The sequence below is a fragment of the Blennius ocellaris genome (genome assembly GCF_963422515.1).
Source record: "Blennius ocellaris genome assembly, chromosome: 1".
NCBI classification, from domain to species: Eukaryota; Metazoa; Chordata; class Actinopteri; order Blenniiformes; family Blenniidae; genus Blennius; species Blennius ocellaris.
Genome location: NC_137650.1, coordinates 14,909,844 through 14,981,932, shown reverse-complemented (window position 1 = coordinate 14,981,932; position 72,089 = coordinate 14,909,844). Strand labels below are relative to the sequence as shown.

Here is a 72,089-nt window from a genome sequence, read left to right as displayed (position 1 = left end):
CAGTTCAACAAAGTGCCTTCAGAGGTTTCCTCATTAGCATATAGAGCCCACCAGTGTGCAATCTAATCTCGGTATGAATCCAGTTGTTCTGCGGAGGATGCTCATTAGAGAGATGAAATCAAAACATTGACAAAAAGTTCCATTGTGAAAGCTGTTTTCAAAATGTAGCATTTTCAGTGACATCAACAGTGCTTGTTTATGTGTAAACAAACTCCGAAACACAACAAAGGTTTTAGTTTTAATTTGAAAACATTGTGGTGTAAACAGGACCTACAGTAAGCTGCTCGGTGGGCCGCAGTCTGTCTGGCTCTCTTCTTAATTTCAGCCACTTTGCACCTTCAAAGAGGCTGATAATGAATCCGAGCTGCTCAAGGTAATGCTGCTGGTTTATTATCATCTCAGTGACTCAGAAGAAACACAAAGACTAATCAAATGAAGAAGTCCGATGACGGGAGTAGGATTTGAATCTGCTTTCATCTGTAGCTTTTAAAAATATTTAGAGATATTCATCCTTGTCTTTGATAGTGGGTCACATTTAAAAGGTCTGGTGTTGTATGGCTAAATTTGAAGTAATTTTTCCATCAATGTGACTTTCAGAAACTTTCAAGAAAGCTCATCTTTCCCCATATAACAGCTCCTCTTCACTGGCTGTCCTCCTAATATAATTATAATCTCTCCTTATATACTCGCTCCATTGTGCCAAAAAGACCTCCTAAAACCATATTATCATATATTTGCTCTCATAACGCTACGCGTTTCACCCCTAGAGCAGGAAGGAAACTCAGTTTTGAGATCAGGCTTTTAGATTTTACTTTTCTTTCAGATAAAGCTCCTAGAAGGAGCCAATTCATGTGAACCTGATGTATCTTTTACTCCAAATGATTTAATTGCAGGATTAACTCCCCTAATGCACTGGGCACCTCCAATCTGTTTGGATTCCTCTCACTTTCCATTAGGTTTTTATTCCTTCTTTTTTGGACTTTCATTAGCGTCATTAGCATTTTCTTTCTTTGGTTTTTCTCTCTCTAACTGTTATGCAGGTTTCTTTAGCTTGTGATCTCAGTGCCTCATCTGCAGAGTTTAACCTCATTAACCTGCCTCCTGTTTTCAGCGTTTTATGCAGATTTGTTCTTCCACATCGCACACTGAGCCAAACTGTTACTTCTCATTAGATAAAACTGATTCTTACAAACTTTTTGTCCATTTTTGATTTGATTTTTAGCTTTATTTTGCCTCAACCCCATAGCAATATAGTGGTTAACAACACAGTGAAATGACTCGTGTTTGGTTCCAGATTGCATTTCTTTTCCATTATTTGTATTTTCTGCAGTGTACAAACTGACTAAAGGCTGGAGACTGGAACATCTGTTCTGGAGCACTTTGTCTGGTGTCTAAATCCATGACAGTCAAAAGGGCCAACTTTAGCTTTAAAACTACAGATTACACATTTATACACAGCAATAAAATCAATCCAAAAGCATAATTTAAACAGATTACATATCAAGAGAATCAATATTGGCCTTCGACACTTATCAACTATCAATATTTCAATGCTTTTCATTTCATAATTACAAAGAAGCATTCATATCCTAAATCTTGTTTAAGTTCAGGTTGATCATCATTTAGCAGAAGTATATAATAAAAAAAACAGCTTTGGAGCCATGTGCAAAAATGTTTTATCACTAAAGTCATGGTAGCTTCTCATAGCTCCAGGTTAATTACCCTCAGAGGTTATTAATGATACATTTTATTTAACCTCATCAGTAAATGCTCAACTGCTGGTTTTGGGTCCCAACAACAAAATCTCAAAATATATTGCACTCAACTAATTCAGAGTTAAGTGAAATCTCTAAATATTATTTAGAGAACAGGAACACCTGCACGAGTGAGTCATGATTACACAACAGTATTTTCAAGTAGCAACTTTCAACGCATTTCAAGTGTCCTTTTATACGCCCTCGGAGCCAATGAAAATGCAACTTTTTCAAAAACTGCTCCAAAGGTGAACTTGAAGATGCTGTGGCTTAGTTTCCATGGAAACGGGGAAAACGCAACTTTCTAAAAATACAAAGTGAAAAGTGTAGAAGGCAGGAAAAACTGCTACTGCATATGTGCACCACGGCCGTATAAATAGTTCTTCTGCACATGTTCAGTAGAAGGACAACCAGAACAACGTTTCCTCCAGAGTGTCATGACTTCCAGTCTATATTCTCCTGGTACTTGGTGGTTTTATAGTCGAAGTGATGACAATCCAAATTGATCGTCTGTCCATAAGAATATCTGTATACTGCCATTGTTAATGTTTCAAAGTGTTTTCTTTTCAGCTTGCATGTATGTGGTTTCATAACAAAAACAAACAAGACCCACTAGTGGCCCAACAAGCTCATTACATCATTTTCAGTGTTTCAGCTGTTTCTGTGTAAATGGACTTTGTTTTCAATATGTTGCCATGTAAACGAAAACATAAAAATTATGTTTTCACACAATACATTGGCTTGTAAATGGGATCTAAGAGTAGTGAAAACCTTTTGCTGTAAACATGAAATTTTGTTCCTTTCTGAGTTACGAGTCCTCTGACAGTGCGGGGGGGGGGGGGGGTTTATTGTGTTTTCTAGCCAATGGGAAACCCCAGTTTACTTTTTGAGATTAGTGCTTTAGCTTTCTCTGTTAGCTGGGTGCTTTTCGCAAATGGGTCAGATCTATTCTCTTCTTCTGTTAGCCTTTTCTTTGTTGTTGAAGCTCACATCTCAACACTGGGTACCTAAACCCCGACATACTGTATGTGGAATCGTCTGAAACCCTCCCCTCCTGTCTGGACCAACATTGTAATCCTGCATCAGGTCGAGTCAGCTACAGCTCCCTCTGACTTAGGTGAGGAGGGAGAATTTCAAGTTTCATTTGGTTTGATGTTTTCCATGACTGGGTATACTTCAGTATGATGGGTCACGCTCACTTTTCATTCTTCTCCTCCGTGTTGAAACGATACAATTCTCTCTGTAACTTTCCAAACAAAGGCTGTTTTGACACGCATCATTTTTCAGCATTTGTTTTGGAGTCTGATGTAAACACAGACATTAGTCAGCCTGAACAGTGTGTGATTTTGGTGGGCTAGCAGCACCACTAATCAGAGTGTCACCGTCAAAGCAGTCTGGTGTGGCGTAACTCTTTCAGTCTGATGCCTCTCCTGGTTTGCTCTGGACTCGCTGTACGTCGAGGATAAGGTAGGGGAAACGTAATGTATGCGATGATCGTTGAAACATTTCTCCCACTAAACGTTTGCAAAGAAGTTGAGGAGAATTGGTGAAACGTGTGTCAGATGGTGATGTTATGCCTTTAGCCTCAAGTGGTGTGAAGCTCCAACAAAGGGAAGTATTAAAAAGACAATGAAAATAACTCATTCAAGGACGGGAACTCGATCAAGGACGGGAACAATCTCGTAAGTCAAACCGGAGGAAACTCATGGAAATGATGCAACCAAAATACATAGGTTTACTGTTAAAGGACACATGGAAGTGTGAAGGCGGTGACATGTGACGTTTGAAATGCATGCAGCAATTTACATAAAGGGAGCATGCACTATAAAGTACTCAATTCTTTCTCACTAAAGATGTCGTGCCAACTGTTTACATGGGTGTAATATAATACGATCTGGTTGCACATGTTGAAGCAGTGAACTGAAACAACTGTACAATGGCTTTTTGCTGGACAAAACAAGTAATAAAAATGCCACGGATATAAAGTAATAACCACAATAGTCGCAAGCTCTCTATGTATTTTCTACACCAGCTTCAGCCAGACTTTGGTTATGGGTTGTTTGGGCCAATTCCAGTGAAAGCGGAGGATGGACAAACAGATCATGGATATTAAGAGATTTACGACCAATCCATTGCTGGTGTTGCACACTAATTCTGTGTACTTGTGTCTTTAGGAGGCAAGGCACAAAGGGTACTATTCTCGGGTCTGTTTTTCTTTTCTTCAAAATGTATGGAACATTTGGAAATAGTGTGATTTCCACAAAAATCACAAAAAACTGCTAACATTTTCCAGTGAAAGCAGAGTGAAATGGCAATATGTAGACTCATAAAAACGTGCAGAAAATTTGGGTTCAGTGTGTCACGACTTTTGTGAACTATTTGGCAAAGTGTTTTCACAAAAATGTCAAACTGCGAAAAATTGGCCGGTCAATCGAGAGGATTCTGATCGGCAGCGAGCAGCCATCACGCGCAAAGTTTCATCTGAAATGTTCTGGATTTTGTATATAAATAGCCATGCTGGCTGATCCATCAACCACAGACAGTCTGTACATGCTTTTAGTTCTGGTTTGATATAGATTACTCGCTGGAATAGGACGATATGACTTCTGAGATTGGGAGCAGTTTGCTCGGTCTTGAGATTTCACAATACATAGTTGCTGGGATTGAAATGGGTTATGTTATAGCTGAATCAAAAAAAAAAAAAACATTGCTCATTGGGCTTCTTCGTCGTCCTCGTGATTCTTCCCCTCTTTTTTCGTTCATGGCTTCTCCACCTTGTTTAATTTTTTATTATTTTTTTTAAAGTGAGGAAATGAAATGTGCTGGAGGGCATGCAAGAGAGCAGCAGCTTAAACATTAAAACGTTCATTAGCATTAACACCGGAGGCTTTTTGTTTCATATTAATCCTTAGAATAAAGAAACAGAGCAGAACAGGAAGGGCAGATCCTGTAATTACCAACAGCTGAATGATAGAACTTCATTCTGTCGTGATCATCGCTGTTGCCAAGTTATTTTTAAGGACAGAAACACCAGTGGGGGCGTTTCTGAAAATAGTTTTTGTTGGGTTTTATCTGGGAAAAGTTTTGACACAACCAAGATTTGAGTTCATCAGGGTTGTTCAGATGTAATAGGTACACGAAGTAACATGACTTTCTGTCCAGTACAGACGAGGACAGAAAAAGATGTGACAATCAGGTGAGGAAGACGCCAGCATGACCTGAAACAGATCAGGAAATGGAAAGAACAAGACCGGCAGAGCAAACACACCATCAGTGGTAAACACAATGAGCTTATGAGCAACTCTTTCTCTCCATTGTGTTTACCCTGCAGGGGGGTACCTTTAGGCCATTTATGAAATATCTGAAGTGAAAACACATCCTTGCCTGCTTTTTCATTTTAGAAAGGTTTTGTGGGACACAGCAACATTTTGAAAAATGCTACTTCGTTGAAACCCTGCTACTGCGCATGTGCACCACAGCCGAAGTAAATGGTTCTTCTGAACATGTGCAAGTAGATGAACAATAACGACAATGTTTCCTCCAGAGTGTCATGGCTCCCAGTCCATATTCTCCTGGGATTTGGTAGTTTTATAATTGACATTCACTGTAAAAAACAATCCAACTTTGTTGTCTGTCCATCCTCTTTTTGTATACTTGTTTTACATCTTTTGTGGTTTTATTTTCTCAGGTTTATAATTCAAGATTAAAATGTCCCTCTTGTTTTGGAGCCCAAGTGTGCACCTTGGATTCATTTTCTATCATCAGTAACACAAACAGACCTATTAAAACCTAAGAATAGATCCAACCTAATTATTGATCTCTGTTACCCTCCAGATATTGTGAGGGGCGGATAATGTAATCAGTGGGTTGCAGCAAAGTAAAGTTAAACAGGATCAGGAAATGGGACAAGAGATAAAATGATTGAGGTTTTATCAATCAAAATGAATGCAGCAAGTAGAAATTAAATCAGAATGAATCCCAATGGCTGCCTTCTCAGCCTCTCTGGTGAACATGCATCAGACAATAAGTAAATGAGTATAATAATTATGTTGCTGTAGTGACAAGTCATTTTTATCGAATGAATAGAACACAAATGTCAGACATGCTCAGTATGATAATAAGACTCATAAAACCTCCTGAAAACACAAAAATATAATCTGATGTTGAAAACATTCACATTGATCAGAAATGTTTTCCTTTACTTTTCAGATTTCTACACGTTGATTGTATGGACTGTAGAATATAGCCAGAGTCCACCCATTTCTCTCTCTGGTCAGCATGGAGGTGCAGATGCATGCTTTTATTTCCAGTCGCTTAGATTATTGTAATGCCTTGTTTTCTGGTTTTCCTCACAAAACTATCAGCAGCCTTCAGCTGCTCCACAATTCAGCAGCCCGAGTGACGAAGACCAGAAAACAGGAGCACATTACACGTTCCCCGTGTGTTGATTTTAAGATTTTATTATTCGTTTTTAAATGTCTTAATGGTCTTGGGCCATCTTATCTTTCTGACCTGCTTTTACAATATGAGCCCTCGCTCTCCCTGAGGTCCTCTGGCACCAGCCTGTTAATGGTTCCTCGTGTCAGGACCAGGACCTATGGTGAGGCCCGGTTCTGTCACTGTGGCCCACGTTTGTGGAAAAGCCAGCTGAAGGGCCTCGGGGCCGCAGAGACTTTTGGTGTTTTTAAAAAAACAGGCTCAAAACTCACTTTTTAAATTTAGCTTTGAATTAGTTCATTGATTTTCTTTCTTTCTTTTTTCTTCTAATGTAGTCAATGCTTAATTTATTTCATTTCATGTATCGATTAATTTTATTAACTAATTAGTTTGCTTTTTATTTTTCTTATCTTTCTGATGGAGCCAATGTTTTAGCTCAATGTCTTAATTTTTTTTATTTTGGGCCACCCATAGCTGCAGACTGTGGGGCCTCTCCATGTGGTGGGCCCCCTCTCGGCCATTCTTATGTCAACTTAGACAATACTTTCACATGAAGAGGAAAGGAGAGAACAAGCAAGAAATACTGCGATACAAACCTTTCGGTTGTTATTTCACATCACATGGGGTCTTGCAATAAATCAGGTAATGTTTGCCCAGTATATTAATAAGGGATTCATCTGTACCTTGGAGGACATTGAAGTCTGTCACATTCTTTGAATCACTTTAAGTCATCTATTTGAGAAGCGTGGCAGGAAGAAATACTCCTTTGCATAGAGAGGTGTATGTGGTCTCACTTTGGGTTAATTATGTCACATTTTAATTTACTACCGACATGGATGCCAGAACCCAGGGTTTCCAAGAGAACATTACCCAAAGCACCAATGCAGACTGCTTCCAGTGGTGGACAAGGTAAGGCAGTGGTGGACTAAAGGCAATTGTAACCAGGGATGTATTGATACCAGTATTGGGTCCGATACTGTTCGGTGTACTCGAACTTGTGAAAGCTCCTCGATACAACTGAGCAGGTGCTACATGATGACATTAGTCAGCAGCAGGTAGACAAGAGAGGATGTGCAATGTCTGCGGTTTGGAAATTCTTTAATATTGGGGAGAATTACTTATGTAAGACTGCAAATTGTATTCTGCCAAAATATCAAGAGGGGGAGAAAGATAGTTCGTACAACACCAGTAACTTCATCCCCAGAGACATTTGGACCAGCAGAATTAGCCCAATGTTGCTTAGTGGATCAGGAAGATATGTATAAATAGGATATTACCGCGAGCTGTGCTTCATGCTAAAGACTTTTGGGGCTCGCACATCAATGATTCTGCATGTCTTTAACATGATTAAAGTATGGCTGATGCACTCATTACACATCATGTAGCATAGCTCGGGGCAGTTAAACTACTGAACAACGTTCAGCTCTTATGGTCTGGATGTCATCGGCAATTAGGTTGCTGGTGTTACTTTTGTCATTCACATTTATATTAAAGAATTTCTATTCTACTGACATCACTTGTCCTCTCTTGTGTACCAGTAGGTGATGTTGCTGAAGCATAAAGACATGCTGTTCTAGTCGGGTTTGTTAGATAATTTATCTTAAATCTATCTTCTAGATATTGCATGTTCTACAACTGTGGCTGGCTATGGAAAAAACAGATCTGAGATGGTTAGGAATTACCACAATTATTTATTAAACAAAGAACATTCTAACCACATGGTCAGCTGGTACAGGACGGCCGTGCTCTCCCATCAGCTTAAGGCTGAGAAAGAAGATGATACTACACAAACAACCAAATTTATAAATTCTGGGCGCTTCCATTCTTCTGGGAATCACCTCCAGTGACCCACTTCCTGTGCTACACTCTGAGCCAATCACAATGGACACCTGGTCTCTGAGGCAGGCTTCTATTTGGAGTCACTTTCTTATTTATACATTGCAAAAGGCTATCTTCTCTTGAGTATCAGTGAAACCACACAGTAGAAAACGGAGGGGAAAACACATGGAAGGATGCAATCCCATGGTCTTTAACAGTGAAGCCAAAATGGCAGACTACGTCAAGCTAAAATAATCTAACAGGCTGTGTCAAGGATCTTTTTCTGAAATGAGTACTCCCTTCAATATCAGACTTGATCCCATATTGGTAAAGGTTGGTACTCATACATGTACGGTACTCATTCTTTAAACAAGTGGTATGAGTGTATCCCTTATTCTAACCCATCCAAAGCAACAAACTAATGCACAGCTTGTTCAAAGTCATAATGCTGTGGCTGATTGGTGTACAATGGGGTGTTGTTAACTGCAGAACAAGACAGAGGCGAATCTGACTATACAGTTTGATAGGCAGAGAAACAAAGTGTAAACGGAGCCGATGTAGGTCAGTATAGATCCCATCACGTCGAGCGTCTCCGACTTGCTGCCGACACCCAGAAAATTGCACCCAAGCTTAAAGTTGTGGTCAATAGCAATTACTTTTCATCTCTCTTGGGTAAAAAGGGATTTGGGGGGCTTAATAGGGTGGTGTGACTCACTGTTTTTTTAATCTTTTTCTGATGAACTGCTTTTAACGAAATACCCAATAACTCAAAAGGGACATTCAGGTGGTTCCTCGAAAAACCATTTTTTTACCCACCGATGCTATATTGATCATTTAACGTTGTTTAAGTAGTATAGAAAGAGAACATTGGCAGAAAGCTTTGCTGAATTTCACAGGAATTAACTCGAAAGAGCAGATGGAGTGATTTCACCAATCGTTTTCACCAGAAGTCACAGTTTGGTTATTAGATACAGGAATATTCAGACTGCAAGTGCTGTTATTACTTAATTTAGATACTAGATTTTTGTCATTTTCTTTCTTGTCCCTAAGATACTTTTTTCATAACACCAACCCCCCCCCCCCCCCACACACACACACACACACACACACACACACACACACACACCACCACCTCTTTCAAACCATGTGTTGGAAATGTAATTAAAATTGTTTGGAAAAGAGAAAAAAGCTAATTAAAGATTTTACACAGTTACATGTGAACTGTGAGCCACTGTTTGTAGAGATGACTGGAAATGTGACCTAACTGGTATCCCAATCTGTCTGTTTGTGGTAAAGTTTTTTTGACACATTGCAGAAAATATACTAGTGTTTACAGCCTAGGATATATTAATCCACCAATTTCAGAAGCTTGGTCTTGCAATGCAATTGCTTAAAAATAGACCCTGCTGTATACAGTTTACCCAATTTTTTCTCCATTGTCTGCTTCCTGCCCAGACATAGCCTCAGCAAAGAGTCGTGACTAAACCCAAACAATGGAATAAAGACAATGATTATGAAACTTCAAACAACTGTAGCTGCCTGAAATATACATTCAGATGCAACATAATCACAGACAATAGGGAAACTTGAGCGATGATGGAGCAGTTTATTCCACACAACAGCCACTCAGGCACAGACCAAAACACAGTGGTGGGTGAAGGATGAGGAATCTACTTGGCTGTGCATCTTAATCTACTGCTCCCAGGAACACTGTCCAACAACGTGAGATTGTTGTATTTGCCTTCGATAAGCCAAACTTACAAGGTCAACCTACCATTGAATCAGGATAAACCGTCAGTTCTGGCTACATGCTATTTTTCTCATCTTTGTTGTTCTTGAACCCCAAATTTTAGCCACAACCTTGCTGTGCTACATTCTAACAGTCTAATTCAACTGTTTCAGAGTTTCACATACTTCTTTTAAATCTGATTCTCCCCTCAGTCAAATCGGATGTTGCCTATTCAGTTAGAAGTTCCCAATTCTAGTAGATATTGGTCACAGGTACACTTTAGTGTATTTTCTTATTTCTTTATTATTGAAGAAAATATAACCTCAGGCAGTGTTTTCTTATTTTTTAAATTATTTGTGTGTTTTACTGTGATCAAAAAGAATTTCTCCACGGATTCAGAGATGTTTTAAATGACAAACTTGTGTTGTGAAGGCAGACTTGCAGACTCTCAGCCAGAGTTGTGCCCAGCAGAGGTACACATACTCTGACTATAAATGAAAATTAGGGCAACGGCTCGCTTGATCTTGATTTTCAGTATGAATACAGGCTGTGAAAAAAAGTGTTCTCACAATCCTTTCGGCTTTGTGGGTTTCAATGCAGGGATAACTGCTCTGTGGGAGCCAAGCATTCACAGAGATTGCTTTTTAAAAGTATGTATTTCAGCTTATTTTGTCATTGTGAAGCTGAATTTAGTGTGTTCGATTGTTTAAATGGGGAAGGTGGGCTGTCTTTATACCGTTGTGAGACTGGTTAGTCTTTAACTTGTCATGTTCTTCTTCGAGACAGTTTTTACTGCAGGACCCAGTAGTCCCATGGTCACACACTGTTGCAACAGCTCACCTGATCCTTCCATACTGACGGGACCAATCCTCTCCCCCACTGACTCTGCTTCTGACACTAATCACTTTAAAAAAAATGCTCTAAATTCTCTGCATAACTGTCCTCTTTTTCCAAAGTTTTTCAGTTTCAAAAATGTAGAACTGAATCATGTAGCATTTCTCATATGGAGTGGGTCTACATCCTACTCTTCATTATACTGAACATGATATATCCTGTGATCAGTCCTGCCTGCCCACTCTGGACTTATAGGCGTATGCTTGGTGCTGGAAGTTTCCCAGTTATGGGGTGTTGCATCATACTATTATTTAAATTCTATAATATTATGTTATATACCGCAATGCCACAGACTTCATTGACTTGATCATTAAATTGAACAGTGGTTTGGAGGCAGTGGTGAACCTGGCTGGTTTTCTGTCCTGGGCACTCCTCCCGATTAGCCACTCTGACCCTGAATCCTTGTAATCTCTATCAAAATCAGTAAAACCTTCTGCTATAAACTGATCTTATCATTAGAGAGAGACTGTGTCTGGCTTTTATACTGTGCCGATGAGATCTCAGCCCTAAGGACATTGGGAACTTTTTGCTTTAGTGACACCCAAAAATCTGACCAATTAAAATGAAAAATGTCAATGGCTGAACTTCAACATTTACTACTCTGCCTTTTGCAATGATTTATTCAAAAGAGTAAAATCAAAATGTAGAACACATTCAGGAACAGATTGCTTTACATAGACTTTGAACCAGTACCAGTCATCTTGATGTGTCCTGAATATAGATATCATTTTAGTGGGACCTTAACCAGTTTTGCCCAGACATCAGGCTCTTGGACATTGCAAGCAATCAAAAAGATCCACCAGCCCAGAGTTTCTGCAAATACCTTTACCATTCATCATTCAAAATCAGACTTATTCTCTTAAATCATTTATTCAACAATAATCAGGATGAGTGTAAGGTTTATTTGATTCTGAGATAGCGGGCCTTGTTGTGTTTTGTTCTGCTGGGTTATTGATACCACCACTCCTGGCCTTATGGTGCCAGTATGGCCCAAGTCATTAACACAATGAGAAAGTGGACCAATGCTTCTATTGGGTGTGAGAGGAAAGTCAAACCTAGGCGGAGGTGTATCTTCAGGCCTTTTGCTTAAGTGATGAGAGATAAGATTAGGATTGTTCAGTAGACACACAGTAATACAGTCACTGTACAAAGTGATGAGAGAGATAAGCCCTGGTGAAAAGTCTGGTATCTTCACTATCACCCGTGGTCATGAGCCAAAAAACGAAATTCCTGATCGGAGCAGTTGAGAGACATCTTGCTTGCCCAAAGCAGACCTCAATCTTTTCAATAAATTCAGCCTTTCATATGTAACACGCGTGAGAGCTGCTGTTCCTTTGAACAGAGAAAATAGAATTCGTTTGGTTTTGACATCTGATTAAAATGCCCCATTAGACTTACAAGATAGGTTTATACAGGACATGACACGCTGTGTCTTCTTCTTAGCCAGGGATCAACAGGTTTCTCATACTTTGGAAACGGCTCCCGGCAGGCCAGACGTTGAGAATAACATCTGGGTTTCTCAGCCTTGCATTGGAATCCTTTTCATTCAGGAGCATAGGAGAATGTTTTCAACAATATGAAAGAAGCCATCTTTACCCAAAATGGAATGAGGAATTGTTATTGTATGCAAATAATCTTTTGGTTTGCCACTGGACTTAAAAGCAGAAATACAACACGAAGAAAGACGTTGAGTGAAACAGTTAATTGAAGATATGCCAGGCAAGGTTTGGTATTGAAGGAAAAATGACAAAGTAAACCTCATGGGACAAAAACAGATGAGACTAGATTACAAAACAGCTGATAAAACACACTTGGAAACTGGCATTTGAAGATGAGAGGAGACAAGAAAACAAGACGAGTGGGAATGAGAAGAGACTTGGAACTTTCACAAAACACACCTTTTCAGAAATTGTGTACTACGGCTATATTAAATAGTTCTTCTGCACATGCTCATTAGCTGGACAATAACAATAAGAACATTGTTTCCTCCAGAGTGTCATGACTGCCAGTCCAGATTGTCCTGGGACTTGGTAGTTTTATAGTTGACAGTCACCGTAATAACAATCCAACTTTGTTTTTCTGTCCATACAAATGTTTCTGTACTCGCCATTGTTTTTTAGTGTATTGTTCTCTGTGCGCATGTGTTTTTCATCCCCTTCAGCATTTCTGCTGTTGTTGTATAATCGGACAATGTTTTCAAAACATTGCAGCGTAAACACAATTAAAAACGCAAAGACGATTTGTTTAGACTTGAAATGTTGTCCTGTAAGCAGAACCTTAATTACCAGGAATAAAATGAGTCTTTCTAAATGCTTCATTTATCAACATCCAGTGTGAAACATGACATTGAGTAACACACAAATGATGTGAAATAAAGCGACGGATGACACGAGATCTTCTGTCGTCTTCTTTCCTTCATCCAGTTAGTGGCCACGCAAACTTGACGCTCCCCAGGTCGTCGTGACCAGCAGTCCCAGAAACCTGACACTCTGTCACTTGGTGCGACATTTGGACCAGAGTGGAAAAAAATAGATGTGAACTTGAACCTGTTAAGATGACTATGGCAAGGTGAAGGTATCTTCTCCAAGAGGGCGTGAAAGAGGATTCTAATAATCACGATCAGCGGCTTCACAAACAGCCAGTGAGGACATATAAAAAGTGACGGGCCAAGAAAAAGTTGGCATGCTCAGGAATAACTTGTAAAGAATGACAAGCACAATGTATTTTATTACATGTGATTAAAAGCAAGCAGCTTTAAAACAGCTAGAGGCGAGGTGACTCTCTACCTCAGTAATCATCTTATGAATCCTTGTAAAATGTATTCAGATTTACTGGTTTGGATTTGACCACAGTCGTCGTTGCAAATTTAATGATTCTGAATGTGAATATGCACATACACTAATCAGACACATCATGATCCGATATTGTGTTGGTCCCATACACAGAACAGTGTAATGCATTAACAGCAGAACAAGCATTAATATCTGCAGGAGATTGAGCTGCATTAGCTCGTCTATGTCAAACTTCACTCCCACATGCTTCAATGACCCAGTCTCTTGTTCACTGTTTCCCTGGATCAGTTTTAGAGATAATGACGGCTCAAGCCTGGAAACACCCAAGAGCTGCAGCCGACAAGTTGTTTCAAGTTGTCAAACTCACTGGAATCATTGTCGCTGCTTCTAACATGAAAACTTTGAGGCGGAAAAAAAATGTTCACTTGCTGCTTAATTTATCCTGCAGTAACAGAGTAACAGATTTTCGATAAGGAGGTAGTCAGAGCTGTTCACTTCACCTGTCAGACATCATAATTATTCAAACCGACTGGCGCCTGAACACATGATCGAGTATCTTCATCTCCAGCTGCTGTTTGTCAGTTTCTGTTTATCAATCAGAATCATAAACTGCTTTCTTGAGGCAACAGTAGCTCAGTCGAGCGACCTTTCTGTGCTGTTTGCAAGGTCTTTGGTTTTATCACTGCTCCAATTTCTGCAAGTGAAAGTCAATTATTTCAAAGACATGAAAGAGTAGAGTAACTACTAAGTTTACACGTCAATGTTTCAAGTAAAAACGCATTGTTTTTGCACTTTTGTTTCGGAAAAGTTGAGTTTACATGGCAACACTTTTAGAACGATGTTGTAGCACTTACTGCAACAACAATTGTATGAAAAGTGCGAAACACATACAATTTGATTTCATTCCAAAGAAATGTCAAACGCTGAAAACAATGTAATTGGTACACCAGAGGCCAGTACTACGATGCTGGATTTTCTCTTGCTGAGATAACTCCAAGGATTAACATTCGGTTTTCCATACTACGAAGCTCGCTCACTTCTCACTGGGATAATTAAAGCCAGTAACTTCTCCAGAGCAGGTTATGTTCTTGATAAGCCTCCTGAGCAATGGGATGTCTTGGAAGTTGACCCACCCATTCTTAAGTGATGGTGATTGGTGGGCAGGTTCAGCGCTGAGCTGCAGCGGAGGGGAGAAATTAATTTTGAGCAATCTTTTTGACGTAATAAGATAAATCCTCGTCACTGAGGCTTTGAAGGATGTTTTTGTTTATTGACTTGTTCCAAGTCTGTTTTGCTCCACGCGGGTTGATCTGGAATAATGAGGTTAATAATCACACCTGACAGAACTGCAGAAACATGAATTTATGTATGAATCACGATCGCGCCTGTCTGGGTAAGTCAACCCAGTAAACGGAGAGAGATCCTGGATATGTTTATAACTGTTTGTAGTCCAGGCCTCCAATTGGTGCTGTTGTTTGTTGTTGCAGCAGAGAACAATACGCTCCAAACATTAACAATGCGAGAATATGTACATTTGTATGGACAGATGACCAAGTTAGATTGTTATTACGGTGACTGTCGACTATAAAACTACCAAGTCCCAGGAGAATATGGACTGGGAGTCATGACACTCTGGAGGAAACATTGTTCTGATTGTCCATCTACTGAGCACGTGTTAGGGTTTATTTCACAACATGTTGGATTCATTTTTACAATGACAATAAGTCGTCGCCAAAACGTGGAAGTTTCAGTTCCAAAACCATTTTGCAGTGGATTTGCTGTCATGTTTAAGATGATTACAGCAGCTTCCACTGTGTTCCAGCTGGCAGATCCGCCACTCACTGACTTCCTGCGGCAAATATCTCAACATCAGGAAACCATGTCTGTTTACTATTTGTCCTATGGTTCACTCATGAAGAAAGCTGTTCCAATGATTCTTACTTTCGTCTTCCTTTGTAATCTCTTTAAAGTCCTCTGCAAATCAATTCTTGAATACCATATCAAAAGAAGCCTCTTTTGAATAATTATGGCGTTATCATTACAGCCAGTGTTGTTTGATCCTGGTCCTGAAGGGCCGCTCTCCTCCATGTTTTCATTGTTTTCCTGCAGTGTCAGCACACCTGACACTAATAAATGAGTCAGCACGCTGCTGTGTGGAGCCTGATAAGCAGCCACTCATCACAATCAGCTGTGTTTGAGCATTGAGACTCTTACAGAACACCTCTTCAGGACCAGGACCAGGACCAGGCAGGATGGAAATACACTTCATTGTTCCAACAGCATTATGACTGTTTAATGGCTGGACCCCAAAACATTAGAGCAGATAGTGTTGTTTTAGGTTAAGTACAGTATGTTTATCGTCACAGGCAATAGAGATGCAAATCAGATCTCATTTTATGACCAGTTCATACAGAAAATTAAAATTTTTAGAGTTCATGTAATTTGTTTGAATAATTGCGATAAAGTGAGAGGCTTTATTCTTCACCATTAACAGCACAGGCACCGCTGCCATAAAGTGCAGTGGTTATCACAAACTTTAGCTTTGGCCGTCCAAATACTACCGTGAACCCAAATTCCTCCAGTTTATGGTTGAGTTAGCTAATTTTTTCAGTGTATTTTGATACCTTGGCACTACCCAGTGACAGTACAACGGTCCGTGGTGCTGGTGGAACACTGCGGACCACAGAAACCATCGAACACAACAACAAACAATCCATTGAGTAGGTGAAAGCCATGCAGGATGAATAGACACAACTTTAACTCACTGTGAAGGAGTTAAAGTTGTGTCTTTTGGATTTTCAGAGATTACAGAAGAATGGAAGCACCAGAAATGTGTCGTCTAAAATCTGCCAGTCTGCCATCAAGCCAGTTTTGTGCATTTTGGGCATTTACACATTTCATGTGAAAACGCATTGTTCCAACACCAAGTTGAATTGTTATCACGGTGACTGTCAACCATAAAACTACCAACTCCCAGGAGAATATGGACTGGGAGTCATGACACTTTGGAGGAAACATTGTTCATCTACTGAGCATGTGCAGAGGAATTTACAATTTCTGAAATTATGCATTTCCCCCCATTTCCATGGAGATGGAATCGGAGCATTTTGGAAATGTTCCACCTTGGAAGCAGTTTTAAAAATGTTGCATTCTCAACAGCTCTGAGCATCATTGTCATGTAAATGGACTCTGATAAAGCTACACAAGTTTTCTGTTCTCACTTGAAAACATATCTGTGTAAAAGTTTCTGTGTAGTGTGTTATGCAATAAAAACCAAACGCGGTTGTTGCATATTGAATGATAAATGTTGATGTTAATTGTTAAAAAAAAAAGGCAGCAGATTGTGCTGATCTCAGTTTTAATGCATATTCATTAAGGCAAATATTGTGTACTTTTTCCTATAGGTTGAGACACGAGTTAAAGAAAGCTGCAGTAATCAGATGTAAACAATCATGGTGGTGATCCTTTAATTGTTGTAACTCACGTTGTTTTTACTTGTTGAGGTTTAAAATGTGTGAAAAGGTGAACTACACCTGAGCTTTGCAGTTACGTCATGGTGAGTGGAAACAAAGAACTGCACCAATTACCCACACTACCCCGGAAACTACACATCTCCCTTCACAATAAAAGCACAAGCATGAGACGATGCATTGTGTTTCAGCCCTTAATTTTTTTCTTAAAATGCAAAGCATATAATTCCAGTGGCTTTGTAATAATATTTACAAGTGCTACTCAAATATTTGTATGAATAACTCGTGTCATCATAAAAAGTTGTCATTTGTGAGTCCAACGAAAAAGTGATCTCTTCCTCTTGTTATTGTCAATGAACAAACGTTCTGCTTTTTGAACAGCACTTTAAATCAGCTTAACTCCAACCTCAATAACTCACAATCTCAAAATATCAACATATCATTTCACAAGTAAAGGTCTGAAAAAAGATTCTTGGGATAGTCATAATTTTATTACTAATTTTATGACTAAAACACCTGTAAGAAGTTGTCTGTCAAAAAAAAAAAAAATTCAGCCACTATTGGAAAAGCAAACTATACCAAACCTGAACAAAGGGAGCAAAATGTCATGACATGATAGAGAGAAATTTAGCCATCGATCGATCTTCTGTCCAGCTTTATCATGGGTCAGGGTTGCGAGGCAATTTATTCACATCTCGGGGCAATTTAGTGTCACAAATTAACCTCACATGTATGTTTTTGTATTGTGGGATGACACCAAAATACTTGGAGGGAGAAAAGAAATACATACTTAATATCAATATTTAATAATATTGAAAAATAGATCTGAAATAATAATACAAATAAAACCAAACACCAGACCATAGGGGAATATTCTAAATATATGGAATTTAGAATAGGAAAGGCTTTACCTAAAATCTATAAAAATATTGTGAAATAATATCAACATATGCATAGGTAAGTAAACAATACGTATACATATGTAAAACTCAATACAATTTAAAAAACTATATTGACAGCAAATAAAATACCACATAAGTACATTTGAATAGAAATTAACAAAAGCAGACATTTTTTTTACAATGATATATATATATATATATATATATATACACACACACACACTTTAAAATAGGACAGTTGTAAAATTAAATATATCATATTAACAATAATAAAATCTGATAATAAAAATATTATGTTCCAAACAAGATTGAAGTTGGCAGAGAACATTTGGCTAAAACAAAAAAACTGAATAAAGTAAAATTATTTAAAATATTAACTTTAAAACAAACTATAAACAAAATGATTAAAAATGAAACCATAAGACAGCAAAATAAACCAAAGTGAGGGGATTTACTGAAACTAAATAAGTAAGATGTAGTATAATAATAATAATAATCTACTGTGAAAAATATTACTGACAAATGCGTTTAAAAAATGCTCAAAATGAGAATAGGGCTAAAAAAATATTATTGAAAATTATGGATAATTTAAAAAAATTTGAAAAAGATTTAAATGAGGAAAATATGATGAAAACGATATATACGATGAATCGTAAATAAAATGAGTGTTCCACTGTCTGCATAGTCTGCCGAGCGTCTCTTTTAAGAGCGTCTTGCGCTGAAAGCGGAAGCGCGCTTTGCTGTATGCGCGTTCCCGTGAGTCTGACGGCTGTGAGCACGGTGCCAGTGTGCGGTGCCAGTGTGCGGGGCAGCTCCTCCGCGGCGGCGATGGGCAGCAGTGCGGGAAGAGAGAGGAGGTCAGTGGAGACACTGCGACCAGCCGGGACCGTCCCGCTGCATGGAGTCACGTCCAGCATCTGATCCATCCCGCAACGCGCCGCACGCACCAGCAATCACCTGCGCGCACGCACGTCGCGCTGCACCGTGCGTTGTGTTCGCTTCATGAAACAGCTGATGGATTATTATTGTTAATATTATTGTCCTATGGATTGAGGCGCCTGTGTGGAAGCCCGGTTCTGATCCAGATGATCCTCGATGACTCTAAGCTGATGTTTCCTCGTGTTGTTTCTCCGACGAGAGGCGCGCTGCGCCGCACCGGGTTCACATGATTCTCACTGTAAGTCGGGGTTGTTTGTTTGTGGACATACAACTGGAGCCGGAGTGGAATCTGTGCGTGTTAGGGTTAAGGTTTCTGTCGGAGTGCGGGTGAGACTGAAACTGGATATTCCTCCTTCAGTTTTCTGCAACCTGTACATCTGGAGCCACATGCGGCTCTAAAGCTTTTAAAAGATTATTTGTAAATGGATGTTTCTATATTTTAGTTGCACACCACAAGTAACAGAATGGTTTAAAAAGCTTAATTGACTAAAAGATGGCATCAACCAAAGAGAAGGGGACCATTCAGCCATCAAACAGAGAGACGCCAATTATGCTCACATTCTATTAACTTCCTAATGTTTTTGATTTGATTAAGTATTTTACGTTTGCTTTTCAGGCAAAGGAGGTATTTCCAACATACCTGTGACATGTTTTGACAGTGTTCTTCAGTCCTCATCAGAAAAGCCATCTAGGTGTTTCAAGATTTCAAAAGTATGTTGAAAAAAACCCACTTGCCTGAAAAGAAGAAAGCGAAATGCTTATATCACATGCATGACAGCTGAAACATACAAACTCAATACATTTGAATCGCTCATGTCTTGATGAAAGTTAAGAGGGCAAACCACGACACCACCATGCAGAATACAGAAAAGCTAAAATGGTATAACAGTTAAAATAAAATAAAAAAAAAACAACAATCCCCAAACTGCCTAAACCATTAGGAAAGGGAAAATAAGGGAAAACAAAAGTAAGATTGGTGTAAGCTGAGGTGGCTCTGCTTGGTCATCTCTCATTAGAGATGTACCAGGCATGTCCAATGATCCAGGACCCAAAGAGATTTTGCTTCTCATTTGGGCTTTGAGCGACTCTGGGGCCCCGTAGAAGAGCCGGAGGAAGTTGCAGGGGACAGAGATATCCAAGCCACTACGGCCCCATGTGGACTGAATGGGGAAATGAGATGGGTGGATAGGAAAGGAAAGGAAAATGGAGATGGAAAATGTTTGTAAAGGTTTCAGATCTACAAGCTGTATGGATGATTTTTGACTAGAAAGTGTTGTCTTCAGATCAACTAAAGTAACATATTGTTTCCAGGTTCCAAGCTTCCCCTGATGAGCTAGGACCCTCTTTGTAGGCCTGTTGAGACCACCCAGCAGCCATGGACCCCCTTCCAGAATACTCCCTGTTCCTGGTCCGGATCCTGGAGGAACTGGACACCAAGCGCAGTACCATGTCCTACCAGGACCTGTGCAAGTCCCTGTGTGCCCGCTTCGACCTGGTGCACCTGGCCAAGCTGCGCAGCCTGCTCTTCTACACGGCCTGCCTGGATCCCGCCTTCCCCGCCACTCTCTTCAAGGACAAGATGCGCTGCTCCATGGACGACCCGCAGTCGAAGAAGCTCATGGTGGCAGCGGACATCGTCACCATGTTCAACCTGATCCAGATGAATGGAGGGATCGCCAAAGAGAAGCTGCCCATCGCGCACAGGGGCAAGTTTCACAAGAACCAGTCGCTGGAGTTGTGCAGGTCGGATGACGACTCCTACAAGTATCAAGACCACGACCGAGGTTACGAGCACATGGATCGCCCACACCATCATCATCACCATCATCATCACCGCCACCCACAGCAGCAGCGCCCTTTGGCTCAGACCGCGTCTCCTTCCGCCAAATCAGAGTGCAACAGCTGTCAACAGTTCATACCCGCCTCGGAGCCCAACTTCCTTCTGGGCGTCAGCAAGGACATGAAATGCAGAGCAGCCTCACTGGACAAACTGCACCATCTGCCCCAGTACTCCAGCAGCAGTCCGCCGTCGCCGCCATGCGAGATGCAGAGCACCTACTTTCCCATGGACATAGACAGCGAGTCCACCACCGACCAGGAGTCTCTGCAGCACATCGGCCACACTGAGCCCTTCACCGTTCACTCCTGCATCCAGAAGAGGAACATCTTTAAAGAGGACTTTCACAGCTTTGTGGCCTTCTCACCACAGGTTGGTTGATTTTTTTTTTTTCTTTGGGATGTTGTAGGAAGTTGTGAAAGAACAATTGGTAGACTGTTGACGTAAAGAAGTATAAACACATTTTTGGAGTTTTAAAGATAATGCTTATTTATTTTGAAGTTACAAAATTAGAAAGTTGACAAATGTTGACAATCAGCACATAGAGAGGAATCCTGGGGGGCCAAATGAGTCTGATTAGCTGTTTTTTATATGTTGAAGGAATATTAGTGGCACAGTTTCTTGACAGGTGAACCATGAAAATGTTAAGTATAGAGGTTTATTTTAAAACTAGGTTACTTTTAAGATTGACATAAGTAAAGCATCACCAGTTATTTTGTCTAATTATTATGGATTGTTTATGCCATTTACAATAGAACAAATACATACACTGATATTGAAATATGTACACAGTCATTCTTGACTGATCAAAACTAACTATGGCAGCATGTGAAAACTTTTAATTAAGTTTTAATTAACAAGTCAGTTTGGAAATAATTTCCCAGCTTGATACAGTATATCTAATTTCTCTATTCATTTGTTTTAAACAAAAAACATTTATTACATTAAACTAGTGTTCAATGATTAAAGGCATTGGATGTTTTGGGAATCTGTCCATCCATTATTATTATTTAGTGTTGTAGCTGATCTCAGATGACACACACACACACGCACACACACACACACTTTTGTATTTTGTGGTCTTTATGAGCTGCACATTATTTAATTTTGCAATACCAACATGCACAGTAAACATATAGGAACAGACTGAACTTAAATGAATGTGTCAATACTCTTCTTTTCATGCTCAATGTGTCTAAATTTGAGCAACTAGGTGGAGCCCCACTGCCCTAGATACCCACCTAATGGGTGGATGTGTGCCTCAGGTCCAAATATGTGTATGTGGAAGAAAAAATGACCCTATTCATGCATGCAACTAATTATTATTCCTCACAAGTTATTCACTATTTAAAAACGAGATATATTTTGGATCAGTCATAGTTTTCAATCAGTACCACAGATTCATGCACAATCATATCTTACATACAGAAGATGCAAACAATTCAATCAGTGGTGATTTAATATCTATTTTTTAGCTTTTACCCAAACTCAAAAGTGAATAGAATAAAAGTAAGGAGTTGATACTCGTTCTTCCTTGAAGTTTGCCATGGTACGCCTGCTCACAGGTCGTTCCCAGCATATAAAAACACTGATCATATAGAAGCATTGAACTGGCTCTGATATTATCTTCTCATCATATAATCGCAGATCCAGAGACCAGGGCTCTGTGGAAGGTACAGCATCACTTCAAGTACTTTTCATTTAGCGTGTGTGGAATAGAACTGAAATAACATTGCGACTGTATCTTGGGGGTTTGGCTTCTGCTACAGAATTAATTTAGAGTCAATGTAATACCCTTCTGGTGTTCTATCATGATGAAAATGTAGCATTTTTGAACAGTAGGTTCAGAAGTCCAAGTATATTTGACCTACGCAGTCTCCGCTGTACTTGACATGGTATTTAAAGTCTTTGCGTTGTCATTGTAGGTTCTCACCACTGAGTCCAAGCAGGGCAATAAGGCTGCCGAGGCCTACCACAGGAGGGAGTTGCACAAGCCTGCCACCTTCTTCAATCACAGCTTTGAACTACCCTACAGCAACCCCTACTTCGAACCCGCACTCAACTCCCCTTTGCAAGACCGGCGCAAAGCCAAGCACGAGAGCCTGGACGACTTGCAGGCCTCCACGTATTTTGGTCCCACCACAGTTTCAGAGTGTGTCAGCAACAGAAAGCACAGCAACAAAGTGGGGAGGCAGCCAGCGTGGCCGGTGAAGAGCCTCAGTCTCAACACTGAAGAAGGGCCACCGAACTTTGAGAGGCCTTTCTTCAACAGCAAACCGCTGAAAGAGAACCACCACTGCAATATCAACATCCTCAGTCCCGATAATGATCAGCATTTTCACAATCCAAAGGAAAAAGTAGCACCTTCACCTAGTTTTGTTAAGAAAGGTAATGGGAATAAAAATGGGATTAAATCCAAGGAAATGATGGGGAGTGGGCCTCCAGGTTTGGACAAAAGGGAGGCAGCCAAGAAGTTCAGGGATAAAAGCATGAACAGTGCCTCCTTTCAGGGAGGGGACAGCTCTTCCAGTGTCGGGACTCAAACGGAGCAAGCAGAGCAGAAGAAGTTGAAGGAATATCCACCCAAGTACAGTGAGAGAGAAAGACATCCCTTCAAACACTCGGATGAGGACTCTGAGATTATTAGTGATGACATAAGTGACATTTTTCGTTTTCTGGATGATATGAGCGTTTGTGACTCTCTAGGCATTGTGCAGTCCTCCTGTTACAACAGTAATGGGTCTCTGTCTCAGGTAACACTGAAGTCTGAAGGCGACAGCTCCCCCGAACGGAACACTGTCAAACTGGCCAAATCCAAGCTGGATCGTCTCTTTCACTCCCTGGAAAACACAGATGATGAGCTCAAATCGAGTGTGTGCAAGCTGGTGATGAGAATCGGCGAGATTGAGAAGAAGTTAGAGTCTCTGTCGGGGGTTCGCAGCGAGATCTCCCAGGTACTGTCCAAGCTCAACAAGCTGGATGAGAAGATCCAGGAGCCCGAGGCCAATGGGAGACAGGGGGACACTGCTTCTGCGTCTGGCTCGAATGCCACCCCGGACAAGCACCACCCTCATCCACATCCTGAGGCCACGCTCTCGCCTCACGTTTTCCAGTGCCACACCACTGGACACAACGGCAAGATGGACAATGGCCATTCAGGAGAGTGGTGTTATTCTGATGGGAGTAATACTGACAGCCTCAGGATGAAAGCCCTGAAGAAGAGCATGTTCACGAGAAGGTCGTCCCGATCGCTCAATGAGGAGAACAGCGCCACCGAGTCAAAGGTCGCCAGCATCACCAACTCCCCCCGGGACTGGAGGACTGTGTCCTACTCCTGCCACCCAGGAGACGAGGGCAAGGACAAGGACAGAGAGCGAGACGGCAAGGACAGACATCGGAAATCCAAAGAGGTACAGACTTTTCTTCTTCGATTCATGTTTGAATCAGATCGGGGCACACAGTATTTGACATGTTCAAATTGTTCGTCAACCTCTGCAACTGGCAACAGGTAGTTCGTATCAATTGTGCTGAACATTTTGTTGATGCTTTCATAAGATTCAGATGAGGACTCACAAGAGTTCAGCTCAAGAGATTTGAAATGTTTGTTCTTGCCTCGGTTGCTTTCATCTGCGTGCTTTGGCTCATTGTCTTGTTGAAGGACTCTTAACAAGTCAACAAAACGTTACTCTCTGATGATTGGCAGGTCATCTTGCTGTGGAACGCCTTGATAGGCTTCAGATTTCATTGCACGCTGCACAGATTCAGGGTGACAAGTGCCAAATGTAGCACAGCAGCACAGAGACGTCACCAAGTCTGCTTCACAGACTGTGTTCTATTCATGATTTTTTTTTTTCTTTCTTGAATTTCTCCTGTGTGTGAGCGTAGCGCCGAGGTGACTTGCCAAGCTGCTGTAGTTTTGTCTCGTCCTCCCAGTGGACACTTGCTGAAGCTTTGTGGCTTGTCACCGTGCATTTCAACAAATTCCAGGCTCGCTTTTTTTCTTTTCTCTGGGGTGTTCTTCCCAGGAAACCACAGTTGTTTTAGAAACACTCAGCATTGGGCAATCAGACACTGCTGCACCTTGACCTTCAAGTCGGGACATTTCTGTCCATAGAGGTTTGTCTTTCTCAGCTTCATGATCATTTTAGGTGAATATGGCTAAACCCAACAGCACAGCCACTACCTTTTTCCAAAACTCCTGACTGAGTGATTACACTCGTCAGAAGCGCCATTAGTATGAAATATCTCTATGATTAAATGTTTCTCTTTGCCAGATGAGCCAATAAATCTGTTCTTGTCTTTTCAAATATCTTTGATAAACAAACAATACTTTATCTTGAATTTTGCTCACTGTTTTTCAACTCCACGATGGCATTGCAAAAATTGCAGATACACTGCAGATAATTATTACTTTAATTAAATCCATTTTCATGAGGAATAGGGAGTTATTCATCACTCGGATGGAAAATTGTGAGTTTCAATTGCTGCACTATTTGCATATATAAAGTCTAATTTGGAGAATTTTGTGGATTTGTATTCAATAATACAAATTATTTGCAAAAGTCTTGAATAATCTGGAGAAATCCCTGCGCACAAATCAAAGTCAACACGGAATGGTCGTGAACTAAGTCAGACTGCAAATGTTGCTGTTGACCAACATGTAAGGAATGCTAAAGAGTATTGGCTCTCTAAAAAGCACATTAGTAAAGACCTTCTATTTTCAAGCAAAAAGTAGGACATTTGGAGTGATGGGCTCTGAATGGAAGAATTAATGAGATAGAGGTGTTTGGATAAAGAAGTTTGGTTTGAAACTTGTATCTACTTTATAGATAATCAAAACATAGATAACATTTGGCAAAAGTAATAATAACCAGTCCATCATGGGAACCATGCAGAGATCATCACATACAATATAATCTATAGTTTCCAAAACTTAACTTCTTAAAGGTTTAATTTGGTAATGGTAAGACAGTGCTAATTTTAAGCACAACTGAACTGGGTATTACTTGACATCATACTAAATAACTTAAGTCCAGACTGACAAAGCATATATAGTTCACATGTTGATTTCAAGTAAAAACTGAAAACTTCCATCGCGTTTTTGATGTCTGTTTATATGACAATGGTGCTCAAAGCCACTGAAAACACAACAGTTTGAACACGCTCCAACTCCGTGGAAACGGGAAGGAACGCAACTTTTCAGAAACGTTGCGAATTCATATTTGCACCACGGCTGTTGTAAACAGTTCGTCTACATAGTCACAAGAATATCCACGATAAAATCAATGTTGGCCTCCGTAGTGTCATAAGTCCGAGTCCTTATTCTCCTGGGACTTGGTAGTTTTGTAGCTGACAGTCACCCAGAATAGCAGTCCAACTATGTCGTCTGTCCATATGAATGTCCCTGTACTGCCATTGTTAATATTTATAGTGTATTGTTCAGTGACCACATCTACATACTTTTCATTACAAAAACAAACTGCACCCACCAGTGGTACTACATGCTAACTACATCATTTTCAGTGATTATGCCATTTCAATGTAAACGGACATTGTTTTCAAAGCTTTACCGTGTAAACGCGAAGCGTTTCTGAAACTAAAAATACAAAAACGAAGTGTGTTCACTTGAAACACTGGGTTAATGGGCCCTTAATTTAATCAGAAACTACCAAACCAAAACACAAAGTCTTCATCTCTGAATCTCGAAGAAAGCCACCCGACTCATTATACCGAACACGTCACACAAATCTGATGTCGAGCAAAAGTCACAAGCAAAGAGTTGAGTGAGGGTCCGAGGTTTCTGACTCTGGCTCCTATCAAGGAGCCTCAGGTGTTCAATGAGATGCATCCACCTGACCTGATGACTCTGACAGGTATGTCTCGCCCAATCAATGCAGAAAACATGTCGACCGAGTCATAACGGCTCATTCAGAATGTGGCCCTCTGGTAGTGACAACAATGTTTTTACAATTTTAACAATAATAGAAGTTACCCATCCCTGCTGTATCACAGTGACACTCCACACAGAAAGGATACTGTTGATTTGAGGTTGAATCCAGAGTTTAGATCTGCATAATTTCCAAGCGTGTTTGGAAACACTGTGAGGTCATGGGAATCTATATATTAAAAACAAATCACTTGCTCCCACTCGTACCTGCTTTTTCACAGGAATGTGTAACTGGGCTTTAAGATAGCAGTCTCTGGGTGTTAAGCAGGCGAGCTGAGAGGAGCTCTGTTGTCGTGCCATGTGGCTCCTTTGTCCCACATGGCGTCCTTTCACAGCCAAGAGATGTACTTGCAGTCATCCAGTGAGAGGAGGAATTAATTCTGTCAAATTAGAGGCACTAAAAATGTGGACAGGATTCCTCTGGGCATTCGGGGACTCTCAGTTCAGGCTCCTGCATTGTTTGTAACCTGTCAACAAACTAAGAGGCAGAAACGTTTTCCATCACAGCTCCAGAAAACTGGACTTATCTTTCTGAGTTGAGATAAAATATACACTTTTCTTTTACTTTGAAGGCTTAATTTACTTCTGTTCCACCAGTGACGCAGCTGTTTATCACCAAAAATAGAAATACTAATTGGAGTTTCTAATTTGGAAGCAGACCTATTCATAATGACAATTATCAGTGTTGTGTTTCCAGCCATTCCAGAGCTTTTTATGCTGGATTTGCTGTCCGTATGCTAATTAAGCACTGGCACCAACTTTAGATCAAAATATTTGATTGTAGTCTTCATTTTCCTTTTAAAAGGTAGAAAGCTATCACACCGTTGAAATTGTACTACGTCCTTTCTTCATTCCTCTTCATTCCTGTTTATTCGCCTCATTTGTAGTATGTTGCAATGAAATGTTTCTTCCTGACTCTTAGCTGTGAAACTATTCAGTACATTCACAGTGAAATGAATCATCAAGGATGTTTTAAAGTAGCTAGAGAGACAAGATGAGGAATGAAAGGCTCAGTCAGAGGAAGTAAACACGGCACTCATTCACTGTTACATAATGCTTAACAATGATTTGTATGTATTTTCAGGTTTTGGATAGAAATGTCATGTCATCACTGCTTTCTGAACTAAGTGCGGAGTACACAACAATCAAACTGAGATGGGCTCAAAGAGGGGTCATTTCATGAGTAATATCACATGCATCCTGTTACTGGAAGATGAAATTGTTCACTCCAGGAGTGGCCATTCTTCTCTGCAGGTAGTCTGGATGTAGGTTATAGAACAATTCAGTTCAGTCACATTCAGCCCGGTTTCATCTTGAAACGGTCTCCTCTATTGTGTAGTTGCTTTGGATTTAGTTATTGTTGCTAGCTTAACTTTACATGAAGGATTGTCATTTATTGTTTTTTTTTACATTTAAAGAACTTATTGCCTGGAAATCCCAGTTTTCTTTGTTAAAACATAACTTTTTTTTTGTTTCGGCTCTTTGTTCAAACCAGAATCACCCACAAGTGGGCGTACCCCGAAACGGGAGATTTTTATTGTCGTCAGCACAGGAGGCTAATATCATGAGCCCGCCTCTGTTTCAACACCCTAAAATTATAGTTGACGGAGCTAACTGCTAATCGGGCTAGCACTCATATCTATTATTGACAGTTCCTGCGGCCAATCAGCATGTGCCTAACATCCTTACCAGTCAAAATCTTGCATGTACTCTCGTGAGAGGAAGTTGCGGTAGGAAAAAAATGGGTCAGAACTAGCTCTCTGTTTGATTCTTTTTCTCACTAAATTTCAAGAATTGATTTAAAGACAATTTAAGGGACACAGGATTCGAGTTAATACCAGGTGATTATTCCTTTATAGTTGAATACACCTCTGAAGCTGCTTCATTTAGACATTTATCGTGTATTTATGATTTTCTATGTGTTGAAACTGACCACATGGTAAATAGTTAAATGCATTTTACTTATATTGTGCTTTTCAACTGCATGAGTGGTGCCAAAATGTTTTATACTGTTAATCATGTTCACACACTTGCCAGTAGAGGTGGCTGTCATTCAAGCAGCTCAATCCTAATGGGAGCATTTTGGGGTTCGGTGTCTTGCGCAAGGATGTCAGGATTAATGGAACTCAATTGCACAGCAGACAAGATGCTCAGTTCAAGGTGTTTATTGAAAAACTCTTGGTCAGACAGTCCGAGGGTCAAAACCAGCACAATCGATGGAGGAGGAAATCCAGGAGAAGTCAGGCAGGCAGGAGGTCAGAACACAAAGGAAACACAAGGAGTGAATGGCGGGTACGACTGGTGTGAAGAACGCAGACGAACTTGCAACCAGAGCTCCAAGCGAGGGGAACTAAATACTAACACTAATGACAATTACAAACAGTTGTGACCAGGAGGACGAAGCAGGAGAGCACAGGGGAGGAGCTGAGGGGAACACAAGAGGGGATGATTGAAAACTCTCAGGAAGGGAGGGGTGAGTGAGAGCAGCATCATGACAAAGGACATGGAGAGATCAGGAATTGATCCTGCAATTTTCCGATTAAGAGATGACCTCTACCAACTGAACCACTGCTGTCCAAACACATATTTTCTTCACACTTCAATCCCACAGTGCAAATAATGGGTACTTTATTAACTCAACCAGCCTCGTGATAAATACTGATAATAATAAAAACGAGTAGAGTAAAAAATTATTTTCTATGACAATGTTTTGCAGCAGGGTGATTCAGTTGAAAAAAGATAGAATTTAGGATCTTTTTACTGGTCCGTTGTCAGTCGTCACTCAGTGGTTTTGTGCAAATTGAACCAACGGCATCTCCAGATAACTGTCGACTGAACATGTCGGCCAACGAACAGTCGCTCTTTTGGACATTATGTGTGTTTGTTCAAAGTGAAGGACAGAGGTCAAAACCAAAGGAACGGCAGTGCTTTCTTGTCGACATCAGACTCCTCACTGTGTGCTGCAATTCTGCTTTAAATGAGCTCCGTGGAAAGTTTAATTAGTTTTTTTCCCTGTAAAAATGGCTTCAAAGAATGAGAACGTGGTTGTGTTTCTACATAGTGAGCGACTATATTAAGTGACGCCTGCTCATTCTTTAATGATGGTGACAATTTCAATATTCATGACTGTACTTGAATGAATATTTTGAAGCTTTCTTTCAGAGTGTAATGTGCAAGGTCCAGTGTGTCCATTTAAGATGTGGATCTTCAGCTTCATTGTTCCGCACAACATCTTAAAAAATGACTGTCGGCAGGGGTTAAGCATACTACTGAAATTACTCCATGTGACCTTCGTTCAGGCTAAACTAAAAGGTGTTGCAACCTTAAGCTGCTTTTATGAAGCCTCCTGATTTAGTCACACATTTCACTCCATCTTCACCCGATTTGTAACGAAAACACACTCAAGACTATCTCCTGATTTACCTCTGAATTTGTGGCTCTCCTCCTGATCTTTTTGTCCCTCTGTCAAATTAAATCCAAAGCGAATACAATAGTTTCTTTATAGATGCATTTGCATCATTAATAACCGAGACACTGTAAATTCACTCTTGTTTGCATAGATTAAATGTGCGTGTCGGCTGATTGGCGACATAAATGTCATATTAATGACTTCATATATCATGTGGCTGCAGTGGAAGCATAAAATCACACACAGGTCAGGAGCTTCAGTGCATGATCACATTTGAATGACTTGGTTACAGTTACAAGGCAATTGTTGTTTTGGATTGGTTTTCTCAAATTAATATTCTTTATTGAAGTGCAGCATTTTTGACATTGCAGACCAGGTCATTTACAACATTATTGTGCATAAATCACTTGAAGTGAGACATCAGCAATACAAAAAAAGGACAGTGAAGGTTTCTTGGCAGAAACAGCCTTAAATATTGATGAATCAGTCATTTAATGTCTGTGTGGCGTTTGCAGTTGAATGTAGACTGTTTTCATGGATCAATCCACATTTGTTTTGCTCTGTGTTTGCCTCAATTAGTGTAAATCAATATCATCCAACCTTCAGTGTCTTATCCTATCAATTGCCAAAAGGAAGTCAAGCTTTCCAAGATATGGGTGGGAAAAGCGCTAAAGAAAGCAAACTCGTCAGAAACGAGATCAGGGAACCCGATGGGAAGATAAAACTCGGCAAACATAAGAAACCCAAGAGGAAACACTGCTAAATATAGATGAACTATTATGAATGTAATCAATTCACTCAACAAATGAAACTTTGGCTCTTGCTATGCGCCGCACAATAAATGTATCAACGCTATAGCTACATGCTTAATATACTTATTGCAAAGGATTGTATTTTCCATGCACTGTGCATTCTTGCTCAGCAAATTCAAAATTAATTTAACATTTAAATGTCAAAAACAGTGGTATATACCATGATTAATTCATGTGGGATTCATGTGGGTGGTGTAAACTCCAGGCAAGAGAAAGAGCACTGTTATCCCACAGAGAAATCTCGAAGCACAAAGACATTAGCATCGTTTATTAAAGAGCATCCTGTAACAACTTCATCACGCATTGTATGTTGACTAGATATCATGTAGGATTAACTCGTACTGCTACAACTCGTCAACACTACAACATAAGTGAAGACACAAGTTCATCTTAAACTATGCATCTTTTTTTTCAATTTCTAATTTTTCCATTCAGCACCAATCAGCCAGAAGCTATGTCACCAAACAAACGGTGAATAAATAACAGCAGAACAATATAATGTGGTTGTATGTCCAGAAAGGAGTGGGAAGAAATAGAACTTATTAAATCCCATCACTTTTTCCATAAATAATCATTTAAAAACATGTAGCTTCCACTTACTTAATAATTCTGCTTTAGCTTTAATTATCAATTCATTTAAACTTGTTAGAGCTATTATATAAAGACTAATAATCCTGTTAAATATATCAATAATTTACATATATTTTGGTGAAATGTAATGTTATATATAATGAAATAAAGTACAATCATGATTGCGCTAGGACATTATTTAAAAAAAAGAGTTCCATTAATTCTATCAAAATAGACAATATGAATACCTTAGTATTCTTCATCAACTCATGTTTGACCCTATTAAAAAAACCCAAACCTAAACCTAATTAAGTTGGCCTTGGGATTCTAACCTGTGAACTTCCAATCATAACCTCACTTCACGAACCTCTCATCTATTCATGCCCACAGGAATGAAAACATCTGCTTTGTGTCTTTGCCCCAAATTTGAAGAAATATATTATCTATCTATCAATCTTCCATCTCTATTTGAAAGAGTAGGAGCCCCTTTTGAAAGATCTCAGGCCTCATTTACATGATATCGATTCTGGTGAAAACGCATAGCTTTTCAGTGAAGTTTTGCGTTTACACTTTAATGTTTTAAAAACGACACCTGTTTATATAGAAATGGCAGAGAAACGGGCTTTTCCTCTGCATGGTAGTTTCTTTCTGTCCATATACAGTCAGTTATAGCTGCTCTGACCAAATCCAGAACTCAAAGTGGAGCCAAACAAGCGATAATTAACTTTTTTGTTCTGGCATGACATTCTCATATGTGTCCAAATTCTTTTTTTTTTTTTTTTTTTTTTCTCTATTGTAATAAGTAATATCCAATTCTAAACCCCTTGTTGAGGTGATACTTGTTGTTGAGCTGAGAAAACAACACAAGAAAGTCTATTTCAGTGCCAAAGAGTGAGTTAACTTATTAATGTTGCCATTTCCCAACAGTAGCTTGGTAAATAACAGCTTCTTCTAACAAGATTTCATCCAGACAAACACAGACGGCGGGCTGGATCTCTTTCATTATGCTATTAGCCTCCTTCACAGACATTATTTTCCAGTGCCATGACGAGTTAAACTCCTCAGACAGTGAAAGAGTGAAAGCATCATTAAACATTCATCACAGAGAAACACTGCCTCCGCTCAGTCAAGCAACTTTCATCGTACGCTCTGGTTTTAACGCTCACAAGTTAGACTTTACATATCTGGAAGTAAATATCTTCCAGGTGAGTCATTTGCATACAGACACGGAGTCCCTTATAAAGGACAGTAACATTGATAAAACACAGTAAGAAACAGTGTTGCGTTTGAATTGTTTCCATCAGAATGTAAGAATAATACACACATTAGCTCAGTTATTGCCTTGTGATTTATGAATCAAGTCCAGTTGGAAGTCAGATGGATCAACTGATAATGCAATAAAGCCAATAATGTAATGTTTCGCAATTATAGATGCAATAAAGCCAATAGCGTAACTGAAGACTTTTAGATGTATTCAAGCCAATATTGTAATAATTGGTAGTTTTATACTTGAGAGTCACTTTAACAACAATCCAACTTGGTCGTTTGTCCACTAGAATGTCTGTGTTCTACTGTTTACTACTACTGTTTATAGTGTATTATTCTCTCTCTCTGTGTGTGTGTGTGTGTGTGTGTGTGTGTGTGTGTGTGTGTGTGTGTGTGTGTGTGTGTGTGTGTGTGTGTGTGTGTGTGTGTGTGTGTGTGTGTGTGTGTGTGTGTGTGTGTGTGTGTGTGTGTGTGTGTGTGTGTGTGTGTGTGTGTGCACTTTCATTACAAAACAACCAAGAACACCAACTCATGGCCTGGCATGCTACGTATATACACAATTTTCAAAAACGTTGCCGTATGAATGCTTTTCTGAATTGAAAAAACAGAAATGGTCAGTTTTCACTTGAAACATCGTTGTGTCAAAGTGGTCTTACGTACTTACCAGGTCAATTTAAGTTACTTTAAGGTTGAATTTTTCTTTTTGTGTGTGTGTGTGATGTGGTTAAGGAATTTCATCATCATTAAAAGAGAAATGGTGTATTCTTCACCCCAACACACAATTTTTGTGTTCTTCTAAAAATAATTGCAGATTTTAATTAATCTGATTGCCGTGTTAATCCATTTTAATTGAGCTCGGAGAAGGTGGCAGCTTCGTGTCTGGGTGCCCAATGTTTGGCTTTGGATTTCATGCAAAGTGATTCATCATGCAGGCTGTAATATTCAGGAAAGTCAATGCTTTTCTCTCTGATATGTCATCAGTGCTTCTTCAGGCTCATAACTTTCAATGTTCTGTTTGTGAGTCGACTTTTTCTGCTTCATCACGACTGTGTAGGAAAAGCGGGGAATGAGCAGCTCCGAGCTCACCGGCTGCAGCTCCGAGCTCAGGCTGCTATTTAAGGCTCATTGAAAACAAGCGGCTGGCCCGCTCCCTCTGCTCTGAAGCAGGGGCTTTACTCATTGTGCTGTTTAATTTTAGATATAGATCCAAGAAAAATGCATCCTCCATGTTCAGCTTTGACAATATTTCCCCTTTATTGCAGTCTTGACTCTTCAATCAAATTCATGGAAAGCAGGCTAATTCAAATCGTATATCTTTCATGACTTTGTTCACTTCCATTGTTGTAGATGACATTGTGAAGTTTGTCCTTAAGCAGAGATAAATGTGCACTAACTCCAGCAGACTTTATTGTTTTTAGATTTAGACTTGCTGGGTCATACAGTGCAGATTATCCTTCATCTAAAAATCACAGTAAAATATGTATTGTACCAGGTTTTTAGGTGTTATTGTCCTCATGTCAAGATGAAATCTTGTCAAAGTTGGTGGATTTCAAATTCCTCCACTGGGGGGCACTAGAGGGTGGAAAGAAGCAGCATGATTGGGGTCGGGGGATGCCTTTTCCTCGAGAAGAAATCTTAAAAATAATTTTTTTACAGCCGTAATAAATAGTTCATCTGCACAAGCGCGAGTAGATGCACAATACCAATAGTGTTTTCCTCCAGAGTGAAATCTTGTCCATTGTGTGTCTCCAACCAGCCAGTTGTAAATCACCCACCACGATGAACCCACCAACCATAGTGACGCATCAATCAAACGTAGATTAGTGTCATCTGAAATTGGACACTGCTAAGAAGCTGAGTTTTATTAAGAACTTAACACGTTTGTGTGGGTGCAAATTGCATTTGTGTGTGAAGACGGTTTGTACTCAATTGGTGGGCTCCACAGTGTGTGTACAGGTCGTCTAGATGAAAACATCCGAGTTTCCAGCACGTCTCACTCCATTTTACTATCGATTGCATAGAGTCAATACACTCACTCTGCGCTGCATGTTAATGGGTAAAGTATTTATTATTAAATTAAAGACATTCAGTGAGGCAAAGCTGGAAAACTGACCAGCTTTGAATCTCAAATCACAACTTTTAATATTGTACATGATACGGGAAGTTGCAGCATAACAAGCTGCATGACAAGCTGCATGACAACCAACAGCGCCAACTTGTGCCCTGGCATGCAATCGATATTGTTTTCATCGTTTCTGCGGTTTTGGCATCGATGAACATTGTTTTCAAAATTTTGAAATGTAAAACTTTTCTGAAATGAAAATGCAAAAACGATGCGTTTCACACCATTTAAATCTTGCAACTTTTCGCTGTTATACAACACTGATGACTAATGCTTTCCATCCTTTCTCACAGAAATCATGGTATAGAAGATAAGTTAATACTGCTTATCAACATGGTGGAAACTCCAGAGTAACATTTCTAAAATGGCTTCAGTGGGTTACTTACAGCATTAAGCCCACAAAATCGAATAATAAATGACAAAATGACCATGATATTGATATAAAGAGGGAATTATTTATTTAGGTTGAATTAACTGCAATTAATTCAAAACTCTTTGCAGTTTCTGCACTCATGAAGTAAAGTTGATCTCTGCTGAGATGTAGGTTGAAAACGTCACATGCCTCTTCAATTGTGATGACATAAATATGTCTTAAAACGGGACCACATTTAACAGGACCTGCAATTAAAGATTAAAACTCTTATAATGAGCTTACCCCTGTACTGTTGTTCAGTCAGAAGTGGTGCATAATTCCGAAGTCTGATACAAAAATGTCAAACTACTCAGATTACAGATGGAGGGATTAAGAAAATGACTATGTGTTTGTCGGTGGAGTGGCGGTTGGGTAGAGAAGGGTGGAGGGATGATTAGAGCGGGTGGTGGAGGATGGAGCTGTGGGAATAAAGGTTGATCTATGCAGGGAAACAGGAAGAGACACAGTGAGTGAAGCAATTCACAGCCAGGCTGGGGGAGGGGAGGACGATAAAGGATGGCACAGTCCTGGATACCGGCTGCGAAAAATCACTCATTCACCTTTAATGTGACGTATGAACTGTTCCAGAATAAAATGGCAAAGGCTGAATGTGTGACATAATCCAGATCGGTGTTCTTTGCTTAAGTGTCCTTGGACAGGAATCTCAACCTCGGGTTGTTTACAGCAGAAATTGGGCATCTTATAGATCAGCTCCATCACTCATTGATGTGTTTATGTGGGATTCATAGTGGAAAGTGCCTCTGGACTGTAAAGATCACAGCATATTAGTGCAGTTTGTGTTGTGATGTGTGGAAAACAATGATCAATTTCACCTCCAGTCAAGGAGCTGGACTCTCTATCAGCCTGGACACACACACACACACACACACACACACACACACACACACACACACACACACACACACACACACACACACACACACACACACACACACACACACACGCACCCCTACTGGCAATATACAGTCATTAATTCTTCATCTAATCATGGCTACAGGATATCAAGTGAACATGTGAACAATACCCAATAATGTTGAGTACTGTGATAACAGCGTGATTCGCAGCAAATACAAACACTTAGGACCTGTTTGCATGACAGCATTTGAAGTGCAGATGCATTGTTTTGTGTTTTTTAAAATCTTTTTATAAAGATATTGAGTTTACACAGTAACATTTTGAAAACCATGTCCATTTACATGGAAATAGATGACATGCTGAAAATTATGTAGTTATTATGGAAGGGCCAATGGTGGTGCTATTGGGTATTTTTTTAATGACACCACACAAAAGTGCACAGGGAACAATGCAATATAAACAATAACTCAGACAATTGTATTGACGAGGGAGTTGGATTGCTATTCCTGTTGACTCAACATCGGTGCAGATCCTTTGGGTGGGGGGGTTGGGGTTCTACGTGTGTTGTGCTTCTGTGGCTGCAGGTTTCACATCATTTGGGCTGTCAATAGATTCAAATTGGAAAATAACCATTTTTGTGCATTAGTTCATTTCCAAGACACGGACGCAGAGTGGAGGTAAAAGTCCAGACAGTCCTGTTATCACAAATGTGCAGCCTGAGCCATGATAATTATTGTGTTGTCAGTCAATTTATGTTATAGAATCTCTCCATTGCATGTAGTTGTGTAGGATCCAGTGACAGGCAGTCAGGGCCTTCAAGGCCTTCAAGGCCTTCTCTGCAGGCCTAAGAAAAAGATCTGAATCACAGACTACTGTTGATTATATTTTGTCCATGAATACTTTTTAAATAATTCCAAATGTTCTGTCCGCTTCTTCTCGGCGCTTCTCGCTACCATCTGCTGCCAGAGTAAAGAAATCTGCCTGAGGCCTTCAGATTAAATTCTGCAGGCGTCTGCAGTGTAAAACTAGTGTCGATCATGTGGCTGCCTCAACAAATCCGATTTTGATATTGACGAGTCTGGGCCTTCTAGAAGGCCGAGTGCGACATCAGTGTATTCAAACCCTCTGATTGGATGGTCAGAGAGTTCACTCTCCAGCGCTAGCTGGCTGCATCTGTAGCGAGCTGCACGAACAAAAATATACTTGTGTTTATTTGATAGCGGTTTTATCAACCTACAATGACTAAAGGAGAAGATAAAGACATTTGGTTGTAGATTTCTTGTCAAAACAATTTTAAAGACTTTTCCAAGAGGTCATTGAACGCACCGAAGCACTACGAGCACAAGTCCTATGTAACTTACTGGCGCTCACTACAAACTCCACGACAGGATTCAGCATTATATTATTTGCCATTTTATTATTTTCAAGACCACGAAAAATGTGTGTCTCCCTCCTCGACCCCCAGAAGTTTCGGGAAAAGCAGCCGCTTTTTTATGCAGCTGCAGCAGGAGAAGAGACGTGAACTTGGATTTTTTTCATTCTTAAAGGGATTTATTCTGGCTACACGAGTATCTATCTGTGATGCAAAGGCTTTTTATACTGCATTTCTGCATGGTATCATGGTTTTTGTAGCCATAAAAATGTTATTGAGGGTTGGATTGACTCAGGCCAGCAACGAAGGCCTGGGACTGAAATACACGGCCCGTCACTGGTAAGATCATGTATAATTTAGTTTAGCTTCCTTTGAATTAAAACACCGCCACACAGGATTACTTGCTTGTTTGTCCAATTTTAAGCAACTAAACCGTAGATGAATTACTTCAAGCTAAAACCTAAATATAACCTCCAATGCTTAGAGGTTTTATGGGATTATTATGTGCTAAATTACATTATATAACTAAATTATGTCGAAAACGTGGAAAAAGCGTTCATGTACATTGCCTTATCAATGTAACTCCATGGGTTATTTTAAGTTTTAAGTGACAGTATGTGGTGTACGGTCAAAAATGAAATCAAAAGGCATATTTTAGACATGACTGAGCAGATTGTATGGCTGAAATCATAGGTTACAGTGAATGTCCTCCTCCTCTGTGGTGACCTTTTCGCCGCGGTGCCTCAGATGGCAGCAAAGGTCACCTGCAATTGGTCCCGTGAATTTAGTGGGTCGACGTAGGATGAGAATGCTCAGTGAGTCACCGAGGATGATTTTGCTGTTGATGAAGTGAGGATTGTTCTGCTCAGTCAAAGCACCGTTAACACCCAGCAGAGTCTCTGTGAATTCAGCACAAATCCATTCGATTAACACAGACTGCAACCTCAGTGCTCCTTGAGCCGTCCTGTCCATTAAGGGGGAAGTCACACATTTATCTGGCCTGTCCTGACCCTAGAGACAGCCGCGTGTTTCCATAAGACTGGTAGCTGCTCGTAAATGTCTTCAATACCGTCAATACTCACTGTTGTCAAATGCTTCTTTCATGTTTGCTGCGTCGACGCGGGACTGATAATTCTCGGTGTGCATCCCTGCTCCAAATTGATTTTTTTTTTTTAAATCAAAAATGAATTGGATTGTAAAGGTTTTATTACATGCATTCATCATGTGACACATGCATGGTTATGCATGTACGCAAAAGGTTATTCTCACTATTTAATAATGCTTGTGTGTGTAGCACAGTCGACTCACACACTGGGGACTGCAGCGTTTTTTTATGTTGCACAAACAACAAAAGGTAATACGCAGAAGATGTATTGTTATTGGTATATCAGTCGCTTTATTTGGATGTAAATACCTTAAATTAAAGCTAAAAGTCTGCATTTTAGTCTTTATTTTTTTCAGTGGTGTGCAGAACTAAAGATTTCCAGTCAACAATATATTCTTTGTGAACGGTTGCCTTGAAGGATCGTTTAGAAAACACCAGTCATGCTCTTTGTGTGCTCTGTCAAAGTTTATTGGGTTTTTTCAACAGACCATGTTCAAACACATAAGCATATTGAACAGAGGCACATATCAGTCAGTCAAGGAAAACCAGTTTTAAGAACAGTTTTTACCCAACAGCACAGACAAACACATTTGATGTGCAATGTGTTTTATCTGGCCTCAAATCAATATCACGATGTATTGAGCAGTTCACCTCGATAACTATAAATGGACGATAATTACTCCACTGCGCCCCCTGCACAAAAAAAAATGTTTGGCCACTCGATGTAGCAGTCATATTGATAGTATGACTCCCCTGGACCTATTTATTGTCACGTTAAAGGACTGTAAAACTACACTATTTGAAAATGAATGAAGAAAATACAAATTAAGTAGTTTTAGTTTAGAGTTATTGAAGAGCTGATAAGCACAGATTACTTGAACTAACGACAGAGCGAATTATACCGTGACTTTGTCTGTATTGCACCTGAAAGCACAGGATTTCTCCACAATTATATGAAAAAAGCTCTAACCTAATTTTCATGAAAGTAGTTACATATTTTGTGTGTAAAATGACTTTTCATGTCCAGCCCGACGAACGGCGTGCCGCTACACGGCGCTCTGCCCGCGATGAAGGCGTGGATTCCCACAGCTCACATTAATCTGCGCACTGATTTTAAATACGGATGATTTGCTTCTATGGCTTCTAAAGCCGTTCACTTCAGCCACCACAGCAGCCGTTACAACTTCTGAACCGTCATCCATCGCCTCCTCTCTCATACCCAATAATCACAGTAAAAAAAACACAATAGAGAATAAAAGAACAAAACTGAAAAAGCAATCATACAGGCAGAAAACATCCCAAAACAAAACAAAAAAAATAGTGAATATGTTAACGCCTCTACCAAGCCCACCTTAGACAAACATCCTTCTTTTTCAAATATCTAGGTTACTCTGAGGGAATTAAATCCGTTCATCATATAGAAAAAAAAGGACGACAAATGTCATTTAATTTATTGGATGCGCCAATAGTCAAGAGCAGAACCTTTTCCAGTGTTATTAAATGTAAAATGACCCCAAACCAGCAAGTATGATGGAGGTTGATTGGAGTTCCAGGTGATCTGTATGAACCGGGGAGCCAAAAGAGCTGTTAAGACTCGAATGTCCTTTTAGGGCTCGTGAAGTGAAGCTGGTGAAGGAAAAAAATAGAACAAAGCACGTCTGGTTTAATTTGCTCTTCTTTAACTTCTAACAGTGTACCAACAATATCTGTGATTTAATGCAGTTAAATTACTGGTAATCTGTCTTAACCAGCGTTCTGGGTTTCCCCCATTTAATTAGACCAGGTAAAATGTACAACAGCACTGAGGCTTTTTACTTTTATTCAAAATGATTTTGCAGTTGTTTGCCTCATGTTCCAAATATCATGGATCTGACTGTTCCTGCATCGTCACATCAGAAGAAGATACATGCATTGTCATCAAAAATAAGAAGATAAAGAGAATATGTGCCGGTTTGCTATAAAGAGTATGACCATGTCAGCCCTTCTCAGAAAGAAAAGCTCCATCATCACCGCGGGGAGACGCAAGATGATCGTCAGCCCTCCTCTCCTACTGTATATCAACACACCAAGGAAAGAAAGACCATTTCCAGGTGGATTAACCTTTATAAAATCTTTCATTCATCCATCATCGAAACCTGCTTCAAAGTCACTACAAAATGAAAAAATACATTCCTCCAGTTTCCATGGTGTGTCTGTGGGCTTGTTGTTCTGTTAGCTTCTGATCTCTGCCAAACAATTGTCGTATCAAATGATTAAATATCACTTTAATATTTAAAACAAATCCTTCACATCCTTTAAAGTGGTTTCAAATTTCCGATGATTCATCCTGCGCTCGCGGCCGTTCACTAATTCTGTGTTCAGTAGAGATGAAAATGTCTGGCTTCAGACCGAGTGTGTGACGCAGAATCAGTATGATCAGCTACTGGGAACCTCAATCCCAATACAGAAATAGATGCACAAACATAAGCATATTTACATCTACAGGAAATTTGGTCACCAGGCATGTGTTTGGAGTGGCAGAAACAAACTGCTCATAGAAATGTGCCGTTGATAGATGGAGTTCAGTCTTCAAGGCAGTTTTTGGACATTTCAGTTTTCGCTGGAAGCCACTACTCAACCTTTCCAATAAGATCCCCTCCAGTGACGGAGTTCCATAGCAATAAGTGTGTTCCCATCATACATCCATTACTCCAGCAGCCTGTGAGTCGGTCCCAGGATGAAACTTCCTCATTCTGGTGCTGTAAAAAACACGCTTGCAGGAGGATCCCCTCGCTACACACTAGGACTTGATGCGAGCAGAACCAATGGATCAGGAATGACAAAATTTGTATCCATTGCTTACCTGTGTGTTGGTTCAGTGTGCATTTATTAATAAATTAAATTTCATTGATATAGCACCAAATACAACACTTTCTTTACATTTGTATAGAGAAATACTAAAAATGCCACATGAGCAAGCAGAGGAGGCGAAAAAAACAAAAACACTCAGGAAGAACCCAGCAGAACCAGGAAATAAGCTCAGTGTAGCTCTCTCAGCAGTCTAAACCTATAACAGCTTCACTACAAAATGGTACAGATCCAGCCTAAACTATATGAATACCTAATTTTCCAAATTTTGTTTAAACCTAATTAACTGTTTTCATTTAAAAATGTCCAGCTATTATTGTTTCAGTGAAAATTAATATATTTTACTATTTGTATACATTATGTTTTTAAATTCCTGTATATTATATTTTTTTTCTTGATGAGGTGACGTTGGGATAGGCAGGGGTTTGGCACCACATGGGGGTGATCGTTTTTGAATGAAGATGGTGGCAAATCAGTCAACATGTCCATCAGTGTTGTCTTACAACACAGTTGTAAGGCAACTTAAGAAACATAAATAAATAAAATATACATAAGTCCTTGGACATTACTGCTTTGAGATAATGATCCACACCATGGCAGTAATGTCCAAGGACTTATGCATATATTATTTATTTATATGTTTCTTAAGTTGCCTTACAACTGTAGGGTCATTAATTGAAATGAGATTTGATTAGTGACCCCCTTCAATATTGGTTGTCAAACATGATGCCTGCTACTTAAAACCAGTGGAATAAATTGGGCTTAAACTGAACTTCATGTTGCCACTGAACAGTTTGAACCTGATGGAACAATCTTTTCAAAACCAAGTAGAGTTTTTTAGTTATTTGCGTTTGACTTTAAAGTTATGGAAGGTTTATTATTTCAGGCTTCATACAGCATGTTTGCACAAGCAGGAAACAGTTCAGAAATTGGACTGCCGCTCACAAATCTGCACAGCAGCAGTAGTCTCTCCCCCGGCGTCTGCATCAGCGAACCAGTGATATTAAAATTTTAAAAATAAACCCACTGCTCAGTAATATGTCCTGTGCTCCTTGTCTCCCGGATTAAGTTGTTGTCCTGGCTGAAACGCCACTTCAAAGTGTCTGTAAATGCATCTTGGTCTCGATAAAAGTTGAGAGAATTTAAAGGGAAGAAAGGTGAAATGTCTGGTTTCTCCTCCTTCAGGCGGAGAGGGAGCGTCAGTATGAGCTCCCCCAGGCGCAACGGCCCCCGAAACCACCGAAGGAGTCTTACCTGATCGAACAGGTCTTCACGCCGCATCCCTTCACTCCGACCATCAAGGCCCATGTCAAAGGAAGCCCGCTGTACACCGACCTGAGACTCACCAGCCTCTCGGACGGCAAACGCAGCCAGCCGTCCTGGACCATAGAGGAGTACAAACGCAATTCAGGAGAGAAGGGGAAGCAGCTCACAGCCCTGGACCTGCAGGTACTGAACTCTTTTCTTTTCTTCAGTTTCTCCAATAATCAATCACATTCAGACTCCAAAATGTCACCTCAAACAAAATGCAAACCAGCGTGATACCAGCATTGCATCAACATCACTATGCATCGCTATTGCATAAGCAGATACCCAAAACACAACAGAAGTTTTCCTTTTTCACTTTCATGTATCACCGTCACGGAGACATTGAATAGAATTGAATTGAATTGAATTTATTGTCATCATACATGGGGACATGATCTGAGTGTCTTCCCTGATGGCAGCAGGCTGAACAGCTGCTGGCCTGGGTGGCTGCTGTCTCTCTGGTTCTTCTTTTGCTCTTCTGATGCAGTGGGAGGCTGTGATGTTCTCCAGGGGGCGCAGAGGGCAGCCAATGATTCTATCTGCAGTCCTGGTGACCCTCTGCAGAGCTTTTTTCTCTGCGAACGAGAAGGGCACAGTATGTCAGCACAAATGATGTTGGCCCGATAAGAGGACATCGTTCCACAGAGTTGAAAAGTTCCACCCTGGGAGACGTTTTCAAAATGTCTTTTTCAGTGGCTCTGAGTACCGTTGTCTTGCAAAAAGACACCAAAGATGTAAGAAAGTTTTCCATTTTTGCTACAAACGTCAAAAAGCGTCAAGCGCTGCAAGTTTCTGTCAGTCTTCTACCTGGATGCATTTAAATAAATGTTATATTTGCAGAAGTTGCTCTTGCAATTGCAGATTTAAGCTCTCCAAGGTTTACAGTTGGAGTTCAGTAATCATCTTTGACCACTTAAAACCATAACCTTAAATCCATATTTTCTTTTATAATGCTGGATATGAGCTTCAGCTCATCATCTATGAAAAGATATAATATTTCACTTAATCACTTCTTCCATTCAGGTCCCGTTTACATGACGCTTTCAAGTGAAAATAGAAAACTTTCATTTTGTTTTGGGGGTCCTTTTACTTAACAAGTTTTTGAAAATACTTTCTCCGTTTCACCGGGGGAAAATTTAACTTTCCTGAAATGCTGCTATTGGGCATGAGCACAACAGCCATAGTAAATATTTCTTCTGCACATGCTCAGTAGATGGACAGTAAGAACAATGTTTGCCTCCAGCATGACGTGACTCCCAATCCATATTTTTCTTGGTAGTTTTATAGTTAGATACCAACTTTACCATATGAATGTCCACGTATTTGACACTGTTAATGTTTGCAGCATATGTGTGTGCGTGCGTGCGTGCGTGCGTGCGTGCGTGCGTGCGTGCGTGCGTGCGTGCGTGCGTGCGTGCGTGCGTGTGTGCGTGGTTTTATGACAAAAATGACCAACAGCATCATTTCTGCTGTTTCTATGTAAACAGACAACATTGCTGTCGAATCACAAAACCTTTCTGAAACTAAAATGCTAAAACGATGTGATTGGACTTGAAATGTTGTCGTTTAAATAAGACCAAAGCTACTTTACGACAAGATATTTCCTCCTTCATGTATTAAAGTAATTGGTTGAACTTTTCTTTCTGAGTTTCATTTGAAAGCTTGTTAACAATCTGCTGCTCTGGATTCCCAAACAGCTGTACTTCTTTACCAGAGCTTCTTGAGTCCTTTGAATATCATCACAGAATGGCTGCAGTCCATCTCTGCTTATCTCTGGTGCCCTTCGGGGCGTTTCCTTCCGTGGACCTATCCTTGTTGGCGCATTGAATCTGGCTCGGTTTATTTAGTGTTTGCTGTCCAGATGGTTCCAGCTGAGCTCTATCAGCCCTCTGTTTCTTAACCTTCACACTCACCTTCCAAGAAGCATCTGAATACGTCAAAAACATGTAAAACTGTGGAAAATGTTGTACATACAAAAGCTGACAGCTCTGGCTCTGTTTTTCCCATTTTGTGAGAAAAAAAACAAAAAAAACAAACATTTTTAATGCAGTTATTGGTTCAGGCTGGTCATATGAACACTGAAAGTTATCCTGAGGTAAATCTTAGAGTTAAAATGACTCCATCAACAATTCAGCTAACTTTTCTCATGTTTTTCAGTAATTTTAACAATTACATCTAATCATTCAGATTGGATGTGTTTGAACTTTTTCCACTGAAATGCAGTAATAATCCCACCTGCCAGCAGTTTTAGCTGCTCTGCACCTGCAAGCATTACGATACCTTCTGCTCTGAATAGATATTTTTCTCTGAACATTCAAATGAACACTGATGAGGGCTCATCAGTGAGGAACTGCAAGTTTCCTCAGTTCATCTGAACTGTACGTTCCACTAAATTGCTCCAATCAGAATCACCTGAACTGAGCTGTAATCAAAACTTTAGTGGACTTTATGACGAGTCCATATATAACACTAAATACACTTCGAATAGTCTCTGAAGATGCTGGGGGTTAAAATACAAACTCCTCACTTGGTCCAGGAGCGCTCAGATAACCAATATAGGACTTTTTGATTTTAGCACAATGAGGACAAAGCTGTCAGTTTTAACTAAGTAGTGAAAAAACATCCTCAGAAGTTCATGTTTAAGCCATTTGAGGAAAACAGTTAAATGCTTCTTCCTTGTTCCTATTTTTCTTTTGAACAAGAACAGATCATACATCTGAGTTGAAAAGAGCCCAAAAAGCCTATAATTTCCCAATTAACTTATGTAGAATCACTTTATCGGGTAAAGATGGGACAAGTCCTTTAGTCTGAGAGGTTGTGTAGGAGTATGTTGGATAAGCATGTACGAATGTGAAAAAATAAAGTTCAAGTAGCTTCAAGTGTTTTGCATAATGATTGATTTTGTTGAGTTTATTTAAGTGACAAGGTATTTAAATGTTTCCTTCTCCAAAAAGCAGTCAACCTGTTCATCAAGGGTGAGGGTTAGGAAATTGTTCTGAGTAATGGTGACAGGCTGCTTGGCTTGACTTCCTGTCTTGTCTTCCAGCTTGGAGAAAGAAATGGCGCAAGATAGATTACAATACTGCCAAGCAGCCAACGACATGCTTTTATTTTCTTTAGGGTAGTGTTGTTTGTTTCAATTACAGATAATAAATTAAAGAGGTAATTGGTTGAAAGAAAAGACATGAATAAGCTGCTCAGAGTTGGCAGGTCATAATAAACATGGCATTAAATTTGAAGATGCAAAAATACTAAGAAACTTCAGTTACGTGACGCCCCGGTGTTGTGGAGGAGATGGGCGAGTGCTTTGGACTAAGAGGCTGTTTATCAGTCTGATTGTTGAGGTCCTGAATAGTGTTTTTGTCCTCCTAGAGACTAACAGGTGATTTCCAGGATTGTTTGGGTCTTTTATAATCCAACAGGCCTTTGTAGTCAGTCAGTGTAAAGGTCTCTGAGGGGAGGGTGTGATGTTTTTATCATGATTTGTTTTTTTGTTTTTTTTATGTTTGGCGTTGCTCTTGGATGTTTGAGAGAGTTAAAAATTGAGATGTCATTATTATGAATGCACAACAATGTGATTATTATTATTATCATTATTATTATTATTATTGTTGTTGTTGTTGTTGTATCAAAAACTTTCTTCAGCACATTGATGCTCAGTGGTGCAACCCAGTGGTATGTGCAGGTATATGGAGTACATCTACTTATTTTTAGTCAGCATTATGTACATCCACTCTGGCTTGTACTCACTGCATTCACTGATTTGATTGGCTAATGTCTTTGTTTGAGGGCCGACGAGCCAATCAGAAGCAGATTAGGGCAGGTCATAATATAAGCAATTATTGCTAACCGATAGATTATACTGAAATGATGTGACAATAAGCAAATACTATGGACAGAGTTTCATTAAATAGAGTAGATTGTAGTTGTAAAATTGTGGCTGTTTTAAAAGAAGGCAAACATCAAGTGTATACTAACTTCTGCAGGAGCCACTAAACCACTGGTGATGCTTATACACTCTGTACATTTGAAAGTACTCAGCTTGGTTAAGACTTTTTTATCCATGCAGTTACAATATATTTACAGTTACATATGTGGAACACATTTCTAATGCAGTACTGCATTGAAATAGTAGTTAGTAGTTGGATTAAAACAGTTGGATGGTTCCAGTCAGTCCCAGCACATGACTCCTCTTACATGTGTGACCCTCTGGTCTTTATGGATCCTCCTAAACCTGGACAGAGGCACAATATTGACGGCCACTGTATGGCCTTTCAATCCAGAAATCAATTCTTTTCACTGACAAGTCTCTGATTGTAGCTGAGATCCCTCCAAACACCACAACCGCTTCCTCAGACGCCCCAGTAGGTTTCTAATGGCTTCAAGAGAGCTTTGAATTACTGTATCGAGTGTGTGTAAAAAGCCTCTCACAGATTTGTATCTGTTCCTCCTGAATGACAGCTGTGTTTGTCACTTCTCCTTATCAAATTCTGCGGTGCCAAGCAGATTCCTCCCAATCAAATTAATTGACATGCGGCAGACTCGATATGTAGCATTTTCAAATCTGGTTCATGGTTTAATTTTCTTCTTATCAGCCTGATTATTATTCTTTTTTTTCCCCCCAAGACCTTATCCTCAAGGACACAGGCGCTTTGCTATGACAACAGACGTTCAGCACCACGGACAGCACAGTGGTCCCACAGAGAAACTCCTGCACTGTGAAAGGCTGTCTCCTCGCCCCACTTCAGCATGTTTTCATGATGTTTTCGCTCAAAGTGAATATACAGCTCACATTACATAAAAGCGCAAATTCAGTGTGCTGCCGCCCTGCCCCATTATCAAGGGACTTACTCAAAACAAACAAAAAGAACATGCCATATATATATTTCTGTTTGTGTGTGTTTTTATATGTGGGTGGTGTGTTTGTGAATCGATACATACAATAGAGAGTCATGGACATTGTTTGTTTAATGTGGGACACTTTTTCATCCAAACATCCATGAAAGAGGTTCAAAACTGCTGAAATAATTATTTGCGTCTCAAAAATATGTTTTGAGTTGATAATTCGTCGCCTTTTATTTTTGACTTTGCAAGTGAAGACTATTCTAAAATGTTCACAAAAGTAATCTGACATGAGGTGATGTTTGAGATTTCTCATTGTCTGTGCACAAATCCAGTCATTCCTCAAAGGATCCTTGTTTCTTTTGTCTTCGACATTGCCTTCTCTTGTCTGACATTTGCTATAGTGCAACTCTGCCCCCACAGGCCATCACTGCTGTTACTCTGTTTGATACACATCTGGAAGCTTACTGGAAACAAACCAAATTACATAGTAATAAATGTAGAAGGTAGATAAAAGGCTCCTCTCGGTCTCCAAATGTGTATGTATTATATTTCAGCCTTTAGAGGCTTTGACATACTCTACTTCAAGGGGTGTCAAACTCGCAATGAGGTCAACATGTGTCATTGTCTCCCTCCTTGTCCCAGCATGTCTTTGGTGTGGTGGTGTTGGGGAGAAGGTCGCTGACATTACAGGTGATTTGCAGCAGTTTGTCAGGTGTCAGTCACTCTGCGATCGTCACCAAAGGCTCGAGCTGCGTGACCTGTCTGTCCAGCACATGGCTGCTTTCCTTCCTCCTGCTTCCTCCACACACAGCACAGCATAAAAGAGCCCACAGGCAGCTGCAGACTGATTCCTGCAGGAGTTAAAGGCTGCCAGTCTCCTCAGGCTGTTCTGCACTTTTCATGTCCGCGGTGCCACTGGCGGGTCAGCTGCACACGGAATAATGATGGCGCATCGAGTCCTGCCTCATACAGAACACCCTGCTATTGCAGTGCCATCAGAGGACGTGTGTGCACAGAACAGATCTGCGTTATGACTATAATCTGCAGCGTGCAGGTGAATGGGTGGTGGTGCTAGCGTGAGAGAAACTACACATTAGGATGGAGACAGGAGAGATTGGAGGAGAATAGGGAGCTGTGATAGCAGCACAGAGTGGAGGAGGGGTGGGAACAGATGCCTTGTCAAAGCATTAAACAGTGTTTCCCAACCTGAGGTCCAGCACCTCTTCGATGGGGGTGCCAGAGCCTGCGGGGGGCCGGAGGCTTTGACTGCTTCGCTTGTTAAAGCGGAATTTCCAAGAGGAAAGTTCAGGGACCACAGTGATAGAGGTTCCAATAGAGAAATGTGCTTCTAAAATAAGCACCTTATTTCTACATGAGAAACATTAAAAACAGGACTTTTGAGGACATGACTGACACCAGCACTGTATGAGGTGCTTTTAGTTTTTCAATATTGTGTGTCTTGTGTGTCATTCATAATCATAAAAAAAAATAATTAAAAATTAAAAGAGCACTCATTCATGTTTGGTGTTTAAATCCTCGTTTTTTGACAGTTTACTTTGGTCATCAGGTACTTTTCTTTCTAGTTTTATCCACATTACACCATTATTTCATAGCTTTGGTAATGTGTGGTGAACAGCACTCAGAGATGTCCTTGTATAACTCACAGCTAAATGAGACCGGAACACACCAAGGACGCTGCACAAGATCTTTGATGCAGAAAGAGAAAAGAAAACTTCCTTTTGACAAGTTTGACTTTACTCAGAGGAGCTCAGGTTGTTGTTGCACTAACATCATTAATATTATTTGTGATGTGGTGTACCCCCTCCTGCTCGAGGTTGCAGGAGGAGCATTGATCTTTGCATGAAGAAAGCATCTCAACTCAAGCTACAGTACATAAAAATGAAGGTCCCTCTTTAACCGGGTAATTTGCAGAACGCGATGGTCACATTTTAATGAGTTTGAGGAAAAAGCAGCGGGAATATATATATATATATATATCTTCCATCGTTAGTCAGGACTGAACTGTGTAATGAGCCCTATAACCAGTAAATGGAGGACTTATTTTATTTATATATTTCTTTATATATTTTCAGGCAAATTCATTCTACAGTGGAATGCAAGGGAGACAACATTTTCACATGTCGTATCAACATACACTTAACATAAAGAAAGCGAGCTCTAATTTTACCTGTAAGAGAGCGGGAAGAAGAAAACTTATTTAAGCATAGCATTTCATACATTTCACAACAAACACTCCTGAAGTCAGGTCAGTGATCATTTGTACACGAAATAAAACATTAGAATGGTTTTTCACCACTAAAACATGCGGTTTCCCTTGATAAAACACAACATTCTTCAGAAGTGATGCGCAGACGATAGCCCGAGACCAAAACCTCCACACTGAAAGAGGAAGGCGAAAAACAAAAGACACAGTGTGAGGAGTTTATGAAATGGAGCGACGCCAGCAGCAAGAGAAAGAAACACATAGAAGAACGCACAGTTGGAGACAACTGCAGGCGCAAAATGAGGCCAGACACCCCCGAATAAAAATTGTAATTCACATGCAAACAATGAAAAGAGTACATAAAGTCTTGATGCTTTCATCCTCAACGCCTGGAGCCTCACACACTCCTTACAATCTACAATTAATTATAACTCTGGACAATATATCCAGGAGACACCAAATACTTTCAGTGGGCAGGAAACAGTTTGGGAAGACGACCAAATGTTCTTCCAATGTGTCATCTAATTCAGAGCAAATAATTGTAGTCTTTTCTACTGGGGAAAAAAGAAGGTATTAACTCCTTGAACCTTGTTTTACAGCAATATTCAGGAGAAGAAGGTTTTTCCAGTAGCAGCTGAGCGACATCCAGGAGGGTATTTGGACCAATCTTAGAATGTATTTTATGTCTGCATCTGTTAGATTGTAGACTGGGTTTCTCCAAGAGATGGATTTTCTGAGTTTGAAGCCTGTGGTAGTGAGTCTGTGGTAGTTTTACTCTCGTTTAGACTCATTATGTTATTGCATCATGTAATTTGGACCAAGCTTCATTTAGCTTGACATTATCCGGTAGGATACTTTGAAACAACGACATGACCTCCAGGTCATGGGGCAGTAAAGCATCCCCAAATCATTATGCTCCCTCCACCGTACTTCATGATGGGGGATTTTCTCATTTTAGTTGTGCATTTTCTCTTTTTACAGTATTCATCCTCTTTTTCCACATGTCACAAAAACATTGTCCCAATTTTGCTGTGGAGTTTAAACAAGTTCATGAAGAAACTTTTTTGCATTTCAAGATGTTCCTTTGGGAAGCAGCAGCCTGGTCATGTTACCTGAATGTCTTGTATATTCTAGACACCTGAGCAAATTAATTCATCTGTTCCATCAAACCCTTCAAGCCCACTTCTACACAGCCACTAAGCAAACAACTCAGGCATTTCAATATTAACGTTAAATTTTTTTGGAGTATTGTGCATATTCTCTAATTTTCCAAAAATATTGAGTCTAATGTCATGTTGTGGCCATTCTCAAAGTGTTTTACCTACTTTCAGGATATGAATTACATGGAAAAAATAGAGTTCCTGTGATTCTTTGCAGTTTCTCTCTCCTTGAAAATATGTGTGTGCGGATCCTCTTCAGTCACATATTTTTCCATTCATGACAATGATCGAGGACAGCCATAATAACAGAGTCCACTCTATAAACCCTGAGAGGAAGTGAGTGCCAAGTTTCAGACCTTTAGTAAAGTTTGTTGAACAGACCGTCTGCTTTGCTTTGGAAATCCTGTGCGAGCTGCAGCTTGAGGTGATAACAGAGGATGCTGGTGATATTTGCAGGGACTGGAATGAGGAAGACCATGTGAGCTCACCTCCCACTTCCCCCATTGATGAATTTTTTATTTTGAGGCCAGAGAGCCTCCTGACCTGCTGCTGCACCGCGGAGAACATGAAGGACCTGCAGCAGGTGGTCAGGTCTGCAGAGCAAGTCACATTAACATTTAATGCAATATGTTTTAAAGACCAACACTCAACCTGCACCCCCCTGCTAAAGTATGGGAACAGCAAGTGTAATCACTTCATTTCTGCTGTAGACTGAAAACATTTGGATTGAATGTAAAATTATATAAAAAATCTACATCTTAGAGTATAATTGTTAATATGATACGAAGATAGCAACTTTTGTCTGAACCCCATTTTCTTGTTTTCAGTGTATTTTCCATCAGAAACCTCAATAAATATAAGAATAAAACTACCCCCAAGCAGCCGCCAATCCAACAAGTTATTTGCTCTTACAATTTTGTTCCAACTCCTACTTTAAGTGAGCAAACATTGATAATAAATTTAATTCTTATTTCTTGAATTCTCAAGAACTATATTTATATTTCTTGTTCCTCTACTTCACCCCATTATATTTAAATCTGATCTTATTTTTCAGAATCAAAATTGTAGATCCACTGACCACTTTTTTAAAGGAGAAGTACCTGTTCAAGTACTATCCTTTAGCAACTTGCTGATACAGAGTACCGATGCGAGTACTTAATAAATGCCATTACATTTACACCTGTGATTAAGTTGCTGGTGTTGAACAAACTACCTTTCTTGATATTGTGGCAGAATCTAATTTATAATCTGTCTTACGTTTGTCATTCTCATTAATATTAAGGATTCTCCAAACCTTGGTCATCGCTCGTCCCCTCTTGTCTACCTGCTGATGATGTTGCTGACGTCACATAATACTTGCCGGGTTGTATCGAGGAGCTTTAATGAGTATGAGGAGGAGTTCGATTGAGTTGATTTCAGGTTCGATTCCCCATCTCTTACTGTCCACATGTCTGTGTCCTTGAGCAACACTCTGAACCCCAAACCATTGGATGGATAGAGCACATTGCATGCATCCATTGGTTTAAAATAATTTCTATTCTATTCTATTCTATTCTATTCTATTCTATTCTATTCTATTCCGATACCTGATTCTGGTATATCTGTAATAATAATTTCTCATTCTTTTGGAAACAGAATAGTTCTGTAGTCAGTTAGCATTGCAAAATGTATCCTAACCCACCCACCCCCCCCAAAAAAAAAAATACAAGCATGCAGAAAATTTAATGAATGGTGATAATATTTTCCATCTCTGACTTTGTTTTAGTGTTAGCACGATTCTCTCGCTAAATGAAGTCCATACGTGCAGTAACTTCTGAGGAGTCCGACGCCATGAGATGAAACTCTGCTGCCACGAGAAGAATCCGCTCAAACATATGCTGGTGTGGATAATCAGAGGAGAGGAAGGGCGAGAGGCAGTTGCCCCAGCAGGAGGGGGGGAAGGGGGAGGGAGGGGGAGCAGTTGGCTGAAAAGTCAAGCTGCAGCACATTAAAAATAGCAGCGACACTTGGGAAGCTCTGAGGGCAGCGTTTGTCACCAGTGAACTGTGCTTCCCTCCACTCACACTGGAGTTCAAACAGTGAAGCAATCCTCGGCTCGCCTGGGCCGCGTCAGCCAGCTTCTCTGTGCAGGAGATAATTACGTGTATTGTTTAAATGACTTCCTGCTAAACGTGCACTTGCACTTTAATGGCTTTGTTCATTGCAGGACATTAACATCAAACTTTTGTTGTTTTTTTACACATTCTCTTGAGGAACAGTCACACTTCCTCACTTTGTGGTGTCGTATTTAAACCTGATACCAAGGTGGTATAGAGGAATGCTCTCTGCATCTGACTCTCCTTGAAGAGGTAATCAGAGTATGTGTCAGTCTGACACACATTTGGCTCCAGCATGTCTCCCTCAGAGGAATTGATTTCTAATTTCTGGTGGTCTGGAGGTGCAGTAGGTGATGTTTAGCTTTTCATTATCGCTTCATTCTGAGATCAGGCAGGATTTCTTCATGCATTTTGAGTGTTTGACAATAAAATGATTTATCATTGATAACAATGATTGAGAGCTTCAGCAACGTCAGTTTTTAGCTCCAGCTTCCAGCTGACACACTCACTTCTTTTAAATGAGAATACTTGTCTTTCGGCATGAAAATTAATATTTGAACTTTAAAAACAAAAAACCATCACACTATATTAACAACAATTGGCTTCATGAGAAAACAAGCATTATATGTTGACGTTGATCAAACTATGACATTACAAATTTGTCAGGACAAACGAGATTAAGTATCAAGAAACAGGAATGTTATTCTTTGTTTAGTCTTTTGATTTTATTTGTTGGAACAAGTAGCACAAAAGTGCAGCATGTTTCATGACCGCCTGGCCATGGTGAAACTTCTTCAACGTGACTTTATTGCTTGATACACCGTCCCAAAATGACGACGCTGAGAAGTGGAATGTGGCGTCTTTAAGTTGTGGTGAGGAGTCAGGATTCCCGAGCAGCTTGAGGTCCTGATGGTGTTTTTTGGAGAAGCCACTAAAGAGTGTGGCAGAAAATGACAAAAAGACTCATGAAGCAGTGAGTCACCCATCAATAGAACTCATAAAACATAACGGAGCTGAGTCGACATATTTGGTCCTTTTGAGCTTTGTATATGGCACCTCCAATCTGACACCCTCCCATTGAGTGTGGCTGGAGCTGCACGCTTCAGATGCTTGCTGATAATATAATAATGAAATAATACTCATACAATAATCTGCTCAGTATCACAAATATCCAACACGCAAAGGGCAGAAATTTATTGTTAGATTTCATAAAAAACACTTTATTTTATGAAATGCTTCAAACATACCATATTTTTGGGTGTATGTGGAGGTGTGCCCCGGAGAGAAGAGGAATGCAGGTCAATAGAGACCAGACAGATGTGGGAATGAAACGGAGGCAGGTCTGAAGGTGAAGATGAAAGGAAGACATGAGTGAAGGTGGACGAGTTTAAGGACCTCGAGAAGAATGCACAGTGCACAAAAGAGAATATCCACAGGATGGAGTGGGCAGACAAAAGGAACACAGTGAGAGCGGAAGTGAAGGCTTCGAAAAGAGAAGTGTTATTTTGCAACAGACGGGAGGCCGAGGTGAAGGTGGCAGGGAAGAAGATGCTGAGATTTTTATATTAGTATAGGAAAGTTAGAGGTGGACTGGATTTGTTGGATATATGATAGAAAAGAAGAGAAAGACCTTGGATGTAGGCATGGAGACGGTTGGCATGGCAGTGGAGGAGTCAAGTGAGAGGGTGAGATGGAGGGAGATGGTTCATTTATTTAAAAAAACAAACAAACAAAACAACCCAAAACAACTGTGACATTAAAGTACAAACCTGCCACCCCTGCCAGTACCAGTCACACACACACACACACACACACACACACACACACACACACACGCACACGCACACGCACACGCACACGAGAAGTGTCCTCTGAGATGAATGATTGACGGGATCTCGGCTGTCAATGTGGTCTAACAAAGACAAGTCCTTCATTTAAGTGAGATGAACATCCTCAGTGAGCCGACTGTCACTACCCCCCACACGCACACACGCAATGTGTAATTATCAGGGGATAAATTGGGATTTGAATGTGGGGGAGGAACTTCTGGGTTTGGTATGGTCAGAATAGTCTATACAGAGTCGTTTTTGTGTGGACTATAAGAAAATAGAACAATGAGATGAAACTTTTACTGTTTTTAGAGCTGTGAAACTTCTATTTACCCTGATTTTTGTACTTTATGGACCAATATCTGTTAATAAACCTGTGAAAATTGTCAAATACCCTCAGACAAAAGCAAGAACCTTGATTTCTGCATTTTGGGTTAACAATGAAAGTGTAACACAGCATGTTGATAATCCAAAACCGTTTGACCACCTGCCTGCAGCACAACTTCACCATTGTTGTCAAATTTACTAAGACTCTGTTTACACGACAATGTTTTCAACTGAAAATATGTTTTTCATTTTTGTTTCAGAAACATTTTGTGTTTACACTGCAACGTTTTGAAAACGATGTATGTGTCGAAGGAAATGCCAAACACTGAAAATTATGCACTTTGCATGTTGGGTGTTATTGGTTGTTTTTGTAATGAAACCACACACACAAACAGCAGAGAACAAAACACTCTAAACATTAACAATAGGAGAACACGGACATCAGTATGGTCATACAAGTTGGGTTGTTATTATGGTGACTTACCTATAAAACTACAAAGTCCCAGGAGAATATTGCCTGGGAGTCACGACACTGTGGAGGAAACATTGTTCTTATTGTCCAGCGACTGAGCATGTGCACGACAACTGGTTACTATGATGGTGGTCAACATGTGCCATAGCAGTTGTCAGGAAGGGTTGAATCAGCATCCCATGACTCAGAAAAGTCAACAGTATGGAAAGCAGGAGGGAATGGGGAGAGAACGAGGGAGAGGAGGCCGGAGGGTGTGGCCTGTTAATTGGTCCGATGGACGCAGCACTTGGGTGGATTACAGAGGCCGGGGGTGAGCAGTGAGACGACGGGGGAGATTTAACTAGAGGAAAGGCTGAAGAATGAATGCAAGCAAGAAGCTAATGCCTGCTTCACCTATAAATTTCAGAGTGAACGCATTATTAAGCATTAAAAATGTAGGTGTTAAATGTGTAATGTTTAGAATGATAAGGTTTAAATGTGTGAGGTTCAACATGATTACTGTAGAGGTGAAAATGTTTAAGACGGAGCTCTCATGGGTGCAACGTGTGATTTCTGTGTTGCTGTGATAAAAATAGAAGTGGTTAAAATTACGACATGTACACACACACACACAGACAGTGAAAAAAAAAGGATGTGCATGAGATGAAGCTGAAGAGATTGCAATTTATTACATTTAAGTTGTCAATAAGTAATGTTTAACATTTTTATGTTTAAAAAGAGCAATGTTTAACATTTTGAGATTTGAATGTGTAACGGTTGACATTATAAAATGAATGTGTGAACTTTTGCTGTGTTCACTGAGAAAGTTAGATTAGAAAACTGCCACAGTAAGAGAGTGGCTGAAGATTAAAACAAATGATTAGATGTAGGTTTCCAGTGAGTAATGTTTACCATTTTAAGGTTTAATTGAGTGATGTTTGACATGTTACGGTTTAATGTATGATCTTTGAATATTTCAACTGGTTCATTGTGGGACTTTGTTGAGCGAAATTGTTAGGAACATACGAAACACAGGTCCGGGCATACTGAGGTAGTTGCTCCAGCTGGCCAGTAGGAAATTGCATACATCCTGCTCTGGGTGCGGCGCACAAGTGTATGCAGGATTATCACACACACACACACACACACACACACACACACACACACACACACACACACACACACACACACACACACACACACACACACACACACACACACACACACACACACACACACACTGTTGCTCTAATCCTGCAGGCATCATTGAACCTAAACCTTTTGTTTCCACCTCTATTAGCGCTTTGATCGATGAATCAGTCTGCTTTCATTTAGTAGCCTCCACTCCGAAGCTCTCACAAACACACTGCTAACTGAGAAGCAGTGTGTATGATGCATAGACGAATCCCTCCACCAGCCCGTCTCCTTCTGCCGGGTCTCTAAAGGAGAGGAGGCACAAGGACAGGCATTACATTCAGTCTCTTATTGATCGCTGCCCCTGTTGTCTGTAAGTATTTTTAAAGCGGCGGATGCCTGGAGGGAGATTTTCAGCTCCAGGTTTGAGCTGATCCTCCATTATCATTGATTTTAACCTGGAAGAATTCACAAAGAGGACGTTAGTTTGAGTGTCTGATTCAGTTTCATACATAAATCCGACTCATGCATCTCATCCCCCAATCCGAGGCTCTCAGGAAACTGGTGAATATTTCCTCCAACATTGGACAAAAAGCAGAAAAGACTCCACACAATCCATCACCGAGATTCCAAATCATCCCTGACAACCTGCAATTAGAGACATCAATTTATTTAATTAGCTTTACTTTTTTTTATGGTTAGAGGCTAGAATACCAAGAGAAAACCCACAAAGGCTCAAGTAGAACAAATCAGGAACGTTGTTGCTGTGGGGAGATTTATAATTGTGAACCTTGTGGATATATTGTGATCATAAGAGCAAGCACAGGGAGAACATGTAAGCTCTGGACAGAAATATCTATGCAGATTCAAACCAGGGGTTTGTTGCTGCACAAATATAATACTTTTTCATACTATTCACCATTATGACAGTTTTCTAAAAGCTCAATCAATAGTTAATGGAGTTTTCACATTTTGAGGACATGCACGAGTTAATGTGCCAATAACTTCTATTAAATGTGCAAATGCACGCTGTGTATTAAAGAACTAATAGTTCAGCATATTTTCTAACATAAATCTTTTAGTTACAAAGCCTCAATTTGCATTTCATGTCATGGGCCGTGATTCTGAGGGAGTGTGTTTCATATAATGCAGATATCTGCAATGAGAAAAGAAAAGAGACATTTCTTCCATTTCCCCAACTCATCTGGAGCCACAAGACATGTTTAACCTGTATAACCAGGATAATGAGGATCATAAAGTTGTTTATATAGTTTTTTCTATCTGAAGAAAATGGGATCTTCTTGAGCATTTAGGAAGCCTTTTGGGTTTTTTTTATAATTTAGAACAGTAGACATTTTCTTACAGTTTTAGTTGTTTCAAATTTTGAATAGTTTTTTTGTCCTTTTATCTTTAAAAAAAAAAACATGAGGAATATTTAGTCTTTGCTGTTTTTAGCCAAGTGTGTAGTTGGTTTGAATTGTGTTTTGCCATTTTTTTAAAGAAACATCAGCAGTTTTAGACATTTTAACTTTTTAAAGCTGCTTTTTCCTTTTTAGCAGTTTTTACTATTTTACTAGTAGTTTTAAGCCATCCCAGCTGTTTTACTTTCATTGTTTTTAACTAAACTCTTTTAACTAAACTCTAGCAATTTTAGCCATTTTGTCTTTCTTTTCGCAATGTCTACAATTTAAGCCTTTTTAACTTTTTTTTGCTCTTTCAGCTGATTTTTTTCTCTTTCTTTTTTACTTGTCATAGTAGCGGTTTAGCTAATTTATTAGTCTTAGCTGTTTTATCTTTATTGTTTTAAACTGTTTTTCAACTCTTGAAAGTTTTGCTTGTTTTTTTTCTTCCTTTTTCCCATTTTAGCCATTTGGTCTTTTTTAAAGCACTTTTTGAATTTTTTATTCATCCATCCATCCATCCATTTATCCAGAAGGTAAATACAGTCTGCTGTGCAAATATAATCAACTCGAGATAAAATGCTTATTTCCATATGATTGTTGGAGCCCTGTGGCTCCAGACCCACAGTTCAGTTTTCAGACCTCTGATCCGGTGTGATCGGAGCAACAAGCTTTAGTGGCTTCAGTTTTTATTTTTCTCTCAGTGAGGTAGATTTAACCGTTTTGTCAGTGAACCGTCTGCGCCTCGCTTTTAGTGTCATGACCTTGGTATTTTGGTATTTTGCTGTGTTACTTTGTTCTTCTACTCTTTTCCTGTGATTTCCTCCTTGTTTCTTGTGCCGAGTGTTCTGGTGTGCTGCCTCATTTCATTTGTATTCCGTTTCTTGTTCCTTATGGTCATATCACTTTCATTTGTCACCGTTCTTCTCCGTTGTGCTGTCGTCTCTTCATCAGTGTCTCATCCTCTTTTTCACTGTGTTGTTGTGTTCTTACCTTGCGCTAAATAGCCCAACCGCGGACTTTTCTTTCTGTCGACTCGTGTGTAGACGCCTGTGTGTGACCGTGTCTGAGGGCTGCACACTTAATCACACGTTTGTCTAGCATGATTATATAATCGGATATTACCTTTTATAATGTGACGTTTTCTGCATATCAAATCAATCATGATATGAATCCAACAGGAGAGCTAATAAATTGCAAATTTATTTTCATTACAATATGTATATTAGCAATAGGCACATATTAGAAAACACTCTCAGTATGCAGGAATCTTATTTCCATGCTCTTCTTGCCCTGCATGCCAGCAGATTTAGACAGTCACTCAGACTGCTTTTAATAATTGCATCTGGTTAGAAATTAGTCCAAGAAGAGAAAGAGTACTTCTGTTTGGAAGTACGAATTAATGCCATACACTTCAGGATTAGTCCACTTCATATCACAATCACAGACTTTACAAGACATTGTGTTTTCATCTTCTCTGTTATTTTGGACTCAGGATAAAGGATATAAATAAACAAGTATAAATAAAGGACGAGTTGCATATCTGGTAACTTTTTTCTGTGTTATTGAGGAATTTGACATGAAAGCTTGTCTCAATGATCACTGAGGAATTCCCCTCATTTATCTGCAGAAAATCTAAATCTTATTAAATATCATATTGAGGGTGACACTTGATGTTGGCTTAAAGGTATAGTAGAGGATTTTCTTCTTCCGGGTGGATCATCAAAATAACTGGTCCTCCCAATTGTCAATCATTCTGGTGATATATGACGTAAGCCCGTCGTACGTGCTCGTCCCTGCGCGCAGCTCACTCCACACGGTCCTCATCATGCCGGTGGCTGACCTGACGCATTGTTCTCGGACATTTTTACACAGTTTCACCCCCTCTGGTGCAAATCTTCTTGTAAAGTGAGCTTATGTGAGCGATGCCGACTTGTGACTTGTAAACAGAGCGTGCACGAGGAGAACTGGGCTCGTGCATGTCTCTCGCACGCGTTTTAGTAGGCGCTCCGCCTCGGGAGCAGGTACAGCGTTGCACATGCGCATTTTTTTCAAACGGTGGAGAGGGCGGTTCTTTCCTAAAATTCCTGAAAATCCTCCTGTTTACCTATAAGTATTTTTAGTAAGCCTAGAGGTGTCAAACATAAGGCCCGTTGACCAAAAATGTCCCAAAAGAAGCTTCAATCTGGTCCCCACCACCATGTAGCAGATATATGGTAAATATTGTGAAGAAACTATTGATTTTAAAACAATTTTCTAATTTTGTAGCGGACACAAAAGAACCCCGAGACCCGAGCTGAGATATTAGTGATGCTGCCATGAAAGATAACAAACTAGCATTAGCCTCAAAGCCATGCTGATGGCAAAAGCTTAATGCAAAAGCTATAGAATGTTTTTTTGGGGGGGACATATCACTGTAATTTGCATCATAAGGTTTAAATACATTTGGTTTCATGTTGAAATTTGAGTCCTTTACATGGGAAAGTCAGATACGCTGAAAACATTGTAGTTTGCATGCCAGGCCACAAGTTGGCACTGTGGTTTGTTATCTTGATGAAACCACAGGCACATGCACAAAGAACAACACGTTATAAACATGAGCAATGGGAGGACATTCAAATAGACAGACGACCACCAGATTTTTAGAAGTTGGGTTTTCCCCAGTTTCCATGGAGATGGAATCGGAGCATTTTCAAAAACTTCCATCTGGGGAACCATTTTCAAAAAGTTGCATTTTCAGTGGCTCTGAGCAACGCTGTTTTGTAAACAAACACCCAAAAAGCAACGTAAGGTTTAGTATAAATAGTTTAGTATAAATAGTTTAGTATAAATAGCGCAGTGTGTTTGTGAACGTGTGAACACCATCCTCACTCTTGCCAAACAAGCAGGAGAAGACTGTTTGCAAAAAGTCTTTTTACACATGATAATGCACCCCGGTGCAGTTTTATAAGAGAACTCTGAATCCAGCTTAAAGCTGAAACGAAGTGCAGACAGTAGAGCTCTGAATCCTCCCGGATTATTGAAATTTATGTGCATGGCGGAGGAATTTCTGCCCCTGTTTCAACAGTGTTATTGTGAAAGTGTTATTGCGGGGTGGAGACAATGCAGTGGAGACAGTGCATTAACATGGGAATGGAGAAGGTTGTCAGAGTTTCAGAAGTCAGTTTACGTCACCTGCTCTTGGGAATTCAAGTACTTCTGCTTATTTGAGTCTGAATGGATGAGAAACATGCTGGATATCACTTTGCTCCTGGTCGACACACTGTGAAAGGAACAGTGGGGTTTATATCTGTGCATTGTGCAACGTCAAAGGCTGTGCAGTCCAGAGACGAGCACTGCCAGCAAAACACTCCTGGAGGATATTTCCCCCTTATCTCTAAACTGTGTGGCCACTTGCCTGGACGGACTGGAGGGGACAAGGGAACAGCCAGGAGGGCATTAAGCAGTAAACACGGGGCAGTAATAGCAGATCAGCAACTTTCAGGCTGCAGGAAGGTGCAGGAACAACAGAAAGAGAGTCTGAAACCACCATAGAAAACCGACATTGACATTCAGTGGATAAATGCAGAAACATAAAGTGAAGGAGCGGAGCATCGTGGAAGGTTACCCAGCAGTATGAGCCTGTAGCAGCACGAATAAGAGACGGCGCTCACTCAGTGGGAGCTCTTTCAAAATGGAAAATTTCAAGGTTAATCCTCAAAGTGGAGAGGCCTCGGGAACGCTAACACGGAGCCGGTTACTCGGCGGAGCAGCCCGATAGCTGAAGGCAGCCTATGGAAATAACGGAAGTAAAATAGGCTTCATCTCTTCGGTGTACGTCAGTGGAGCTGCAGCAGGACGGTCGACACTGAGAAGCTGAAAGGTCCGAGAGAAGGGAAGCAGTTTGTTTCAGGGCCAGAGAAGGAAGAGGAAGAGTCCTTTCATACTGAAATCTACACTTTTTAATGGAGTGACTCTACACATCTTCCGCAGAAGACATTAAGCAAAGGTCTCAAACTCAGATGAAGGCATATTTATTCCTCAAAATATATTATTTTATTTCAAATATTGTATAATGTTACAAAACTGCAACTTCTTCCATAAATACCTAATAAAATATTTTCTCTTAGGGCAACATGTGACACATTTACTTCACATTTAAATACACAAATTGTTTGTGACTGCTAATGAAAATACTTTGTTTCGAACGTCTTCATGTACAAATACAGCTACTTTTTCTTTTCTGTGGCTGGAGTTTTCAGAAATCATCATTTGTGGTAACTCGTAGCTGTATTTATGTGTAACTTCGAGACCCAAACAGAGCGAAATATCACAGCTTTTGTAAGTACCTGGGTAACATAGCCTCAGTCTGCTCCTGTCTGTCTCCCCTCGTGTTTCCTATTATCCAATTATCTTCTCCCTCTGATAGCTCCAATCTGTCATTATGAGTTTTACCTGTGTCCTCCCCTTCCCAGTGTATTTAAACCCCTCCCCCTCTCGTAGGCGTCAGTTCTTCTCGTCTCATTCCCAACACCCCAGCTGTCTACTTCTGTTCCCTGGCCTCCAGATTATGTTTTTTGTATCTCTGTGATGTATTTGACCTGGAAATACACGAGTTTGAAATGATTTGCCTCACATAAATTATGGACCCATTTACACGACAACGTTTCCAAGTGACAACACAATACTTTTGTCGCATTTCAGGTGTTGGTTTACACAACAATGGTGCTCAAAGACACTGAGGACACAACTTTTTGAAAAAGCTGTGATTGTGCATGCACACCACGGCCATAGTAAATAGTTCTGTCGCTGGACAATAAGAACATTTCTTGACAGTGTCATGACTCTCAGGCAAGGCAAGGCAATTTTATTGACAGAGCACCATTCAAACATGGGGCAAATCTCAGTGCTTCACAAAGAAATTAAAGAAATACAGAGTCAGTCCATATTCTCCTGGGACTTTAGTAGTCTTATAGTTGACAGTCACCGTATTAACAATTCACATTGATCGATTGTCCATATCAATCTCTGTGTACTCCATTGTTAATGTTTAGAGTGTATTTTTCTCTGGCAGTATGTGGGTGTGGTTTCATTACAATGTTAAAAGCATTTGTTATTTGTAAACGGGCATCATTTTCAAAAACACTGTAGTGTAACTGCAAAACATTTCTGACATGAAAACACAAAAACAACCTGTTTTCACTTGAACCGATGTTGTGTAATCGGGGCCTCGGCCTGATGCACATTTCAGATTCGACATTTTTAAATGTATTTAATTGTTTTTAATTATTCATGGAAACAGTTGAGCTCCTGCTGAGTACAGTGAAAGTAAAATGTTGATTTTAAGAAGTACAGACAAACACAATGCGCTTGAACTTCCACCACAAATTCGATTATATTGAGCGTCTCCATTGAGCACGTTCATTTTCATACCACTGTATTGATCAGTGGACGGTCGTCAAACTGTGTCTCTGTAAACAAGCAAGTTAAATTATGAGGTGACAAACTTCTTCATATTTTGGTTGTTGTTGGTTGACTTCAAATTGTTGACATAATTCTTAAAAGAGAGCGTTTCATAATCTCTCCCTACAACCTTATAATCTAGAATTTTAATGAAGCTCCTTCTGTTTACTCCTCTGCTCATAGCTTTTCTCCTCCACAGTACATGCGAGAGTCAGTTAAAATATCAATATGCTGTTAGTTGGAAGCCGTACAATGAAAAATGTCTCTGCTGTGCTGTATTCAGGAAAGCCATTACGGAGCAGATTGGAAAAACAGAATCGATCTCTGTGCTGAAGCGCCCGGGTTTTTACTGGGCATGAACCATAAGTTCTTGTCACGTGCCGACTTCAGGGAGCGTTTCTCTCATTCTTCACGGAGAAAATGAAATAGAAACTCTGCTTTGCTGAACCGCTGGTGGTAACGTTTGACTGAGACTCGATGCTTCAGCCGTGTTTAATTCTTTCTGCTATCTGACGGCGATGAGGCTTCTAGGATTGAGATGGTAATAAGATAATCACTATAAAGTTGTCACTTTTCCACAAACATGTTTGTTTGTTGTAACCGTAGTATTAAACCATTGGTCTGTCTTCAAGACTGAAGATCACTAAGAAATTACAAGCCAAATGAAGAAAAACGCACAACATTTCAAATACATTCAATAAAAACATTTGAGATAATCCAAGAAAGAAACAAATGACAATATGCCCACAGACAATGTCGACAATTCCTTTTAATGCTCAATTTGTCAGAAATCTCTGATTGGGGGAGGACTCATTAGAACAGAAGTTGTTTCAGTTAGAAGCAAACACAAAGTAGTGTGATCTAAAATGCGTGTCTGCTTCCTGTACTGCATTTGCATAACTTCCTCCCCACTGACATAACGAATTTCTTTTGAGTCTCCATTTTTGTGCACATTTGTTTTAAGTACATTGATTTCACTTTCTTGTGTAGTTACCAAACTGTAATACACCATATTTCAGTAGTCTAATGTGGACGTTCCTATCCTTTTTCCCCCCAAATTGTTCTCCGATATCCTGTTAGAAAGGTTGTAGACCCCCTCTCACATATTAATTAGTGAAAAACAAAAAATACTTGAAGACAAACCCACTCTCACAATCACACAGCAGCAGGAGTCTTCAAAACAAACACAACTGGCAATTTCCAGGTCTGTTATTATGGTTTCTTCTACATGTGCAAATCTAATTTTATCATCTGGTAACACCCAAACCTCTCTGATGTCTGATGTCCAACCACTATTGTTTTTGTTTTGGGTTTTGTCATTTGAGCAAAGTATTGAAGTCCATATTTGCTATTTTCTGCATCCAGAGAGGATTTACCAGAAATATAATATTTCTGTTAGTTTGACATAATGTCAAGTTGCAGCCACTTTTTTGGCAAAGCGGTGTTGAAAATGGAATCTGGAAAGTCTTCCTAGAAGACTGTTGCTTCTACAAAGGCTGGACCGACATATTAATCCTATTGGTATAAGAATGGGAAGTCATTCAATTGCATGTTTGTATCAAGACAGGCAACCAAATACTTTAGCAGTATAGTTTATTGTATGTTAGCCCGCAAAGCTGACATTTTCTATGTGGTTAAAATGTGGCCTTGTGATGAATAAAGATTAACGTAGAGTTTTGGGGGGGTTTTCTTCACAAACTGGGGACATTAAAATACTTATTTACTTAACTGAAACTAACCCACCTCAGAGTTCAGGGATCATACATTTAATTACCACTATTGGTCAAAAGATATAGAAAAACTGGAAATTGTCTGACACAGAGCAGGACAGTAGCTCATAAAAAAAACATGTTATATATAAAAAAAATTGTATAATCCAAAATTAGATCAATATTGAGCAGAACTGAGGTAAAGTTAGTATGGTCTTATGTGGATCTTTTGGAAACTAAGACTGTCCCTTAAACGATCAGAATAAGACAATTATTCTATTTTACCGTTTGTACAAGAGTGTATTTATTCCACATAGAGCTCCTGCTGTATTTACTGAACTCAGAAGAAGATCTCTCTGCAAACAAATTTCCCCTTTAAAGTAATAGAAAGTCTTTCAAATCAGAGATTGTTTTTCATTAACACGGCTGCTTTCTGTTCCCTCCAATGTCTCGACCATAAATCACTCACATTACCACGAGCACACAGATGCATACTGGTACTTCTGCTTTTTTCTTCTCCGAGCAGCGTGGACGTGGGATGAAAAATGAAAACAGACATATGATAATGCTCCTAATGCTTGTTCATTCTCACTGGAAAACTCCTGTTGAATGTAGGAGGAAGTGCAATCACTGTGCAGGTCACCTCACTGCCGTTCAAACTGGAGCAGATTAATGTCAAACACATTTGTTACTCCCACTTGATTGTTCATTGGGCTACTCCCAGTTAAACAAAACAGGGATGTTTTTGAATTTAAAGGAGGGTTTTGTTGCATGGAAAAAAAAAGTTTTATCAAGCGTATCCACAACAATATGCAAATTTCCTGTCATAAGGCATAAAAACAATGGAAATATTTCTAAAATGTCAACCAGGCACTTTTGGAGAATGTATGATACAAAACTGCAAATTTGAGCCAATGAATGCTCTCAGAGACCTTGTGCCATCTCACAAAACTGCTGTATCCGTGTTGGATTGGCATTCTGTTTCGGTTTGAATGAGGTTTCATGTGGTGCCTGTAATTACCAAAAATCCACTTGTGAAGTTAATGTGCTTACTGAGGCACTTTTAAACATTATTTGTATGCTTCCCCACTGCGCGTGCCAGACTTATTATGGAGTTTTTCTTAGTTTGTCATTCCCATTCTTGAGAAAACGAGGCATTATTTTTGCTTTACTACGGTCGTGGTGTGCATGCACATAAGGAGTGTTTTAGAAAAGTTGCATTTTCAGTAACTCCGAGCACCAATTTTTTGTAAAAAAAAAAAAAAAACCTTTAAAATGCTTAGAAAGCTTTCCATAAGTCTATTAGACTGGCATAAAAGTTTTTTTTGGTATTTATTTCCTGTGTCCGATCAGACCCAAGACTCCCTCAACCCCAACAACCTGGAGTACTGGATGGAGGACATCTACACGCCGGGCTACGACTCGCTGCTGAAGAAGAAGGAGGCGGAGTTCCGGCGTGCCAAGGTGTGTAAGATCGGCGCACTGATCGCAGCGGCAACCTGCACTGTGATCCTCGTCATCGTCGTCCCCATCTGCACCATGAAGTCGTGAAAGGAGCCGGACGGAGGTGACACACTTCTCACCGCTGGCCTTTCTCTCGGAGGATTAATCAATTAATGCAGTATTTACTCTCAATGGGTTTTTCTCAACAGTGTAAAAAATGATTAGGGTAGCTACTGTATGAATTAGAAAGTGCATCATATATACTGTATATCTATCATTCAACAGTTAATAGTTAATTGTACTGTTATTTACTCATTGAGTTTAGCGTTGGTTTCAAACAGCAGACGATCACAGGACTCAAACTGGAGTTGTTATTCTTGCCAACATGTAATAACGTACAATATCGTATATATTTTTTATTTTTCGTATTATTACTGTACAGTGTATTTTGATCAAAGTTATTTTTCAATGAATTATCTGGTTGAATGTGAAAATTTATCTTTATCAATAACAGCGAGCATTTTGAGTAATGGGATTTGTGCAACACCTTTTTCTAAAGAGAACTAATATAGTGCTGGAGCTGAAGGTAGAGGCGAGCTGTGCATAGAGTGCGGACACAATGCAAGTGTACAGCCAAACTGAATGTATTGAATAACGTTGAACCGAGTGATGTGAGAAATAACGTGAATGTTTGACGCCTGTTCCTAATTTTTTCCTAATGTGTAACAACCCAGCGCCACATACCTGCTCCTCTCCATGAAATACTGCCTCTTTATGTTTTTCACATTTATTAATGGCTCAACTCTTCTGGCAACATGTCAATGCATCAAGTTGCCAACCCATTACAATACCAACTCAAACCTTGAAAACACTAGTTTTTGCCTTTTTACATGTATTTCAACAGATGGCATTGTATAGTAAGAGTTTTGGTTTCAGACTGATTAAAATTATAAATGCAGCATGGTAAAAAAATGTTTGTTTAATACAGGATAAATAACTAACAAATATTGCTGTGATTCACTATAATTCCTGAGGACTGAGGCAGACTTGGGTGTAGATTTTAAACAGGTTGTCCACACCTGACATGTTGTTTCCTCCATTGAAAGTTCAATTCAATTGTATTAAAATAGTGCCAAATACAACACAGTCATCTGAAGGTACTTTAGGGTGGTCTGGACAAGCCCTATCTGTAAGCTTGATTAGTTTGAAAAGTTTAAGCTTAACCTCAAAAGCCGACACTATTATCCCCCTAACTAAAAGTGGATCCAAGGAGGTCAAGAGCTGAAAGCTCTGCTAAGTTGATTGAGTTGATTTTGTGGAACATATTTAAACAGTTTGTCCAGAACATGTGGAGTTTTGCACATTTAGATATGTAGTAACAGCTCTCAATGACATACCAGCGTGCCAACATCGTCCTCCTCTGTGGCATCGTCCATTTTGATGTGTTCACACATCTTGAACATTGTGTCGCAAATTGGGTCCAAACTTGAAAGCATTTCATTGGATTTTATTTAAACCTACTTAAAAGTCTCATCTTTTTTTTTTTTTTTTATCATATTTAATTGTGGAATACAAGTATTAGTCTACATGCTGCATTTATAATTTTCTATAATAGTAGAAATATGCCGCATGAACCTTTACATTTGAGAGGATTATTGATTTGCCAAAACTTCCGCCAAGCCCCTTGTGGTTGATTGATAATCAGGTGTGCTGGTTGAAAGAAGCTTGATTGTGAAAGTAGGGACTTCTCAGTAGAAAGTTTCAGAAAATTTAGCACAGTGACAACTGAAGTTGCTTTCAGAGCCTTGAGTTATCACACTGGATCGTTCACCCACTGAAAGTGATCATGGGCTGACGTGTGTTTTACCAATGAGGATGGGTTGGAGCAAGAAGTAATCCTGAGTCCACCAAGAGAAAACTGATAAAACTGCTTCTCCAGTGTGTAATTCAGCAGATTTCATCTTGCTATAGTCCGTCTCCTCCTGAGCTGCTGTACTGATATTCTCCGAGGCACTAACATGTAAATGCTGCCTGAAGTGAACCGATAACATCTTCTTTTTACTTTATTATTTCCCTGATCGAAGCTATAAGATGAGTGACATTGTTACACAAAGGGAAGAAATGCATACCTCAAACAGATTCCATATGTTCCTCGCAATATAACCTTAAAGCGAACTGAAAGTGTTTGGATAAGTATAATAAATCTGCAGAGGCAGAAGCCATTAACTGGAGCGCAAGCAGTCGTAACGCTCATCAGTATTCATATTGTCTGTGTGTGGATGCACTCTTAGGAGGCCTTTCTTTCTTACTTTCTTTTCTGCCCGACCTGCTGGTGTTACTTTACATTGGTTCTTGATCATGGATTCAAACTACTCTCTTCCACCATGTCTCTGATACCACATCCATGTGCTGCTCGTGGTGGAGAGCCAGTAAACTCAAGCAAAGAACTGTCTTTGTGATTGTCTTTCAGTCCACTGCGGTGGATTGCCTTCAGTACCGGAGGTGTGAGATGCAGCAAACTGGACCAGTCTGTAAATAGTTTTAGATCTGAGGCACATTGTTGGAACAGGTGTTAAGTGGAATATTACTATAATAAAATTTACTGTTCTGACTCTTAATGAATTTGTCTTGTTCATGATGTGATTTTCCTCGCCGATACCTGAGATGAAAATGACAAAATGCACTTTTTATGCCTCCACACCAGAAGCTGTAAGTTTATTTTTCCTTCCAATCTGAAACGTATGCAGTATGATATGATGACTCGGGCTGCATTTTGTTACATGCAATATAGAAAAATTTTTATTCTCGAGGGAATTTTTTTACAGCGCTGCTCCACACAGAAAAGAATATAATAAAAAGAATAGAAAGTTAAAACATCACAGAATTTTTTTTTTTTAAATCAACAAAGTATTTAATATTAATATATACAATGCTTCACAGTGATATTGATTGATTCATTGACATCTTCATTTCAAATGTGAAAAAAACAAAAAACTAAAATAATTAAACATTTGAATGACTTAAGCGGAGGGAACAACAAAATCTGTCTTCTGATACATGCAAGTTTTAATTTACATGAATGAAACAGGGTAAGTAGTATAAACTCATTGAATACTACCCCTCAAGTACTAATGCATCTGTATCAAAAACTTAATTCATGAGTGAAACAATAACTTTTTAAATGTTTCCAGATGTCAAAACATTCACAGAAACGGACATCAATAGTCCGACAATGTAGTATGATAGTTGCAGTATGCCGTATGTATCAATTCAACATTATCCATTTGTATTTGGATAATTACAGAAAAAAGAATTTGCCTCAGGGGATAAATAAAGTCTGTTTATATTTCAAAGTGTGTAAATGTGAATTGGTAGAGCAGGAATGCTGTGCATGGAAACAATTGATGATAGTTAAGTCTGTTTTTGCGATACATGTATATGTATATTGTGCATGTCGATAAATGTACATATATTGTGCAACTCCAATTATAACCACTTTCCTTAAAGTTCCGAAGGTCTGCATCTTGCTGCCGAGACATTCCTGATCTGTTGAAGTGGCAGGAGCTGGTGTACTGGATAGGATCACCTGGACCTTGTCAGACTTCATTGATTTCGCCTCCTTGGACCTTTTCTTATCAATACTAACCACTGCTGAGCGGGAACACCTGCAATTCTGTTGATGTTCTGAACCAGCCGTCACAATCTGGTCCTTATCAAATTCACTCAGACACTTCATTTTTCTACTCTGAACACATTAAGTACAAAATGTTCCACTGGTGCCTGATGCATCCTACCTAACAGGTGCCATTTTAAAAAGATAGACGTATTCAAGGCCCACTCTGGTGTTCATAAGGTAATGGATGATAAGTTCAAGTTCATGCGTGATCAAAGATGACTTGGGGACATAATTTCTTCAGGTTTGAAGCCGGCTTGGACTCATAAAATCATGGTCATGGCCCATTTCGTTACCCAACATAAGTTTGACTTTGCTACTTGTTCTTTCTCCAACTTCGAGCTTCTACTACCCAAAAAGAAGGCATCGCGTATTTCTCTTTGCAAGAACCATGGATTCAGATTTTGAGGTGGTCATCTACGTAGACAGGAGCTCACACTCCAGGTTTACTTTCTTGAGGTTAACATGCTCCTCACAATAATGACCATTAGTCAACTTGATCATTGATGTGAGGGTTGTGGGCGACTCTGAGGCTTTCTGCAGTGGCTCTGCTGTAGACTAGTGATCTGTTCCTAAACCAGCTGGAACTGGGTCCTATCCAATCAACTCTTGAAGATGGAGGTATGAGTGTATGAATGGACCTATGATTACTTGTGCTGATTGCTTTTCCAATGTGCCGACTGGAATTCTTTGCCATTACTGTCCACATTTGTACTCATCTAAAACAAATACGCAACTAAACAAAGAAAAATACTATTTTGGTGCTGAAAACTGTAGGAGGATTTAAAGAATGGTCCATTTCACACAATTTGTGGGCTTTTTATTTTGACCTGTCATGTTTTGCCAGTTGGTCAGATATGTCTACCCAGTCCGATTGTGATTGTGATTATGATGTTTTATCCTTTATCTCTTTGGGTGTGCTGCTCCATCATAAGACCAAGGAACATATTCTCTGGCACATTATTTTTTAACTGTCTGTGCACTGGTGTCTACCAATCCTTGAGAAAGTGTAAGAAAAAAAAAAGTAAATTCACAGAGAAGGGATCAACTTTTTAGAACACAAACTCTCTGTACAGTTGTACTTTCCTTGCTGGGGAATTTTCTGCTTAAATCATGATCTCCAGACACTGATGGTTTTTTGGGTTGGTTTTTTTGCAAAATCCCTGATTAAATTCAGTGACAAAAACAAGACATTATCAGTGGGGCAGAGAGGGTCACATTAATCACACCCTTGGCAGGCTGCTTGTTAAAGCAGCAGCATTTGAACTCAGTGAAAAGCAATCATGTGCTGCCGTTCTCCTTAGCCGTCACGTTACTGTCTCCATCTTTAAAAATACTAGCTTTTGGGTCAAGCTGGGCCCACGTTTGGTTAGCTGAATGAACCCAATAACCTAAATAGTGATAAAATGGGACACAGAACCCACCCAAACATGGTGAGCAGGAGGATCTTCAAGATCTGTCAAAGCAGTGTTACACTTCCATAATAATCAAAGGAATCAAGGTCACGTCTGCAGAAACCTGAAAGCAGCACATGATTAAAGGATGAGACAAGAGAGTAATTAATACACCAGAAACCCACTTGAACAACAAATGCCATAAAAGTGTAATGCAGTGGGGTAATACAACAAGCTAACGAAACATTCTTTGAGCAGAAGCTATTTTCGGTGATAGATTGTCCATCAATTATGCAGCTTGACTGACACCACTGTTCAGCTGCCATAGAGAAACTATCAGAAAA

General features: G+C 39.8%; 1 protein-coding gene across 1 annotated transcript; it reads left to right on the top strand.

The window, feature by feature from the left end:
• Positions 1–20,104: 20,104 nt before the first annotated feature.
• Positions 20,105–66,786, top strand: minar1 (membrane integral NOTCH2 associated receptor 1; the record flags this gene model as incomplete). Its single annotated transcript, XM_080501430.1, has 4 exons — positions 20,105–20,944; positions 22,498–23,982; positions 42,496–42,759; positions 66,589–66,786. Exons 1-4 carry the CDS (start codon positions 20,111–20,113, stop codon positions 66,784–66,786), a joined length of 2,781 nt encoding a protein of 926 aa, XP_080357556.1. The 5' UTR covers positions 20,105–20,110.
• Positions 66,787–72,089: the final 5,303 nt, after the last annotated feature.